This window comes from Brassica napus, chromosome C1 (genome assembly GCF_020379485.1).
Source record: "Brassica napus cultivar Da-Ae chromosome C1, Da-Ae, whole genome shotgun sequence".
Taxonomy (NCBI): domain Eukaryota; kingdom Viridiplantae; phylum Streptophyta; class Magnoliopsida; order Brassicales; family Brassicaceae; genus Brassica; species Brassica napus.
In genome coordinates, this window is record NC_063444.1 from 9,668,596 (window position 1) to 9,738,402 (window position 69,807).

At 35.8% G+C, this 69,807-nt stretch overlaps 6 protein-coding genes and 4 long non-coding RNA genes across 16 annotated transcripts in view; 5 read left to right on the top strand and 5 right to left on the bottom strand.

Annotated features, from left to right (window-relative positions):
* Positions 1-1,737: 1,737 nt before the first annotated feature.
* On the bottom strand, positions 1,738-4,971 carry LOC106375719 (subtilisin-like protease SBT3.13). The gene is made up of 10 exons (XM_013815701.3): positions 4,812-4,971; positions 4,655-4,746; positions 4,392-4,489; positions 4,107-4,283; positions 3,722-4,024; positions 3,231-3,601; positions 2,910-3,145; positions 2,719-2,833; positions 2,446-2,638; positions 1,738-2,376 (listed from the first exon to the last, which is right to left on the bottom strand). The coding sequence occupies exons 1-10, from the start codon at positions 4,932-4,934 to the stop codon at positions 1,820-1,822; spliced, it is 2,265 nt and encodes a 754-aa protein (XP_013671155.1). The 5' UTR covers positions 4,935-4,971; the 3' UTR covers positions 1,738-1,819.
* Positions 4,972-6,180: 1,209 nt separating this feature from the next.
* Positions 6,181-10,774, bottom strand: LOC106375720 (splicing factor 3B subunit 2-like). The gene is made up of 17 exons (XM_013815702.3): positions 10,487-10,774; positions 10,263-10,382; positions 10,043-10,174; positions 9,866-9,928; positions 9,638-9,745; positions 9,093-9,170; positions 8,541-8,633; positions 8,370-8,456; positions 8,173-8,274; positions 7,980-8,096; positions 7,829-7,891; positions 7,491-7,633; positions 7,320-7,401; positions 7,084-7,188; positions 6,717-6,808; positions 6,559-6,628; positions 6,181-6,468 (listed from the first exon to the last, which is right to left on the bottom strand). The coding sequence occupies exons 1-17, from the start codon at positions 10,700-10,702 to the stop codon at positions 6,409-6,411; spliced, it is 1,731 nt and encodes a 576-aa protein (XP_013671156.1). The 5' UTR covers positions 10,703-10,774; the 3' UTR covers positions 6,181-6,408.
* Positions 10,775-12,078: 1,304 nt separating this feature from the next.
* On the top strand, positions 12,079-13,353 carry LOC106373034. The gene is made up of 4 exons (XM_013813269.3): positions 12,079-12,282; positions 12,359-12,516; positions 12,588-12,708; positions 12,810-13,353. The coding sequence occupies exons 1-4, from the start codon at positions 12,094-12,096 to the stop codon at positions 13,122-13,124; spliced, it is 783 nt and encodes a 260-aa protein (XP_013668723.1). The 5' UTR covers positions 12,079-12,093; the 3' UTR covers positions 13,125-13,353.
* A 172-nt stretch (positions 13,354-13,525) lies between these two features.
* LOC106373033 (RNA polymerase II C-terminal domain phosphatase-like 1) lies at positions 13,526-20,501 on the top strand. Of its 2 annotated transcripts, XM_048745603.1 has the most exons (16): positions 13,526-15,748; positions 16,075-16,551; positions 16,766-16,979; positions 17,063-17,220; positions 17,395-17,462; positions 17,576-17,681; positions 17,825-17,908; positions 18,008-18,544; positions 18,642-18,695; positions 18,846-18,942; positions 19,288-19,457; positions 19,540-19,626; positions 19,816-19,881; positions 19,959-20,017; positions 20,100-20,197; positions 20,361-20,501. In XM_048745603.1, the coding sequence occupies exons 1-15, from the start codon at positions 15,461-15,463 to the stop codon at positions 20,185-20,187; spliced, it is 2,553 nt and encodes an 850-aa protein (XP_048601560.1). In that variant the 5' UTR covers positions 13,526-15,460; the 3' UTR covers positions 20,188-20,197; positions 20,361-20,501. The 2 variants fall into 2 exon arrangements, with proteins under 2 accessions (XP_048601560.1, XP_048601559.1); XM_048745602.1 differs by lacking the exon at positions 20,361-20,501 and having other exon boundaries at positions 20,100-20,353.
* LOC106420962 (protein NRT1/ PTR FAMILY 7.2) lies at positions 20,501-32,581 on the bottom strand. 3 transcript variants are annotated; one of them, XM_048745605.1, is made up of 5 exons: positions 32,249-32,581; positions 31,921-32,138; positions 31,281-31,834; positions 30,770-31,202; positions 20,501-21,123 (listed from the first exon to the last, which is right to left on the bottom strand). In XM_048745605.1, the coding sequence occupies exons 1-5, from the start codon at positions 32,364-32,366 to the stop codon at positions 20,695-20,697; spliced, it is 1,752 nt and encodes a 583-aa protein (XP_048601562.1). In that variant the 5' UTR covers positions 32,367-32,581; the 3' UTR covers positions 20,501-20,694. The 3 variants fall into 3 exon arrangements, with proteins under 3 accessions (XP_048601562.1, XP_048601563.1, XP_013717246.2); XM_048745606.1 differs by having other exon boundaries at positions 20,501-21,115; positions 30,762-31,202; XM_013861792.3 differs by lacking the exon at positions 20,501-21,123 and having other exon boundaries at positions 30,186-31,202; positions 32,249-32,580.
* On the top strand, positions 28,675-30,122 carry LOC125580677. 2 transcript variants are annotated; one of them, XR_007318412.1, is made up of 4 exons: positions 28,675-29,519; positions 29,597-29,655; positions 29,738-29,835; positions 30,007-30,122. It is a non-coding gene; the product is annotated as an uncharacterized LOC125580677 (long non-coding RNA). The 2 variants fall into 2 exon arrangements; XR_007318411.1 differs by having other exon boundaries at positions 28,682-29,519; positions 29,738-30,122.
* Positions 32,582-32,919: 338 nt separating the features above from the next.
* LOC125580678 lies at positions 32,920-44,466 on the bottom strand. The gene is made up of 3 exons (XR_007318413.1): positions 41,423-44,466; positions 41,285-41,350; positions 32,920-33,430 (listed from the first exon to the last, which is right to left on the bottom strand). It is a non-coding gene; the product is annotated as an uncharacterized LOC125580678 (long non-coding RNA).
* A 5,294-nt stretch (positions 44,467-49,760) lies between these two features.
* LOC106375717 lies at positions 49,761-52,235 on the top strand. Of its 3 annotated transcripts, none has more exons than XR_002655045.2 (5): positions 49,761-50,254; positions 50,567-50,778; positions 50,871-50,937; positions 51,026-51,072; positions 51,788-52,235. It is a non-coding gene; the product is annotated as an uncharacterized LOC106375717 (long non-coding RNA). The 3 variants fall into 3 exon arrangements; XR_002655046.2 differs by having other exon boundaries at positions 50,584-50,778; XR_002655047.2 differs by having other exon boundaries at positions 49,762-50,254; positions 50,653-50,778.
* A 9,823-nt stretch (positions 52,236-62,058) lies between these two features.
* LOC106373031 lies at positions 62,059-66,921 on the bottom strand. Its single transcript, XM_048743627.1, has 7 exons — positions 66,798-66,921; positions 66,280-66,718; positions 65,256-66,187; positions 64,623-65,170; positions 63,909-64,289; positions 62,664-63,708; positions 62,059-62,579 (listed from the first exon to the last, which is right to left on the bottom strand). The coding sequence occupies exons 1-7, from the start codon at positions 66,919-66,921 to the stop codon at positions 62,059-62,061; spliced, it is 3,990 nt and encodes a 1,329-aa protein (XP_048599584.1).
* A 418-nt stretch (positions 66,922-67,339) lies between these two features.
* Positions 67,340-69,807, top strand: part of LOC106374364 — a 3,348-nt gene continuing 880 nt past the window's right edge. Inside the window, exon 1 of the long non-coding RNA XR_002655048.2 lies at positions 67,340-69,807. This exon is cut by the window's right edge and continues 444 nt beyond it. This is a non-coding gene — a long non-coding RNA (uncharacterized LOC106374364).

Sequence of the window (69,807 nt, forward strand, 5' to 3'; positions counted from 1 at the left end):
TCAGATCCACACAAAGCCCGATCGCAAACAGGATACGTTTTTACGATCGGAGGCACTGTTATATCTTGGCGTTCCCAGAAACAAACGCTCGTGGCTACTTCTTCAAATCATGCTGAGATCATTGCACTCCATGAAGCAAGTAGAGAATGTGTATGGCTGAGATCAATAAGCCGACACATCTGTTCAAGCAGCGGGATTGGCAAAAATACGGAGTCAACTATTTTATATGAAGATAATGCAGCATGTGTTGCTCAAACAAAGGACGGATATATCAAAAGCGATAGAACGAAGCATATTCATCTGAAGTTCTTCTCATACACTCAAGAGCTCGTGAAGAAGAAAGAGATTGAAGTAAGATATGTCCAATCATGCGATAATGCAGCTGACCTCTTCACAAAATCACTTCCGACTTCGATATTCAGAAAACATGTTCGTAACATTGGAATGCATCATCAGAAGGATTTATGACTGCTCATTCGAGGGGGAGCTTACGTAGTTGTACTCTTTTTACCTTACTATGGTTTTTCCCATTGGGTTTTCCTAGAAAGGTTTTTAACGAGACAACAAAGACGTTAAGCGAGAACGGATAATGACACCGGCCCCCAAGGGGGAGTGTTACGAAAGTCAAAGAAAGCAGCAGCCACCGTTTTCGTTGAAAATATAAAAAGATGTGGGGCCCGCTGCACTATTTGCACAGTAAATTTCCTTCTATATATACGAACGTTTGTGTTCGTTTGTAAACACACTATCCTTCTCCTTCAATAACACATCCTCTTTTCTTATCAGTATTATCTTCTTCGTACGGGTATAAAATTTTGCTTTATTTAAATTCCTGCAATATAATAAAATTCCAGTTCTTTTTATAACAGTAACTCAATTGTTGTTGAATTGTACGTTGATTTTTTCGTCCTCAAACTGTTTAAACCTTTAACTTTAACTGCAGTCAGACATAAATCTAGTTAGCTTTCGGATGCCTCTTTAAAAAAAATATTCTTCAGCTTATCTAAAGGAAGGTCATTTCTGTTCAAAATAAAACAACTGTACACATAAAGTGTGTCAACTAGACAATGTGTCTCTAAGTGTAAACATAAGACATAATGTGTCTCTCTATGTTTAGGGCATCTCCAATGGTGTACTCATCATTGGAATCCTTAGGTATATTATATTATTATTATTTTTTTTTAAATAGTTAAGGATTCTAATCAAATAAGTATGTCCAATAGTGTTATTCATTAGGAATCATTAAGAATAAAAAAATAATAAATTTGAAAATATTTTTAATTTTTTAAAAAAAAATTAAAACATGTTAAATTGAAATATTTATTTATTAAATTGAAATATTTATTGTGATGAAACCCGATTCGATTGAAAACCCTAATCCCCAATTACGTAACCTAATTTGCGAAGAAAACCACATGAATCCCTATGTAAATCCAAAGAATCAGAAGAGAAAGAACATAATAACCTGTCGATTCATCAAAGAGACAAACTTTTTTTTTTCTCCTCTCCACTACAAATGACACGAACACGGAAAACCCTTCACGCGATAGACAAAACTCAACTGCCACGTCAACAAGGATTCACGCAAAACAATCCTTAGGAAAGGATTGATCCTTAAGCAATATGAGTTTAATATTAATATTATATGGTTAATAGTGAAGGATTTGTACTTTAGGATTTATTAAAAACCCTCGTTGTACATGCTCTTGTGTGGTGAATAAATGAGGAAACGTTACGTTTTTTTTTCAATATGATTAGATCTTTATTATTATAATGATCTTGATTACACATTTTGAATAGAGATTTGAGTTTATGTCTCTCAAGGCTTGGTCATGATCGTTGTCTGAACAGAGACAGGGATTCTAACATCATGAACACCATCAGTCCACGTTAAGCTTCCAAAAAAGTAACCAGTGTTTACTTTATGACTCGTTTTAGCCGTCACCGCGTAAGAGAGCACCTCTCCAGAGTCAAACACGAGTGTGGTCGGGGAGACAGTGAGAGTAACACCGAGAGGAGACTCGATCACAGCTTTGTAGACTGAATTGTTTGGTCCAACGTTGGTTAGAGTTCTCGTGAGTGTGACTTCTTGATCAAGATTTGGGATCGTGATCGAAGGTAAGTTGATATCAAGAATCGATGCCACAGGAGATGGACAGTTAGTCTTTTTACCGAGGACACGAGAGATCGATGTGTCGTTATAACCAGCTGAACACATGTAACTGATGTAATCTTTGATTTCCATATCGTAAACAAGTCCAGGGTCTGCGGCGCTTTCAGGGTTTACAAGACCTCCTCCATAGTCAAATGGATCTGCAAGCTTCTTGTTTGATCCTTCAGCAAAGATAGGTTCTCCAGACTTACTTGTCCTCCAAGCTTCAAAAAAGAGATTAGATTAGTATAAGACCGTTGGTGACGTAAGAAGAAGCTGAGATGAAGAAGAACCTGTTGTGACCAAAGCTGATCTAATAGCAGCAGGAGACCAATCAGGGTGTAGACATTTGAGGAGAGCTGTGATTCCGGACACCACAGGAGTCGACATTGATGTCCCTGATAGTAGTCCAAATCCTTTGTGGCTGTCAGGATCAAGGGGACTTAGTGCCGCGAGTATGTTAACACCAGGAGCTGCTATATCAGGCTACATAGTATATAATGTGATATCAATCATCTATCAAAAATGTTTCAACTAGAGACAACAATGGCTTTAGTTATTATAACCTTGAGAATGGCTGGTGAGACAGAGTTAGGACCTCTAGATGAGAACGCAACAACCTTTGCAGCTGCAGGGGGACCGGTTAATGTCGTAGCCGCGCTTATTCTCACAGTGGGTGATCTGTGGTTTTAACATCAGATCAATAATGTTTTGTAAGAAGAATAGACAGACTTTAAATGGTTAAAGATTAGAGGACCTGGTTGTGCGGATGTATTGTAAAATGTCGGCTCCATGTTCGTAACTTGTTAAAATGTAGGGATAAGATTCATCAGGAACGCTTTGAGCTAAAATGACTGCTGCTAGACCTTCCTTTGAAACGGGTTTATTGAAAACAAGAACTGTTTTCCCCTTCATATCAGTAGTATTGTGACGGTATGACTCCAAGAAAGCTAAACCGGTTGTAATATCCGGTCCAGTGAACAAAGATTCAGCCTAATTAACACAGCAAGAAGTTAAGTGTTCAAGACTAATTGGTAATAAGAAGTTGAGTTCATGTTTTTGTATTAAGCTTACTTACATAGAAGGTTTGGTTATTGCCAAGAGTGATCTTTGTAGGAAAAGACCGGTCAAGAGTAGTTGCAGCAACGGTCAAGAACCAAGGAGCAACATTTATAACACTCTGAGCATTAGGACCATCGTTTCCTGCCGCAGCCACAACCGGAATCCCTTTAGCCACGGCGTGAAAAGCCGCGACAAAATCGACTTGATCGACCTCAGAACCCTCTGGAACATTCCCTCCTAAAGAAACCGAGAGAACATCAACCCCATCATGTATAGCATCATCATAAGCCTTCCACATATCAACTATCGAGCATCCCAGGAAGAACAAGTCCCAGCACACCTTGTACGAGGCTATACGGGCCCGTGGAGCACCACCTCGGACCGTACCTGAGAAGAATCCCACATCAGTTAGGAAAGGAAACAAAATTAAACTAGTTTCTTCTAAGAACGGTACCTTGACTCTCAAGCTAGGTTGTTTCCAGGCTAGGGTTAGGTATATATCATTACCTTGGGCTAGACCATAGAAGCTTGCATTGGAAACAAATGATCCACCAGCTATTGTGGCTGTATGGGTGCCGTGACCAATTGCATCTCTGTTGGATTTGAATTCTCTGGATTCTGTGGCCATGTATTTGCGTTTTCCTCTAATCTCCGCCATCATGCCTTTTTGGTAGTACTTAGCTCCTATAAGCTTGTTGTTGCAATGAACCGTGGCGTTAAAGTCTTCTCCAGATTCACATTTTCCTCTCCAACGCTTAGGTATTGGTCCAAAGCCTTGATCGTTGAATACCTCTGACTCTGGCCATATTCCTATGTATACATACATATATATATACATGCATGTGAGACAATGAGACATCTTATATGTATAGAGAAGAGAGTGTAGAGAGACCAGTATCCAAGAGCCCGATGATAGCATCACTGCCCATGTTGGTTTCATTGAGAAGACCTTTCACAGATGATGGAGAAGAAGAAGTTGGAACTTGATAGAGGCCAAGGTGATCCCAAGTTCTTGTGGTTTTCAGTTTCACAATCCGGTTTGGTATCACATGGATTACTGATGGGTGCTCTGTGTTAATATACAAGAATCCGGTTTAGATTACTGTCAGAGGCTAATATGATCACAAGTTCCGGTTCAAAGCTCAAATCTATTATAGATGTGAGTTGTGTTGAGTACCTGAGATTTTCTTTGCCTGGGAAGATGTAAGAAGTGCAGCAAAACCAGAGAATCCATGTTGATAGCTGTAGATCATTGAGTTATGTGCCTCTTCTTTGCTGTATATAACATGGTGAGAGATGTAAGTGAAAAAAAGACCACATGTTAAACAAAAATATAAAAAAAAAAACAGAGGCGAGATGAGTTTCTTGGGTTACAAGAAAGGGATGTACGATATTATCTGTATCGAAACATGGCATTTTGGAGATGATTAAACTAAGTACCTTTCATGCAGAGATTCAAGCATTTGATGATGAGAAGCTGTGACGAGTTCGGGATCATCATGTTCTCTTTCTCCAAGGTAAACTATATAAACCTATTAAGAAAGTTTAAAATCAGTGAACTCTTGGCGATTTTGAAAATATACATTGCGTTACATACCTTGGTGTTCTTGTTTGTGCCTCCTGCAGATGCAAGATGACTCAGCTCCGTGTTAAGAAATAGGACCAAAGAAAATGAAAATAGAAGCACAAGCCTATGACTTTGTAAATATGAGTTCTTCATTTTCTGAAGTGAGAAGTGTAAGTGGCAGAGATAACCTCTATGGTTCTTTATATAGGCTGATTGAATAATTCATGGTGGAGTTTTGGGTTAGACTCAAAATCGGTTTGGTTCGGATTGGTTCGATTTTGTTCCGGGTTATGTTTGGGTTTGTCTCTTCTTGTATGTGTTATTACTTCCCACAAAAGAAGCTTTAGTCTTCTTTTTAAAAAATACCCACTTATGTTAAAGGGGTTATCAACTTGTCATTTATTAAAATTGTTTACTTGCTAGAAATACATGGTTTATTCACCTAATGTTCTATAAGAGGATATCAATCATATGATTCCTGTCTAACTAAACTATAGGATTCCTAGCTTAGGAAGCTGTTAGACAATGAGTCATGTTCCATGACTGACACAATTAGTTAGAGACGATTATATCTTGATAGAGACTTCTAAACTTATAGATTGGATTATAGTGGAGAGAACCGAATCCAACCTTTTCATTTATGGGCATAAGGTGTTGACAACAGAAAGAAGAGTTACTTACCAGTGAGTGTGCAAAACAATATGAAAATATATGTTTGTGGTAAATTTCTATTCCTATCTATGTTCTTAATTACACTCAATTTGTTTTGTTCTCCTATCTGCCATTTAGATCCAACTAATCTAATAATATGCCAAGATATATTTGTCAATGAATCACTGTCTGTGTTATGTTCATATATGTATTCTTTTCAGTTTGAAAATTTATGCCAAGATATATTTTAAATTGATCGGGTGCACTGTCTTAAATCTGATTTCACACATATTTAGATTGACTGAACATGAAAGCTCGGTAAACAAAAATTGCAAACATTAATCATTGTGTAATTATATTAGTGAGTAAATCCACTTAGGTTAAAACCTTGAAGGCCTTCACTTCTCAGTTCTCACTTCTCACACAGAAAAACGAGTGAAGAGAAAGAAAGGCAAAGGCGCATGGCGTGGTAAGGCTGCGAATAACGAGTGGCCGTGATAATCTTCCAGTTGTCACCGCCACATTGCTCTTCCGGAATGAGGTGTACGTGACCTAATCATTTGAATTCAGTGTTTATTGGAGTTCATATGTCAAAATGCGAGACACCACACTAACTCGACGACATTCAATGTTTCTTCATTAATTATATTTTGTTACGTCATAGAAATACGACTCTTTAAAACAGATCATGTTACAGTAGCACATAACTTAAGTTCTAAAACAAGGCAAGAACCATGGAACGATCTCATACAGAAACGATGTTGTTTATTCTTCAAGTTTCATAAGTTTATTTCAGGCTTTTAGACTTCGAATTTGTTCAAACAAGTGTGTTTTTTTTACTTCAGGTAACACATAGCATTTAGGTTTTTTCTAAACTCAAAATATCTTCTACCCCACCTCCCTTTCTCCTTCAGGGTTATGTAAAGCTAAACACATTCTCAGGAAAATGAATTCACTCTATCTCACACAAGCTTCTTCAAAACTTGAAATCTTTCTTTTTCTTCCCTTCCTTGTCACGCTTCCTTTTCTTCGAATTCTGTAACCATTCCACCAAAGTAAAAAATGTGTTAATCATCCCGCATTCACATCAATAGTGTTAAAACATATATAAATGAAGTCTATTTACCTCGGCCACCATGTCACTGAAGTCCTCTGGCTTATTGCGCAGTTTCTCCTCTTCTCTTGCCTCCTCATACCTTTCCAAAATCACAATGTATAGTTTAGAACACTATTCCTTATCTTAATGTCGAGATTAAAATCAACACAGGTGTTACTACTACTTACTTGGCAGGTAAAACATTCTCCAGGGCATCCAGCTCTTCTGGCTGTAAGCTAACGTCCACACGATCTGTCTTTTGTCCTTTCAACAAATCAACCTGTTCAAAAATAGTCACAATTGCATAAGTTTGCGACTTATCATAAAAAACATAACATCGAGGAGGCATATACCAAAACTTCATAGACACTACCTAATACCGGCAATTCTCAAAACAACACACGGACTTGAAGGATACTAAAAACTAATACACAGCCTATTGACTCAACAATCTAAAAAGATCAAAATTATATCTAAATTTTCAAGCCTTAATTCTAACCAACCATGAATTGCTATCAATTAAGTATCTGGAAATTTTAAGTATCGATTGCTTACCCTTCTCGCTCCTGTCTTGTCCTGAGTACCAGTTTTAATGACGTATGTGTGTGTGGTTCCCAGCACTGTTCCAGGAGCAACACTCTCTCCCTTTTCTTCAAGTACCTTTCAGATATTAAAAAAGAACCAACCACTCGAGTTAGTAGTGAAATTTCGCTTTACGTCTAATAAAGAGAATGCTCCCACAAGGTGGAAGATAAAGTGAAGATGCATAAATAAAAGATTAGGTTCGCTACCTGATACAGAGGCCTATCGGGTTCCTTTCTCTGTTCCTTACGAAGCTCAATTGCATCCGGTGTCTCAATGCCAGTTGGAGTGCTGCAAAAAGGGGAAAATCATTCAGTTTCATATTTATATTATATTATGAGCAAACAGATACACCTCGTCGCGAAAAGGTAAAATAATACCTTGACAGTGTATCAACCGATTCCATGCCGTCTTCTAGTTCCTCTTCATCCATCTCCTCTTCTTGTTCATCTTCCTCCTCTTCCTCTTCTTCTTCTTCTTCCTCCAAATCACCCCAGTGCTTGCTCTTATCAATAGGCTCGTCCTAATATCATGATAAAAAAAGAACCATCACATTGTATCAACAAAATATGATGATTTTGAAATAGTTCACAAGAAGCCTATATGTTATAGTTTCAGTCCACTTTTTTCAAAACGCACAAACTATCCTTTATGCTGAATTCCTTCCACGTAGAATATAGAATTTTAAAACAGAACACAGGGAGGAGAAAATACTTACTTCATAATTGGGCTGATCTTGTTGCTGGACGCCAAAGACATCTCCATACAATGGACGTCCAAACTGCATAACACAAACAACGGGAAGCAACAAAAATATGTTAGTGAATGGCACGGAAAGTTAACTGAAGTAAGGATATAGATATATATACCTCATCAACTGGAGGTTTCCCCCAGCCACCAGTATAACCAAAGCTAGCTCCATGCGGTATAGGAGCATTAAGACCAGGAATTTTCAGGTGTGGGTAAGACCGCGGAGGACCATATCGCTGTTGGAGAAAGATTTTTTAGTAAACAATTCCATTTCAATCAGAATAATCATGAAGACAGGTCATAATAAATTACCTGCATACTGATTAGCCATGGGGGAGGAGCACCTTCAGCCATACCAAGAGCTTCTTTCAAGCCATGCGACAATGTTCCTGGTTTCGTTTCCCTCAGTTTAACCTATTTCCCAATTATTGCAATTAGATTCAGGTACACAAAGCAATAAAACCAAGCAGTGAAATAAACGATAAAGATGCAAAATCACAAGAGAGTACCTCAAATTCTTTCCCTTCAAAATACAAATCTCCAAGCGCTGTCAGCTTCGGCTTTGTTTGGTATTTGAAGAACGCATCATGGAGGACCTGCGAAAGAAAGGAATTATCTTCACTTATCAGTTAAAGAACAGATATCAATGCACACCACAGTGAAAAATTATAGAGGGGAACCTGGTAGTCAATGTCCATCTTTCCCATCTTTGGTTGCATACGCTCTCGTTGCTTTTGCTTCAACTTTTTACCATCTTCTTTCTCAATGTAAGCCTGCACAAGAACCACAAAGTAATTAGCTCTGACTAGTAGAAGCAGTAGGACTTACACCTAAACACATCAAACTTAAACTGATAAAGAACAATTTGATTTGAAAATATTAAATGTTAACAAGAACAAATGAAAGTATAGAACAGAGTGTATGAGTGAGATTGACAAGAAAGAGAGTTCCTCAAAAGCACAGAAGAAATGAAATTTGCATCCAGAAATCTAGTTGAATGAGTTAAAAAGAGAGGCAGGCCATTGCGTAGAGAAAGCTTAGGTTTGGTATACAATTTGAAAAAGGGAAAGTAAAAGTGAAACATTAAGATTTTCAAACTTTTATAATGACAGCATTAGTTCTATTCTAATATATATTTAGTATTTCTATAAAACCAAAACACCTAAGGAGTAAAATATGTGCAGGTGAATAGAAAAACAAAATAATGGTGTTCATTGTCCAAGAGAAGATACCTGTCTAATTTTCTGAATGCCGGTGGCAGCAATGAAATCAGGAAGATGAAATGGCAGCTTCTCTATACCGCGCTTTCCCTGCAAAAATTAATACCCCGCTGAGATGCCACCAACTTAAGAAAAAGAGAGCAAGCAACACAATAGCCTAACCGCAAAGAAACATGACTGAATCCTATGAGTAATACATAACCAGATGCATCTTAAAACAAGATCACTAAAATGCATACAAAACCAGATACATCTAGATGTACATAAAACACTTTTCCTCAAAGACGCATCAAACGTCTCCAAAGACTAAGCACCAAATAATTCATGCATAGAAGGAACAAAAAAAGGGCCATCTCCAGTTACACCTACAAGTCCAGGGCCAGGCTCCAAGGTTTATCACAGACGTTCTCCTGCAAGAGGCACATATATTGGTATAAGGAACTTAATTCGCATGATGATTTCTATCCCTATTGTTATAATTCTCCTGTGTGACACACCCACAAATCACAGAAACATAATAATTAGCTAACAGCATCATTACTAGAAATATTACAAACCTGCAAATACTTTCTCTTCTGGGACCAATGCCTCGGCACAGGAACTGTATTCCGGTACGACTTCAAAAACACCAACAACTTAGGGTCAGCTGAAGTAGCGTCCCAGACCTAAAAACATTAAAAAATAAAAGTTAGAAATAAATAAAACATAGAGAGCTACTACTACACTACACAAAGCATTAACTATCCATATTTGGAACTCATAGAAAAGTATAAATGCATCCTTACCTCAACGACATCAGGCCTAGCGGATACCTGCTTCAGCTCAGCAATCTTCATCCTCCGTTCAAGCTGAGAAAAAATAAAAATAATCACAACTTTAGGAATCTAAGAAAGAATGTAGTATACTGAGCTAAGAATAAAAAAAACGAACAAGAGGAGAATAATTAGTTTTGAGATTAGAACCTTCTTCTGCTTATTAGAGATTCCCTTCTCTTTTTGCTCATTGCCTTGATCTTCCTCGTCAGCATCAGAATCTGAGTTAACCTTCTTTCTCACATCATTGTTCTCCTCAGACTCATCCTTCTCAGCGTCGTCCTAGTCAAGCAAAAACAGTATCATCAAGATCTAAGCATTAACAAACATTTTAAGTCACGCCAAAAGAGCCAAACGAAAAGAGTTTTACCTCAGAGGCAACAGGTTCCCGAAAGTTGAACTTCTCAAAGATCTCCTTAAACTCATCGCTGAAACCATCTCCAAACTCGGCTTGTTCTGCTACATACTCTATCACAATCTGCTCAGAGGCCTATGAGGAAGCAAAGATCATACATCATTAATCAAAGAAAATCAATCGCAAACCCTAGAAAATCTCCAATCGCTAGAATGCGAGAATAAGGAAACAAATATTACCTGTTGCTGCGGATCTGCCTTCTTCTTAGAATCAGAAGCCTCCGCGTCTTCAACATCGGCATGAGATGACTTCTTGTTCTTCTTCTGCTTCCGCCTGCGGCGGCGACGGTCGCTCTCACGGGATTTCTTAGAAGAAGCGGTGATGTTACCGTTGGCAGCATCTCCGTCAGGAACGACGATGTTATCGTGTGCGGCGGTTGCTGATTCGGCGGTCATATTCGGGGAAGTTTCACAGTCGGCGATGCAGAGAGAGCAGAAGAAGAGCTCGTAGATGAATAAGGAAATCAACCAAGGGTGAGGCAATCTTATATTTATATTCGATTGTATCTTCGGATCGGTTTGGTACAATTTGGTTTATCGGTAAGTCGGTTCCGATTCATTGAATGATCGATTTTGATCATGTTTGGGTCCAAACTAGTTAATTGAACAAGTATTTAGAGAAAACGAATGGGCCAACAGGCCCGGTACGCCTCATTTGTTTATCGATTATATAAAAGCATGTTAATTAGTTACTAATTAAAAATCACATACTTACTGCCATTTAGATGTTTTTTTTCAACTAAAATCACAACATTAGTTACCATAAAAATTAAAAAAAAATTGATTTCTTTTTAGGTTCTACCACCATCAATACTTTTTATTTTGCTAATCACTTAGAAATTATAAAAACAAACATCAATCTAACTACCATGAAATTGATATATTTTATATTTAATTTTAAAAAAAATTATATATGTAAGTTAAAACGGCATATCATCTTTTCAGACTATCATATCATTTTCCGTTCGTATATGTGAAAGTAGTTGTAAAACAAAATATTATAAGTAGGAGATGGTGAAATCATGTGAAGATGTAATGAAGAAGTAAATACATAATAAAATATATTTATAATTTTAACAAACTATGATAAAAATTTATTTTATTTTATTAATAAAAACTCGTTATGAATCAGAAATAGTGACAGAAAAATTAGAAAATAATTGGAGATTCTCATATTTTGCCCACAATGATGAATTTAAAACTAATTAAAGTTGTGAATGTGTAAAAAAGCAAATAAAAAGAAAAACATGAGAGATATTATTAATTATGTGAAAGTAGTAATATTAAAAATAAATAGAATTAATGGTTGGAAAAGGAAATAATTTTCTGTAGCAACTAAATTGTCATTTTATTCCACAAAATAACATGAACTAATTTTTTTTAGTTTTTACCATTTACTTTTAAAAAAAATAGACAAAATAGAAAGATTTCTATAACATTTCAAATTTGACTTTTTGCACCAGAACAAATTTGACTTTTTTTGGCATCATACTATCATAGCAATCCCACTATATAAAAGGGCTTAATTATGGATGTTCTGAAGGGTGCCACCTAGGCCAAATATTCTCATCCAATCATTTTGCCACGTCACTTTCCAATTAAAATCCCACATATTCGAACGGGCTTCGTGCGGGCTTACTCAATCTCTGTTGTGTGGGCCAGATTATTCAATTTCTCCCAGCCCATCATCCCTCATCTCCGTATTGGCGAGACTCAAGCCAAAGCTTCCAAAGCTTTCTCCTCCTCTCAACAACCCTAATCGTCGTCTCCCCATTTCTCTTTCCCCCATGTCGATTCAATTCCTCTTCCACAAATCTTCCCGCAAAACGCCTCCGATGAAAGGGCTGAAACTTCAATGTTCTTCCTTAAACCTCCATTCAAGATCCATGCGGACCTTCCAGATCGCCCATTCAAGATCCATGCGGACTCTCACAATAAGTGAGATTGCTGCGTTCCTCAAACGTGAGCCTGCTAAGGTAAATCCCATTTCGTGATTAGAATCAAGCACTTTTCTCAATTTAATTGCTCACAACTATTGGGATGTTATTTTAGGTTGCCTACTTTGACTGCATTGCCACAATTGATGATGTCAAGCTTGGGGCTGAGTGGTATTACATTGCTTGCAAAGATTGCCAGACCAAGCTAAACCGTGGTCCGACAACCTTGCTTTGTCCAAAATGCCGCAATGAAGATGCTACTGCATTAGCCAAGTAAGATTCTCCTGTCACATATGTTTCCATCCGACAATGCATATATACTAATCACTTGCTATTTGAACTAGCTATCGGGTGGAGCTTTCTGTCTATGATAATGAGGAGCAGTGCACGTTCATCATCCTCGGAGATACTGGAAAAGAGCTCACTGGCAGAAAAGCATCAGAGTTGATTGACGCCTATGTTCAGGTAATTGTTGTTCTGTTGATACATGAGCAGATTTTCATAATCTTGACACATATTATAATCACAAAGTCTACCAATTTGATAAATGAATTTTATTACATTAGGAGAACGGTGGAGATGAGGCTGAGCTTGAAGTTCCACTGCCACAGTGTTTTATTGACACAATTGGCCAGACAAAGAAATTCAGGATCAAGGTCTCCCCCTACAATTTCACTTCAACCCGACTTTCCTTGACTGCTACCAAGATAATCTCACCAGCAGTTTTACCACCAAATAATACGCCACTTTCTCTTCTTGGCGCACAAAACCATCGTCCAGGAGCTGAAGTGGAAATCTTAGAGGTAGCTGAGAGCAGTGGTGGTGGTGCTTCGGCCACTGACGACCAGAAGGAAGCTAAGCGTATCAAGCGTAGTGGCTAGATCTCATACACCAAAATCACTCCACCAGTGGCTGGTACAGACTGTCTAGTCAGCATGCTTCCCTAATAACAGTCTTATTTCTCTTTAGTCATTTTGTTTTCCATTTTGCTAAGACAATTTCATTTTGCTAAAACGTTATGGATTTCTTATCTTATTAAGTTGTTTGGTTTTCATTCCTACCTTGGTTATGCAGTCTTATAAATTTTATGTATTCGTATTCATTATTGTATTATGAAGAGGTCAACATAATACAATGCATGAATCGAATAAGGAAAACGTACGATCCATGCATTGATACGTTTGCGTCCAGCTGTTAATTATTACAGTTCGATCTACCACAAATAGAATATTAATTTGTTCAACCTTAACTGACTCAATAGAATATTCTTCAAACCTAATAACAATACTTAAAAAAAAAAAAAACACACCCTAACTATGTTCACTTCAAAAAAATTTAAAAAAAATTGCACAAAACAAAATAATTCTCATCCTTATCTATGTAGCACATGCAGCACAAGATCAAAGCAACTGGGGCAACACCCTCAGACCTCATCCAATAATCGTTAGGATCTTTAGGGTCTGGCCCATCACAAATCACAAAAAAAAAAAGATGATTTTCTAGGAACAACTTTCATCTGTCTTGACATCCAGGTTTGTCTAAAATTCCTATTTTTAATTATTCCAACTATATTTCAAATGATTGCTTCTAACCACTAAACATGAACAAAAAATGGAGGGGAAGGTGCCTATTTCTACGTCTGACACAATGTACCAACGCTTCGAGGAAGGGAAAATTTATCACATTAGATATTTTAATCTCCTCCCCAATAACCAACGTTACAGGTTTACTGATCAACCATACAAAATCAATATCAAAGAAACAACAACTATTACACTGATTCAAGAAAACATTCCACCGATCCCTTCATGCATATTCCGGCCCCAACGCTACACCCAGTTGATCAGCTTAGCAAGTGAAACCAACTTCCTACCAGTTAAAAAAAAAACAAAAACTCTCTCACATAAAAATAAATCCTAATTTTTTTAAAAACAACCAAATTATTCCTACAGAGGTTGTTGGCCGCATTTGCCTCATCCAAGGTAGTGATTTATATAACCACTACACAGATTCAAAAATCATCATTGGATTGCGTTTAGACAGGTACAAACTTTTTATTAAGTAATAATTGGTTTACAACTAAACAAAATCTAATACAATAATTATTTGTAGATCAAAATTGGTACGTCTAACTTTATGGGACAAGGAGGCGTCTAATTTGAGGGAGTTACATCGCATATCAACAAGGAAAAACCATGTCGTAATCATCACAAGTATCATTCCACGGATACATGAAGGTAATAAACTAAACATAAACTTTACAAAAAAACTAAATGCTAACAAATATTTCACCTTTTTCAGGAAAACTATCACTCACAGCAACACCTAGAGCGCGCTTCTACTTTAACAACGAAATTGATATCATTCAACGCTTCCAAAAGAGGAATAAACTGCTATCCTAAGCCTCATAGCAAACGCCACCAGTCTACTTTTAAAACATTTACGTTACAACTTCCTACATCAATTAAATTGTCACACACAAAGATTATTTTCTCATTCAAGTATCGAATTCCTCAAAACTATTTATTATTCATTCTTACAGTTGTTTTTTTTTTTAAAAAAACACCGCTTCGAACTTCTCCCTTGTATAAAAAAAAAACAAACTTAACTTATCCTTTCAGAAATTGAAAAACACACAATTTTAATTCACCTGATTTTTATTAAACATGTAATCCGCGCGCAGCGCGGACGCCGGCCCTAGTTTTGACTAATAATGAATGAAGCAAATATATTTCCTTTCCATCAAAGTCAATTATATTTATTTTCCTTCTACAATACTTTTTTTTTTTTGAACAAACTCCTTCTACAATACTATATTATGTTTATTACTATTTACAGAAACTCGTTTTCCTTTAAAAACCTAATGCGTATCAGAAGTTATTATTAACAATCCGACTCTTCGCTTATCTCTGGAACTTCCGTTTCTCCTCCCGCAGTATCGTCAACTTTCGAACGAAACCACTCTTTTCATTAACGATAGGTTCATTGGAAAAGACCCCAAGTATTAGGTTTTTTTTCGTTTGTGGATTTACAGATCTAGAGGACACAAAAAGAAACTAAAAATTTCAGTTATTTTCATCTACCCTATCTATCAAAGTCGATTCCTTTTCCCTTTGTTATCTGCTGAGAATCAAAGCCAATGGATTTCGAATAAAGCAAAGACCTTTGATGAACTAATTTGAGTTTGAGACAATAAAACATCCATTGATCTAAGGATATGTATAACAGTAATAGAGTACAAGTGTACCATGAAGACGTGAGGGTTGGGGAGATGGAGATACACCCTCCAAGGGAAGACGACGTGATGAAGCAAAGGGCAGTCATGGAGGAAGTGAAGATGGGAATCAAAATTAGCAGTTTTTCTCAACCTAGCAAGAGATGTACTCCTCTTGCAGTGCTTACTACCATTTCATCTTCTGGACTTTGTTTCAAACTTGAAGCTTCGCCTACTCCTGCTCATGAGCCTCTCAGTGTCTTCCACTCGTCATGCCTTAGGGACCAGAAGGTATACTATACCTTGTGGAAACATCTAAGGGCCCTACTCAGACTATGCACTAAAGTTATAAACACATGAAAACTGGGATTTTTAGTCATCTCTTAGCTTCCTTAATGCCAGAGTTGCATAAAGTTTGAGGCTTTGGAAACATCTTTTAGATTCCTTAATGCCAGAGTTGCATAAAGTTTGAGGCTTTGGAAACATCTTTTAGCTTCCTTAATGCTAGAGTTTCATAAAGTTTGAGGCTTTAGGATCCTTTCCTGAACTAACTTGTGATTGTATATGAACTATGTTATCCTCACACGTGTTATTTTTTGGATCATTGTTTCTTGCAGACTGCAGTAATGTCCCTTGGTGTGGAAGAGCTCCATTTGGTTGCCATGTGCTCGGAGGATATCAACAATGACCGTCCTTGTTTCTGGGCGTTTACTGTTGCTCCTGGAATTTATGATTCATGTCTTGGCATGTTGAATCTTAGATGTCTGGCGATTGTGTTTGATCTTGATGAGACACTCGTAGTGGCCAATACCCTGCACACATTTGAGGTTAAAATGGAGGGGTTGCTCCGGAGAATGAGCAGCGAGGTGGACCCTCGACGCCGTGCTGTTATGGTGGCTCAGATGAAGCGTTATCAGGATGACAAAAATCTGTTAAAGCAGTACGTTGAAAGTGACCAGGTTGTTGAAAACGGGGAGGTGATTAAAGCACAATCTGAAATTGTCCCTGCCTTGTCTGACAACCATCAGCCTCTTGTTCGTCCTCTGATAAGGTTGCAAGAGAAGAACATTGTCTTGACTCGCATTAATCCAATGGTATGCAAAGTCTTGAAATTAGTATATGTATCTTAGTTTCTGTTCCCTGTATGTTTATATGTTTGGTGCTTACTACACTTTTAAAAGACAGTTAAGTAGTAGTGTGTTTACACTTGAGAAATAATCTACAATTATTAGTTCGTTCCTTTATTGAGCACCTATATTGCTCTTAATGCTTGTGGCTAAGACTCAATGTCTGTATATTTACACACAGAAACGTGATACAAGTGTTCTTGTGAGGTTGAGGACTTCATGGGAGGAACTTCGAAGCTATTTGACAGCAAAAGAGCAGCGCAAGCGTTTTGAAGTATATGTTTGCACAATGGCTGACAAAGATTACGCCTTAGAGATGTGGAGGCTCCTTGATCCAGAAGGGAATTTGATAAACGCAAATGACTTGCTGGCTCGCATTGTTTGTGTGAAATCTGGTACAATTTTTTTTCTTATACAATGCTTATTATTTGACATGACATCCTTTCTTACATGCTTGTATGTAAATTAACCACCACAGGCTTTAAGAAGTCATTGTTCAATGTGTTTCTCAATGCCACCTGCCATCCGAAGATGGCACTGGTAATTGATGATCGCCGGGAAGTTTGGGACGAGAAGGATCAGCCAAGGGTGCATGTGGTTCGTGCATTTGCTCCCTACCATTCTCCTAAAGCTGAAGTAAGTATAACTTTAGGGGGAAACAAATCAAAGCCTTCTAAGTTCTAAACCATAAGCTAGCTTTTGTGGTGAGGGTCTTTGTAGGCTTGGTTTGGGTCCAAATCGTATCAGAAGCCATAGTCTTTAATACTTTAAATGATTGGTGTTACATATAGCTCATTTCCTTTTCTGCAGGCAGCTGCAACACCGGTACTGTGCGCTGCCAAAAATCTTGCTTGCGTTGTCAGAACTGGATTTTTCAAGTAAGATGTAAATTTTGATAATCCACGTTTGTGTCCTTCACATCTCTACTTAACTCAAAGGATACTTCCTTAGTACATTCTGACGGTAGAATTGTATTTGAACTTGGTAACAGGCATTTCGATGATAGTCTGCTACCAAGGATTGCTGAAATATCTTATGAGAATGATGTTGAAGATATTCCATCACCTCCTGATGTAAGCCATTACTTGGTGTCTGAGGTTAGTCGTCAATGATTGTGAGCAGATAAAATAGTTTATGTTCTTCCAGGCACTCTGGGAGCTTGTGTCAATGATATGCTACAATGTAGATTGTACTCACCCTCTAGACTGCTTCTCAGTAGATTATTCTCTTTTCAATATAGGACGTGACATCTGGTTTAAATGGAAACAAAGATCCACTTTCTAGTGACAAGATGGCTGATGCTGGAGTGGGGAGAATACTGAAGGTGGTTACATTTTTTGGCTTGATTTTTTACATAGTTTCTGTGCTGATGTTCCATTAAGGATACCAACTACAGTTGAATACATTTTTCCCTTTTATTCAGGAGGCAATTTGTGGATCTTCAGCTGCCCTTCCGGCTGCAAATACAGATCCAAGAATAGCTGCTCCCGTTCAGCAACCCATTGCTTCTGCTTCTTATGTTTCCGCTCCAGTACCAGTACCAGTACCAGTACCAGTACCAGCACCAGTCCCAGTCCCAGTCCCAGTCATGCAACAAGCACCGCAACCATCAGCTATCGCCTTTCCAAGCATTCAGTTTCAACAACCGGCAATAGTAGCTACACACCTGGTTCCCTCAGAGCCAAGTTTGCAAAATTCTCCGGCTAGTGTGGAAGGTGAGGTACCTGAATCAGAGTTAGATCTAGATACCAGGAGGAGGCTCCTCATATTGAAACATGGACAAGATCCTAGAGATGCTGCTCCAAGTGAACCTTCATTTCCAAAGAGACCGCCAGTTCAAGCTCCACCTCCACATGTGCAGCCAAGAAATGGTTGGTTTGCTGCTGAGGAGGAGATGGATCCAAAAACAGAGAATCCCGTTGGATTACTGCATGAGATTGCTATTAAATGCGGAACTAAGGTGTGTAATCATGATCATGAGTAGTTGATTACCATTAATTCCATTCGCGAGTTGATTCCTATATATATATATATATATATATTCCATGACATTGTAGGTGGACTACAAACCGGGTTTGGTTGCTAGTACAGATATGCGGTTCTCTATTGAGGTACTTATAACATCTGTTTTGCAATTACCAAGCTTTTTCTCTTAGATGTTGTATTGCTCTGAGTTATTTTGATGGAACCTATGCCCTCTTCCCTTCCTTAGATGAGTTACTTTTGTTGACTGTCCATTTAATCTATGTTTTTCATTGCAGGCTTGGTTTTGTGGTAAAAAAATTGGAGTAGGGATTGGGAAATCGAGACGAGAAGCCCTGCAGAAGGCTGCTGAATTTTCAATCCAGAACTTAGCTGGTAAGACGTTTTGATTCATGAAGTACTCGCGTTTTAAATTTTGTTGCTAAACCACCTTCACATTGTTGGTACCCTATTCTACGGTAGGGTGTAGACCTCAATTTTTCAACTAAGCTTGTATTTTTCAATAGTTTATCAACCACTCTCAAAAGAGTTGCCAATGCTATTATTAGACCCATATCAATGAGTATGATAGTTGCCACCACAGATGGTTGCGTGTCGGTATGTTAGGATATCACATTAACAGATGGTTTTTAGAACTTAAATGTATCACAAGGCTGTGGGTCCCTTGTGACATGTCTTGGATATGTGAGCAGTTGGCTTATTGTTACTCCTTTTCTGCAGATATATATTTGTCCCGTGAAAATGGCGACGCAGGACCAAGTCACAGGGATGCAGGCCCCCTTACTAATCAGACATCTGCTGGATATGAAAAAGCGATGCCAGTTGCTACATATACAAGATTAGAAGGCTCTATTAGGCACACTGGCTCCATTCCTACGCTCAGGGAACTGGTACGCATCTCCGTAATCTGAATACTGTTGCTCTCTCAATTTTCTCATCTTTGATATCTGTCTGCCCTTAACCAAATTCCAGTGTGCATCGGAAGGTTGGGAGCTGTCTTTTCAATCTCAGCGTCCACTTCAACCTGACATGGTCCACAATGATGAATTTCATGCTAAGGTTAGCACACTTATGAAGATTATAGCAGAGATGTGTCAAATTTAATTGAAATTATTGATAGAAAACTTCTTAATTCTAGACGGCAGTGATTGAAAGAAAAAAGATCCATGACATGTCTTCACGGCTTATCAGTCTATACCAGTATCTGAAGTTGATACCCCTCTTCATTCTTTCTGTAATGTGTTTCAGGTTGCAATAAATGGACGTGTTTTAGGGGAAGGAGTTGGATCAACATGGGAGAAAGCTAGAGTGCATGTAAACCAACTAAATCCTTGCCTCTACTCTGGTCACATTGTTTTCTTTGTCTGATGTTTATTTTTTTATATCTTTAGGCTGCTGAGAGAGCACTGGGTAATGTGAGACCATTGCTTCAACGACAAGTATCTTCAAGGTTTGTTGTTTTTATCTTTAATTATTGAAACTAGATTTGTTAATAGTTGATACATTTCTTAGAACATGTTGATGTTCTTCAGATCGTTCGGTGGGATGTCAAACAAGCGTCTGAAGCCAAACTTTCAATGGTCCATGCAACGGATGGCATCTTCAGGAAGATCCTCTTAACAAAAATCATGTCTGCATTTTAATTCCATTGTCTCTTACTTTAAAAGCTACATAGGCAATTTCTTTGACAAGTTCTCTTGTTCCCCAAACAGTTAACCACTGATAGAGAGATTATGCTTTTTTGTTTTGTGTAATTACATGTTTTAACTCAAGATTTTTGTGTACTTTATCAGACATTCTGAGTAGAAGCTACACAGCTTGAGGGGCAAAGAGAAGACCTAAGCATGCTTGTTTGGCTTCTTCTCAGGCTGTAAGTTACTCAGTAGATATCAGTAAACTGTTTAGGCTTTGCCTGGTTCTAAGTTTTATCAAATGAGTAGCCAACATATTATTATTTTGTGAGAAAAAAAAATTGCACAAACTTGTCTTTATTTATAAACATTAACAAAACTTTGCACAAAAGAGTATCCCAAAAGAAAACCACTAGACCAATATATGACAGAACAAGCTCAGCTTTGGATATTTACTGTCCATAGCTTCACAGCGTAAACCCCAAAACTCTCTGACTCAGACCTCTTCTTCAGATGTGGACTCAGAGAAACTGGCTTCAGACTTAATATACTTATACCATTTAGCACAAACCAGGTAAACAACAAAATCAGCTGCAGTTAAACCAGCTAAGAGGAAGTAGAATCTGTCTAAGTGTCCTTTGTTGAGGTTCCCAGGGATCCAACCAGGCAAATCATCTCTTGTAGAGATGCTCATAACGATGGAAACCAGCAGACTACTTACATAGTTCCCAAGCGATATTGACGCCATACATAGGGCGCTTGCAAAGCTCTTTAACCCAGTTGGAGCTTGGCTGTTAAAGAACTCGAGCTGACCAACGTACATGAACACTTCTGATGCACCTATCATCATGTACTGAGGCACTTGCCAGAATATGCTCAACGAGCTCGAGTTTGAAGCAGTTTCCTTGTGTTTCAGCCTGTATATCTCCACTATTCCTGCATTTTGTTGTTGTGAAAGGGTCACCACCGAAAGCATTCACGAAAGTATAAATTTCAATGGCTAAAAGAACGGACAGATAGGATCGGATAGTTAGAAAAGCGTAGGCATGCTTTTTCTTCAGCTACGCGAACTCTGAAAGAAGGAAGGAGGCGTGAAAGAGTAGGCCTTAAACAAAACTGCAACAACCACCAACCTTTACGTTTGTGCTGCGAAGACACATGTAAGTTGACTTTTGAGACAACATTATCTGAATAACAATCTGATTTTCAGACCAGTATTATCTATTATTGGCTACTTCATAGTAAAACAAAGTGATTTTAGACTTTTGAGGTGGGTTTTACCTTCACAAACAGAAAGAAGGTCCTTGAGATGGTTCCAGTCTCGCAGAGTTTCTTCTGTGGCTTTTTCAACCAATGTCCCTTTCTGGTAAGAACCATAAAAATTTACCTCAGGATCGTCTCGTAGCCTAAGGGATGCACCATCCGAGCTAAGCAAATCTCGAATGGCCTCATTGTAGATCTCTATAGCTGAAAATTTCACGGAAAAAAATGCTACATACAGCACATCCAGATTCAATTATATTTGATGCAATAGAATGTTGAGTTTGGCCCAAAGACAATATCCTAAGGCCTAGTGTTACACAACTAAAGCGCACACATTGGTTGGATAAACTCAAGACCGTAGAAGTCGTTGCTGGAAAAAAAGATTAAGACGTCTAATATAAATCCAGCTTGAGAAGGAGATCATCAACTACACGTGAGAGAGCTGCACAAGAGAAAGAAAGTTAAGGCGTTAGAGTAATAGCAACAGAGAACTACTGTGTTCCAGCTAAGGTTCTCTATCCTACTTGTATTCTCTAAAGGAAAAACCCAAGGTGTTGTGTAAACCTAAAAGTCTATCACAAGTTATAAGTGACTAGACTATTGTAAACTTCTTTGATCATAGTGAAGTTTGGGAGCAAGAGTTCTCCCACGAGACGTACCGTGCTAGAGGCCGGGAACTCGTTAAATCGCTTGTGTCATTTACTTTGAAGCTAACCTAAGTCGTGATCATACTAAATAATCCTTACAAAGTGGTATCAGAGCTGAGGCTAAGGACAGGTGATCACGAGGAGATGTCAACCTCAAGAATCGAGGTGGACAGATTCGAAGGAACCGGTGATTTTTCATTATGGAAAGTCAGGATGTTAGCTCACTTCGGTGTGCTAGGATTGAAGGAGGTACTAACCGACCACAAGCTTTTGAAGGATCCTCAAAAGGGGCTAGCAGGTCTGGTGGAGACTACCCCCAGGATTGATCCAGTCAAGTTTGAAAAATCCGAGAAAGCTAAGGATCTGATAGTCCTAAACGTTGGAAACAAGGTCCTGCGAAAGATTCAGAATTGTGAGACTGCAGCTGATATGTGGTCAACATTGGACAAACTCTACACAGAAACATCACTGCCAAACAGAATCTATCTACAGCTTAGGTTCTACACATTCAAGATGTCAGACTCTAAAAGTATTGATGAGAATGTAGATGATTTCTTAAAACTGGTTGCAGACCTCAACAACCTTCAGGTGGATGTAACCGAGGAAGTACAAGCTATCTTGTTACTAAGTTCTCTATCAAACAAATATGATCAACTCAAGGAAACCCTCAAGTATGGGAGGGACACTTTAAGCTTAAGTGAAGTGACTGGTGCAGCAAAGTCAAAAGAGAGAGAGTTGATCGAGAGTGGCAAACTGTCAAAGTCAGATGGAGAAGGACTGTTTGTGGATAGAGGAAGATCAGAATCTAGGCAAAACAAAGGCAGTGGAAAGTCCTGGAAGGGAAGATCAAAGAGTAGGTTTGGAAGATCAAAATCCCGACCAAGGAACTGCAAAAACAACAAAGGTTGCTTTATTTGTGGTAAAGAGGACCACTGGAAAAAGGATTGTCCTGACAGGAAATCAAACAGACAAGACAACACCGCAAATCTTGTTGCTGGGCCTAGGCAACCTTTGGTGCTAACAGTAAGTACTGAGGATACAAAGGAGGAATGGATCATGGACTCAGGATGCTCGTTCCATATTACACCCGACAAAAAATTCCTATTTGATCTGAGGGAGTTCAATGGCGGTAAGGTGCTCATGGCAAACAACACACACAGCGACATCAAAGGGATAGGAAAAATAAAAATTCAGAATCCTGATGGGTCTAAGGTGGTGCTTACTGAAGTAAGATACATGCCAGGTATGAGCAGAAACCTTATTTCATATGGTATGTTGGAGAAGTCAGGATGCAGATATGAGGGCAAGGACCTCATAGTACAATTCTACAAAGGAAATGAGAAAGTAATCTCAGGAAAGTATAATCAAGGATTGTACTATCTCCAAGGAACTGTGTTGAAAGGAGAAGCAAACATATCTAAGGAGGAGGTCGACATGACAAAACTTTGGCACTCTAGGCTGGGACATATGAGTCTGAAAAGTATGAATGTCCTAGCTAAAGAAGGTTACTTACCAGAGAAGGAGGTAAGAACACTTAAGTTTTGTGAAGAGTGTGTGCTGGGAAAATCACACAAGCAAAGTTTCAAACCAGCTAAACATGTTACGAAAGGAATTCTGGATTACGTTCACTCAGACTTATGGGGCTCACCATCTTCGCCAAACAGTCTAGGAGATTGCAAGTACTTTGTAACATTTATAGACGACTACTCTAAGAAGGTATGGATTTTCTTCCTGAGCTAAGAATGAGGCATTTGCGGCTTTTAAGGAATGGAAGACAGCAGTTGAAACTCAGACAGAACGCAAGGTTAAATGTTTAAGAACAGACAATGGCTTGGAGTTTTGCAATTGGGAATTCGACAATTACTGCAAACAAGCTGGTATCAAAAGACACAGAACCTGCACCTATACCCCACAGCAGAATGGTGTCTCAGAAAAGATGAACAGAACCATTATGGATAAGGTAAGATGTATGCTAGCTGAAACAGGTTTAGATCAGAGTTTCTGGGCAGAGGCAGCATCTACGGCTGTGTATTTGATCAACAGGTCTCCGAGTGCTGCACTGAACTTCAAGCTGCCAGAACAGGTATGGTCTGGATCCAAACCAGAGCTCAAACACTTAAGACGTTTTGGAAGCTCTGCATTTGTTCACGTGAAAGAAGGAAAAACATAACCTAGAGCTGTAAAAGGAGTGTTCATGAGTTATCCTTTCGGAACAAAAGGGTACAGAGTTTGGATCCCTGAAGAAAGAAGATGTAGAACCAGCAGAAATGTAGTGTTCAATGAAAGAGAAATCTATAAGGATGTCAACGGTACTGAAAGGAAAAATGAAAAGAATCCAAAGGAAGATAACATTGTCGTGAAGGAGAAGAGGAGACGAAAAGTAACCTTCAGTGATGATCTAATCCGAGGTCCTACACCAAGCAGCTCTGACTCTGACTCAGAAAATAGCAACAAAGAAGACTCAAACTCAGACATCTCAGAAAGTTCTGACACAGAAACAAAACATGAAGCTGAGGATGAAACTGAGACAAGAGACAAAGAACAGACACTTAACGAGTATGTGTTGGCTAGAGACAGAGAAAGACGTAAGAACACTAGACCTCCATCACGCTATGAAGATGGAAACTTTGTAGCATATGCATTGAACACGGTGGAAGATCTAGAGGTAGAGGAACCTAAATCCTATGGAGAAGCAATGAGAAGTAGAGAAAGAAAACGATGGAAGGCTGCTGCAGAGGAAGAAATGGATTCCCACAAGAAAAATCGAACATGGGACCTGATAGACAAACCAGAAAAAGCCAAGCTAATAGGCTGCAAGTGGATTTTTAAGTTAAAACCAGGCATACCAGGAGTTGAAGATGAAAGATATAAAGGCCGACTGGTCGCAAAAGGTTATTCACAGACTGAGGGAATAGACTACAATGAAATCTTCTCCCCAGTAGTGAAACATGTTTCAATCAGGTTCATGCTATCAGTGGTGGTGAATCTGGATTTTGAGCTAGAGCAGATGGACGTCAAAACAGCTTTCTTACACGGAACTTTAGAGGAAAAAATCCTAATGACTCAACCAGAAGGCTTTATCAAACCAGGAGATGAAAATAAAGTCTGCGTGTTAAGAAAGTCTCTTTATGGACTCAAACAGTCGCCAAGGAGATGGAACCAGCGTTTTGATAGCTTCATGAAACACCAACTGTTCGAGAAGAGCAGCAGGGATCCGTGTGTCTATTTCAGGGACACGCAAACTGATAAAGCAGTGTACCTACTGCTGTACGTTGACGATATGCTGATAGCTTCAGGGAATAAGAAAACAATCCAGGAACTGAAGGACAGATTGAATGGGGAGTTTGAGATGAAAGATCTAGGAAAGGCATCAAGAATTTTGGGTATATACATCATAAGAGATAGACAGAAAGGCACATTGATCCTATCTCAGGGAAAATATATTGAGAAAGTTTTGAGAACGTTTGGAATGCAGGATGTGAAGCCAGTCACCACCCCAACGTCAGCACAGTTTAAACTAAGAAGCTTAACTGACAAAGAATGGAAGATTGAAGAGCAGTACATGGAGAACATCCCATATGCAAGTGCAGTAGGGAGCCTCATGTACGCTATGGTCAGATCTAGACCTGACTTGGGGTTCGCCGTGGGGTTCGTGAGTAGATTCATGAGCAAGCCGAGCAGAGAGCACTGGTCAGCTGTCAAGTGGGTATTGAAATATCTACAAGGAGCGTCTGATCTTAATCTAACATTCAAGAAGGATTCTAAGTTTATCATAGAAGGTTTTTCAGATTCTGATTATGCTACCGACCAAGACAGGAGGAGGTCAGTAACCGGATATGCATTCAAGATAGGAGGAAACACAGTATCATGGAAATCATGCCTTCAATCTGTGGTTGCTTTATCAACCACAGGGGCAGAGTATATGGCTCTACATGAAGCTGCTAAAGAGAGCATATGGTTGAGAGGCTTATGCAACGAGCTAGGATTCAAACAGACAAGTGCAACAATTCATTGTGATTCTCAAAGTGCTATAGCCCTAGCAAGAAATCCAGTGTATCACGAAAGGACTAAATATATCGATACTAAGTTCCACTTCATACGAGATCTAGTGGAGGCAGGCGATGTTATCCTACAGAAGATACACACTAATTTGAATCCTGCAGATTTGCTAACTAAAACCGTACCTGGTCCGAAGTTCCAGCTCTGCTGTTGACTTCTCAACGTCCAGTAGGAGAAGAAAAAAAAACAGCTCCGGTAACTCCAGAGTGAACAGTTAATCTCGCAAAAGATCCGAACAACACACAAGGGGACAAGTGTGAGATAACAGGAGCTGTCATTCAATGTGTTTGAGAAAGGGAGTTACCTGGAGAAAAAAAAGGTGGAGTCGTATCAACACACACGCACTCCAGGTGGAGCAATTTGCCAAAGGAGAGTGGGTATATCTGCACTCACAAGAAACCAGTCCAAGTTTCAGAAAGCAATTTACTCAAGTCAATGTAAGTTTCTTGCTTAGGCAACAGCGATACGAGAAGGTACAAACTTACTATGGAAACAGTCGAAGAGCAAGCAAAGAAAAATGTGGAGCTCTGTTGACTTCAATCTGAGTTCAAACCGTCATGCTTCAGTGTAAAGATGAGGTTTTGAAATCAATTGTCCAAAAAAAGTACAGTTACTACTACGACAAGGAAAAGTCGAGTTGAGCTACCTTAGAATCGCAGTGGAGGTTCAGATAGAGAAGTCTGAATCGTTGGAGTCACAAGTGACAAGTGACTCAGCAAAAGGCACATCACCAGAAAATGGATCACGGTCGAGGTGGTGTTCCTTGTAAACTCGACAAGAGAAGACATGCACGATAACAGAGACTCAAAGTCACTTTCTCAAAGTTTATGATGTAGTTCGAAACACATTCGATAATGGAGAGAAAGGAGAAATCAAGCCACTAACCTTGCGGAGTCAACGAAGGAAACAGGTGTGCTAGATGGATTGAGTAGAGTCTGAAGATAGCCAAGGCAGAGAGTGAGAAGTGCGATGCGGTGCTGCGTGTTTTGTCGGTGATGATGTTTTACGAAGAAGACAAGGAGTGAAAAGACTTAGGAAGTTATTGGGTTTGGGCAAAAGGTGGAGTTTTGTTGAGTTTGGCCCAAAGACAATATCCTAAGGCCTAGTGTTACACAACTAAAGCCCACACAAGATCGGGTATGTAGCCCAATATCATGTGGCATCTTCTATACGTTATAAATAGAGGGGATATATACATGAGTTTGCTTGCAATGCAAGGTGAGAGTAAATTAAATGAAAGATTGCCAAGAATCCTCGTTTCGAGAATTTGACAAGGGATTTGTAAAGATTTTCATGAAATCATATATATTAATATATATAAAGCATTGGTAGAAAAGAAAAAAAACTGAAAGAAAAGCTAGATATTCTTCAGGAAGCAATTCATAAAATCCGAGTATTGTTGTTTGCAACAATCTCCCAAAAACTCGTGACCCCTAATAGGATCTCGGAAGGGATTGATGGATTCAAATTCCTTCATTACTTGTTCGGGACCACCATTGTAGAAGTCGAGAAACTTATGATAGTAATCAGAGTGGGCCTCCAAACACTCCATCATTGTTATATCCTTATCATGAGAATCCTTATCACTGGATTCTACATACGCCATATATGATTCTTTGCAAGGACCTCCTTTCATGTATTCCTCATACTTATCATCGTCGGCATCGAAGGCGGCTTTGTAACCCTCCTCCAACGTTTTCGTACCGATTTCCACAACCTTGGGGGTTAAGTGAGCCAGCGCACACTCCATCAGCTTAGTCTCGGCTTCTTTGCAATCGTCTTCTTGTGGAGAACAAGTGGATTCAGAATTCCCCATATTCGATTTAATGGTGGCTGGGTTTTAACACAAACTAAACTGACATTATATATATATATATATATATATATACACTGGGATCTGAGGTTGCAAGGCGATAAAAAAAAATGAAAGTTTTCCAAATTAAGAAGAAGATACCTAGCCTAGCTACCTCGTTTCAAGAAATTTTCCATATGGTTTCGGTGATTCAAATCAAATCGGTGAAATTTTCTATAAATGGGTCTTGGTAAAAGAGGCAAATATTATATCAATACAAAGGAATTCGAGGAACCAAACCAAAAGAGGAAAATATATAATGTTTTTTAAGTTTAAACGAATTTTAAAAGACGTTACCTAATAAAATCGTACGGCAATGACTTAAAATATCAAACTGTATTTGTTAGGTGTCGGTGTCGACGAAGTAGGAATGTCAAATGATGTTTTAAAGAGTAGTAGAACTATAAACCATCAATCGTCGGTCTATGTATGTGTGTTGTAGAAATAAAACGGTGGACGTTGACCGTATTGTGATGATTAGTCGGTTCTTTTTGTGAAACCGAGTGGGCTTAGTCGTAAGCAAACGTTGGCTTTGATTCTAGACCCCTGCAGAGTCGTCACGCGGGGTCTTCTCTGGTCTTCGTCTTTACGTAATTTTTTGACCAATTACATATTTGACTTTTGTCTATAGTCAAATATCACATATGGTAGAGTTGTTTCTTTACTTGACATCCAAGAAGAAACACAAAGACGACGACGTTTCCGCGTCTTCGTCAACGTAACCGACACGTTTCTCTGTTTCTCCAAGAACGTCGCCTCTCACTTCAATCCACCCGCCGTCATCAACCGTATCCCAATCCGGAACGCTCGAAAACTCATCTCCGGCGAGTTGCTTGATTCTCTCAGCCGGTGAATCCCAAAAATCAGAGTAATCAGCAAAAGGGTCAGTGACTTTTCGAGTCTTCGCATGAACTCCAGAACCGTTGGTCCAACACAGTGCTCGTGCTCTGCAAACGAGACTCTCCGTCGTCGAGGAAAGGATGTGGATGTTTAAGCAACTCCTCCACCGTCCACCTCTGTTTCGGATCATTCTCCAAACAACTCACCAGAAAGTCCTTACCTTTCTCCGATATAACCTCCGGCGACTCGCCGGGAATCTAATCTTATACATTGCGGTAACGACGTCGTTTAGCTCCGGCCAAGAGGTCGAGCCAGTCATCATCTCGTGAACCCGGATAATCCAGAGTTTGAAACCGGTTTAGCGCAACCCATATCAGCGATTTTGCAAACGACGCCGTTCTCTTCGACCAGCACGTTCTGGCTCTTCAAGTCGCAGTGTCAAATTTAATTGAAATTATTGATAGAAAACTTCTTAATTCTAGACGGCAGTGATTGAAAGAAAAAAAAAATTCATGACATGTCTTCACGGCTTATCAGTCTATACCAGTATCTCATGTTGAGACGCCTCTTGATTCTTTCTGTAATGTGTTTCAGGTTGCAATAAATGGACGTGTTTTAGGGGAAGGAGTTGGATCAACATGGGAGAAAGCTAGAGTGCATGTAAACCAACTAAATCCTTGCCTCTACTCTGGTCACATTGTTTTCTTTGTCTGATGTTTATTTTTTTATATCTTTAGGCTGCTGAGAGAGCACTGGGTAATGTGAGACCATTGCTTCAACGACAAGTATCTTCAAGGTTTGTTGTTTTTATCTTTAATTATTGAAACTAGATTTGTTAATAGTTGATACATTTCTTAGAACATGTTGATGTTCTTCAGATCGTTCGGTGGGATGTCAAACAAGCGTCTGAAGCCAAACTTTCAACGGTCCATGCAACGGATGGCATCTTCAGGAAGATCCTCTTAACAAAAATCATGTCTGCATTTTAATTCCATTGCCTCTTACTTTAAAAGCTGCATAGACAATGTCTTTGACAAGTTCCCTTTTGTTCCCCAAATAGTTAACCAGTCACAGAGAGACAGATTATGCGTTTTTTTGTTTTGTGTAATTACATGTTTTAACTCAAGATTTTTGTGTACTTTATCAGACATTCTGAGTAGAAGCTACACAGCTTGAGGGGCAAAGAGAAGACCTAAGCATGCTTGTTTGGCTTCTTCTCAGGCTGTAAGTTACTCAGTATATATCAGTAAACTGTTTAGGCTTTGCCTGGTTCTAAGTTTTATCAAATGAGTAGCCAACATATTATTATTTTGTGAGAAAAAAAAATTGCACAAACTTGTCTTTATTTATAAACATTAACAAAACTTTGCACAAAAGAGTATCCCAAAAGAAAACCACTAGACCAATATATGACAGAACAAGCTCAGCTTTGGATATTTACTGTCCATAGCTTCACAGCGCAACCCCCAAAACTCTCTGACTCAGACTTCTTCTTCAGATGTGGACTCAGAGAAACTTGCTTCGGACTTAATATACTTATACCATTTAGCACAAACCAGGTAAACCACGAAATCAGCTGCAGTTAGACCAGCTAAGAGGAAGTAGAATCTGTCTAAGTGTCCTTTGTTGAGGTTCCCAGGGATCCAACCAGGCAAATCATCTCTTGTAGAGATGCTCATAACGATGGAAACCAGCAGACTACTTACATAGTTCCCAAGCGATATTGACGCCATACATAGGGCGCTTGCAAAGCTCTTTAACCCCGTTGGAGCTTGGCTGTTGAAGAACTCAAGCTGACCAACGTACATGAACACTTCTGATGCACCTATCATCATGTACTGAGGCACTTGCCAGAATATGCTCAACGAGCTCGAGTTTGAAGCAGTTTCCTTGTGTTTCAGCCTGTATATCTCCACTATTCCTGCTGATATCATCGCCATTATCGCAATCACAAGACCTATCCCCATTCTCTGAAGCTCGGTGAGACCTTTGTTGGGTTCTGTTTTGTTAAGCCTTGCAAAGAGAGGATCTAGAAACCTCCTGTAAGCGAAGACGAAGAAGGCGACGCTGAGAATGTCGAAGCTAGACATGCTTGAAGCTGGAATCTTGAAGTCTTTGATGTTTGTTTTCATCGCTGCGCCTTGCTCAACGAAGAGTGAAGCCATCTGAGTGAAAACCACAGAGTAGAGAATGGTGCAGAGCCAGATTGGTATGAGTCTGAACACACATTTCACTTCTTCAACTTGAGTCACCGAGCAGAGCCTCCATGGATTGTAAGTTGATCCACTCTCCACCTTCTCAGCATCATCATCAGGCGTAACTATCGCAGCTCTATCCAAGAATCTGTATTAGACAAGAAAAGAGAGTCAGAAGCTGATCTTGAAGATAGTTTCAGAGAATCTTTAAAAAAATCATCTATACCTGAAGCCACTGGTGTGAAGAATCTTCTTATCTCCGGTTCGTTGAGTCTCTGAATCGTAGAGATTCATGTCCTCATAGTTCACATCAATCTTGGCTTTTCTTGTTGCAGCAACCAAGACTTGGCAGAATCTAGACCAAGGACTTTCTCTAGGTGTAAAGTGTCTGTACTTTGGCGTGCCAGTCAAGAAAAGTACTAAACCTGCAAAAGCAGAGCCTGTAGACGCCCAAAACCCTAAAGGCCAGTCTCCTTGATCCTCAAAGTAACTCAAGACGGTGTTCGACAAGAGCGATCCAAGATTCAAAGCCAAGTAGAAGTAACTGAAGAACGCGATTTTCGAGTGTCCTTCAACAGAGTCGTCTGCATCAAACTGATCAGCTCCAAAGGTAGCTATATTCGGCTGGTAACCACCGTACCCTAACGCGATCAGATACACTGATAGGTAAAAGATGACTGTCTTGAACGTTGAGTGTGGCTTACACGGTGACTCTTCAACTCCACAACCACTTGGTTCAAGTAACAAAGCAGCAGTAGATAAAGATAACATCACCAGTCCCTATAACACACATAAAACAACGTTAACTTGTGGTTCAAGAAACAAACCCTAGTTAAAAACACAGAGTAGTGTTGAAAGAAACTTACCACAACGAAACTTCCTTGGAAGATTGCACAAGTCTTGTAGCGTCCCCAATAAGAGTCACTGAGGAAAGCACCAAGCAGAGAGAAGATGTAAACAGTTCCTGTCCATTTACTGACACTATTGGCAGCTTCTGCATTGTCTTGTCCCATCACTCTCGTCAGAAACAGAACTAAGTTCACTCCTACACCGAAGAAGGCAAGCGTTGCAAGCCCTTGGTTCACTGTAATGATCAAAAAAACAAATCTCTTTAGAATCTCAAACACAACACTTCAAGAACATAAAATATATGAACACTTCAAGAACATAAAATATATGTATCGATAGACTTACCAAGAATGAGAATAGCACTGAGCCATTTGCCGGTTTTGGCTCGGATTGCTGGATTACCGTGACGATCAACGCTTCCATCTTGAGTGCAAACCTCAAACTGTCTTACTTTTTGATCCATCTATGCAGTTTCGTTTGATAGTATCCAAAGAGATTTTGATTTGAAGAGAGAAAGAGAGTCCGGTTAAGAGTAAACCTGGTCGAGAAGAAAGAGAGCAGCAACCTTTGGATCAAAGAAGAGACAAATACAGGAATCAAGGAAGTTAAAGAAGAGAAAAGGAAGTGAAAAAGAAACTCTTTATTTGTTGAGATTTTGAGTTGCAATGAAAGTGTGAAGGAGAAATGTATTATTTATAGAGCTAACGAAGCTCGAGTCAGAAGAGATCCTTTCTTTGACGTCTCTTTCTTTCTCTGGTCATTAATATAATCATTCTTTAAAAAGATTAAAACAGGCTGCCAAATATATATATATATATATATATATATATATATATATATATATATATATATATATATATATATATATATATATATATATATATTTCGGTGGGTTTTCTAACAGATTTTTAAATTAAATAATATTTTTTATATAAATTGGTTAATGTATTTTTAGCTAGTTGTATGAATATATATTATATAACACTAATGATATTTTTTCAAAAAAAAAAATTCAATATAAAATTAGTTTAGTAGGACTAAAGACATTTTACTGATTGGATTTCCATAGAATAAAAGAATCAGAAAACCACTAATATGACCAGTAAAAAAATATTGTATAAGAAATTAAAACTCTCCTAAAATATTATTGAAAATCAAGTATCCTACGATATAAATGGGCATATAAAGAAAGAAAGAAAAACACCTGGTAAAAGGTAAGCCGAGCTATTGTGTGCCCAGTTACACCTGGAGGGCTGCTGGAAGAGACTGAAATAAACAAAATACGTGAGGGAAAATTAAGTAAAAATGTAAAACAACAAATAAAAATGCCAAAAATAACAAATGAATCAAGTGGGGAAAAAGTGAAAGTAAGTTTGCTCCCCCATTAAAACAGAACTTGGTGTCTCTTTCAAGCACGCAACGCTCGTGTTTAGCTGTCTTTGATTGCGACCTTCTTCACTCCTAACTTATATTTTAATCCTCCCCTTAATTGGTCCATTAAAATCTCAATTTAATCACTAACTTTAACTGTGTTACAAAAAAAAAAAGTGTTACAAAAAAAAAAAAAATCACTAACTTTAACTTGAACCGCACGTCTTTGCGAGTATTTTGTTCATTTTATAAATGTATAACTTTGATATACGTACACATTTCAAATATAAGATTTATATTTTAATGTTACATATAATGTAATTCTATAATTTTATTCTTTAAGCTTTTTATTTAAAATTATTAATATATAAAAATTTATTTTATACATTTTGCTTTGTTATTAATTGTTATTACCTAATAATATAGTTTTAAATAAATTTATAATCTGAAATAATCAAATAGATAAAACCATTCAAAATAAATTTTAAAATTTATTTAGTTATACTATAGAATATATATTTGTTTAGGATCATTTATATTTTCTCGTTGTATTTAAAAATATACTTTGGCATTTATAATTTTAGTATAAATCAGGATTTTATATGTAAATATATTGTTATCTTTAAATAATTTAGTCTTATTATTTTACTAAATTTTATACATGGTTTACAAATTTAAATAAATTTTAGTGGTGAATTATGTTTTAAATGAAAGTTTTTTTAAAAATAAAATAAGTTAATTTATTAATTTAATATCATTTTATATTTAATTCATATAGTATTTTTATTTTAATATAATATCGACTATACTTATAATGTTAATGAAAATAGCATACAAAATTTTGTTTTTATAATAAAATCTTAATTAACATTGATTTGAATATATTATACTACTAATTACGAAACTAATTAATGCATTATTATATAAAATATTTAAATATTTAGGAGGATTTTGTTAGATTTTTTTGTCAACAAGTGTGTTATAAGTAAAAATAAAATTATAACAGTTTTGTAGGTGAAGTTGTTATATGTATTGATTATATAAGATGTGATATTTTAATGACACCAAAATGTTAATTAGAAATAAATTAAATATGATTTTCTAGAAGATGTCAATTTAAAAAAAAATCACAAATAAATAGAAGTTGTGACTTTTATTTTAATAGAATAGATTTATGTTCAACTTTGAGACATTTTTATATTCCTTTTTGTTGTTGTCATATATGTTTTTATCTTATAGACAAATGATTATATTTTACTTAATATTTAGATAGATTAACACTGCTCAGAGCAGGTGTAGAAGAAGCTTGTGGGGAATATTATGCGAGACAGATACACTACAGATTGAAATGATCTCATTGGGATTATAGCAAATCCCGGGCTTCATCCAACGGAGACGTTCCTCCTCATATACAGCTTGCAAGCAACTGTGCATACGATATAGAGGGAGAGAAACGTAGGCATGGTGAAATGTCATAAGATGTGGCTGTTCTGGTCAAGTTCATTGACAAGGCAATCAAGCTGAAGCTCCTTGCAGTAAAAGGCAAATGGCATAAATATCTTGAAGAAGATCTCATGACTTGGTTTGGGTCACGAGAAGACTAAAAAGCGATTGATGGAAACTCAGATTTTTTGATTCTTTGTATAAAAATAAAACAGTAGCACCAAATGTACGTAATACAGTTTTGACTTTTGACTGAATAAATTTTACATTCATTCAAAAAAAAACAGATAGATTAACACAAACATGTTTGGTATATTGTTTATCAAAACACTGGTACCAATTCGGTTTTTTTAACTTGGTACCAATTCGTTGATTGGTTGGTAAATTAATATACAAAAAGTACATTCAACGTTATTCGAATGTCTAGATTCATAGATGCTGCCTGTGAAAAATGTTCATAAATTCTTCGTTTAGGTTGACAAAAAGATCTTCGTTAGGTATAAGTACATAAATACATATAAATCCGAATCTTTACTCTAAAAATTTATATATTTGTGTAAATTGAATATTTGGACTGAATCTATACACTACAAGAAAACACACCGAATTCCGACGGAGGTTCCGACGGACACCAAAGTCGTCGGAAATTTGTGACGGAATACTGACAAATTTCCGACCAAATACAAAAAAATTAAGTCGTCGGAATTCCGTCGGCCATTTCCGACGGAATTCCGACCAAATTTGGTTCGTCGGAATTTTCCGACGACTTTTCGACGACATTCCGATAAAAAATGTAACCGTTGTAGTCGTCGGAAGTTCGTCGGTATATTCCGACGAATTTCCGACGACATTCCGATTAAGAGCAAAGTCGTCGGAATTCCGTCGGAAAATACCGACGGAATTCCGACGAACTATGTGACCGTTGCCAACAAATATATATGACCGTTGTATAGCCGTTTGAGATTGGACAATTCCGACGGAATTCCGACGGACTGCTTTACATCCGTCGGAATTCCGTCGGAAAGTCGTCAGAGGTCCGTAAGCAATTTCCTATAAATATAACCCCTCTTCATTCAACTCATTCACACTTCATTCTCTCTTCATTCTCTTTAGTCATAACAATTCCGTGAAAATCATGTCTTCAGAAGTTTATTATCGTTCGTGGATGGATAAACCTCATTTGGATCTGAACACCAATTTGCTTACGGAAGAATACGTTCAAGGGATTGGAGAATTCATGAGGCTTGTTCAACAGCAACCGGATGCAAAAAGTGGTATGTTAAGATGTCCCTGCTCTTCTTGCAATAATAATAAGGTTATAAAAAAATTTGATGTTTGGACTCATTTGTATATGAAAGGGTTTTCACGTAATTATAAAGTTTGGTACCTTCATGGGGAAACTGGTTATGAATATGGTAGTACTAGCGAACCTCAGCCTGTTAGTGAATCTCAGCCTGATATTAGGTTAGAAGAATCTAGAACGGATATAGATTATGGTGTAGGTACTGAGCAGATGGTACATGATCATTATAGAGGGGAAGAACCAAACCCCGAGTCTAGGAGTTTTTTTGACATGTTGGATGCAGGAAAACAACCTTTGTATCAAAATTGTAGAGATGGTCATTCAGTCTTATCATCTGCAACTAGATTAATGGGTATTAAGACAGACTATAATTTGGCTGAAGAATGTATGGATGCGATTACTGATTTTGTCAAAGGTATTCTACCTGAGAATAACCTTGCACCGGGTTCATACTACGAGGTTCAGAAACTTGTTGCAGGTCTTCAACTACCGTATGAAGTGATAGATGTATGTATTGACAACTGCATGATCTACTGGAGAGCGGATGAGACACGGAATGTATGCAAATTTTGTGGGAAACCTCGTTATCAGGAGACGAGGGGAAGAGTTCCGATCCCATTCAAAAGAATGTGGTATTTGCCTTTGACGGAAAGATTGAAGAGGTTGTATCAGTGTGAGCGCACAGCAAAAGCAATGAGATGGCATGCAGAGCATTCCACAAATGGTGAGATTAGACATCCTTCAGATGCAAAGGCTTGGAAACATTTCCAGTCAACATATCCAGAATTTGCGGAAGAGAGAAGAAATGTTTATCTTGGATTATCTACTGATGGTTTCAGCCCATTTGGAAAGCATGGAAGGCAGTATTCTCTATGGCCAGTTATTGTGACACCGTACAACTTACGGCCGAGCTTGTGCATGCGACGAGAGTTTTTGTTTCTCTCAATTCTCGTCCCCGGGCCAGATCATCCTAAAAGATCACTAGATGTGTTTCTTCAACCACTAATATATGAGTTGCAACAACTATGGGCGCATGGTTTTGAGACATACGATGTTTCGCGCAAAGAAAACTTTCAAATGCGGGCAGTACTTATGTGGACAATAAGTGACTTTCCAGCATATGGTATGTTATCTGGATGGACAACACATGGGAAGCTATCATGTCCATATTGTCAAGACAACACATGGCTGGAACTTCTGATGATGATGAACCATTGCAACCAGAGTCTACCAGCAACGCCCAGGCAGTTGAAGATTTGGAAAATGTTCAACTCGTTGAGAATTTGACTGTGTTTGGAGATGATGCTGTCGTACATTCAGAGCCGGAAGCCGAGGTTGGGGAGTTTGATGAAGAATCAGAAGATTCTGATTAGTTTTTTTTTTTTTTTTTTTTTTAATGGTCCGTCGGAAATCCCCCGCAATATACCGACGATATAGCGACGACAACGGGTTTCATTGAAAATTGGAAAGGTCGTCAGTATTTCGTCGGAAAATACCGACGACATTCCGACGAACTTGTCCAGTTCGTCGGAATGTCGTCGGTATTTTCCGACGAAATACCGACGACCTTTTTTCTATAAAGTTTCAATCATAAAAATCTATAAATTTAGATGTCAAAACTATGAAAATTACACATAATAAGTGTTTAGTATAGTATTAGATCGCAACCGTTCAAATATAACAACTCATTAAAATATTTATGTATGCATATCATTGTTTTCATAACATCTCATCTTAACATTATATACTTATACAATCATATTTATATAAGCTTACACTACAAAAAATGTTGTTGTGTAAAATCGTGTTATAAAACATTTTTTGATTTTAAATCTTTATGCAAATACTATATATATTATCAAAGATTTGGATTTTGCATTTAGAAACTTGAAATCAACACCCTAAACACTAAGTCGTCGGAATTCCGTCGGAATATACCGACGACATGTGTCCGTCGGAAAATACTGACGGACACATTCCGTCGGAATTTCAATTAGCCCGGGAGAACCAAACCGCTTGAAAATTTTCGCGAATTGGCATTTGGTATATTTTAATTATACCGACGGAATACCGACGAACCCGTGTCCGTCGGAATCCTCGGAAATAAAAACCCTTCTTCTTCCTTCTTCCTTATCTCCGCGGCCTCTCTTTCTCACGAAACCCTCCGGCGATTTCTCCCCCTCTCCGGCGATTCCGGCCTTTCTCCGCCTCTCTTCACCGGCGATTCCTCTCCCCACCCTCATATCTCTTCCCCAAACCCCAAATCATGTAAGAATCATCTCAAACCTTCTTTTTTATCAATTGTTTAGGGTTTTGGAAGTTGATCTCGGATTTTAGGTTGTTTGATTGAAAATTTTAGGATTGAATGGATAGTTTAGGATATATAATTTAGGAATGTTGTTTGGATTGTTGTTTTAGTTTTTTTTGGAACATTTTTTGATTTTTAAAAACGTTTTTTGATTTTTAAAAACATTTTTTGATTTTTTAAAAACGTTTTTTGATTTTTAAAAACGTTTTTTGATTTTTTAAAACGTTTTTTGATTTTTAAAAACGTTTTTTGATTTTTTAAAGCGTTTTTTTTTATTTTTAAACGTTTTTAATATTTTTTAAAAAATATTTAACAACATTTTTCTATATATATAAATTTTTTATAATTTTGTATACATATATATATATATATATATGTAAATCATGTATAACAAAAATTTTAAAATTTTTTATAATTTTTTATAAGTTTTCACTAATAAACTATGTATAATAAAACATTTTTTTAAAAAAAAATATAAATATTTAACAACATTTTTCTTCATTTATAAATTTTTAACAACATTTTTCTATATTTATAATTTTTTTATAATTTTGTATACATATATATATATATATATAAAAGGTTTAATAGTTTTTTTTTAAACGTTTATAAAACCTTTTGTAAATATATAAATGAAAACATTAAAAATATAAATGATTTGAAAATATGTTTGATGGGTTAATTTTTTTTTTTAGGGCCGAGGATGAAGCCCGCCCTGCAGCCCGTCTTCGACGTAGTTCGGTGAGCAGTTCCCGTGCATCGGGATCGTCTCATGACTCGGTTCCCGCATATATTCCCGCTCCAGCTCCCTCAGCCCCTCACGCTGCCCCTCACGCTGCTGCTCAACAGGATCCGGGGGTCATGCCGGTTCATCTATTGGTTCAACAACCAGGTCGAGAGCATCTCCCGTTTCTCCAACCCAACCCACAACGAGGCCATAGCACTTGGTTAGTATTTTTTTAATTTGTACCGTTATATTTTTTCCTTTAATTAACTTGCTAACTTGTATTTTTTTTAAAGGTTCACCAAGTCGAAAAATGGCATTAGCCGGAGCATCAACCAGATGATGTACTCCATGCTCCGTTTTGGATATCCAAAGTGGAGTGTGATCCCTTCCGACGAACGAGAGTTGTGGTTTCGTCAGTTCGCGGTATAGTAACTCTTCATTTTTTTAAAGTTTGAACATTTTTTAAAATATATTTACTTATTAAATTGTGTTTGTTTTTTGTAGCAAGAGTTCAACTGGCACTCCGATCTTACGGAAACAGTCCGTAAGAAATTCAACGAAAAGGCCATGGACTCTTACACAAAGCAGATAAACTCGTGGAAGACAGTTTGGCAGAAGAACAAGAAGCCACGGTTCATCAGCGGGTCGGTGTGGGAGCAGTTGATAGCTCATTGGGAGAAGGAAGAAACTGCAGAGACGTCTTCTAGGAACTCTAGGAACCGGAAGAGCGATCGTGGCCGGAAAGGTATGTATGTGCACAACCTCGGCGCTTGCTCTATGTCTACTAAGGAGGATGAACTTGTAAGTTTTTTATTATTATTTATCTTTATATTTTTTAAATAAATATTTTATATATTTCTTGGCTAATAATGGCGGTTTTTTTAGATCGAAGCAAATGACGGTAATCCCGTTGATCGTCTACAACTCATTAAGGTGGCTCACACTAACAAGACGACGGGTCAAATTCAGGACCCCGTGATCAGAGGTGTAGTTGATTTGGTGGAAGCTGAAATAGTTTCCCAATCTCAGCCTCTCTCTGATGACGGCGACTCCACGGGAGCTTCAACCAACCTGTCTCTATTGCAAATAAATGAGATGGTTGAAAAGGTAATTTTTTTTATCAGTATATTTTTTTAATAATGTCGATTACTTACTTGTCCCTATTTACTTACTTTAAATATTTTTGTAGGCGGTTCCTAAAAGGAAAGGAGGCCGTTTAGTTGGGTTGGCCCGTCGTGCTTCTTCGTATCCGGCATCTTCTTCACAAGCTCCGTATGCCGATCCCATGATTCTCGAGGAGCTACATGACAAAGATGAACGGATTGGGGCATTGGAGGAGCAGAACACCACTATCCTTTCCGAGAATGCCACTATCCGTTCGGAGAATGCCACTATCCTTGCTGAGTTGGCATCCCAGAAGAAGTTCAACACCGAGATTATGCAGAAGCTAGATCGTTTGATGTCTTCGAGTTCATCTTAGTTTATTTCGGCTTTTTAAAACTTTCGGAATGTTTTTTTTTTTCGGTTTGTATGAATTTTAAACTTTATGAATGTTTTTTTCCTATTTCGGTTTTTATGAATTGAAATTTTATAATATTATTACTTTTAAATTATTAATATCAAAAAATATATAAAAATGCAAAATTAATTTGAAAAAAAAAATGGGTATATACCGACGGAGTGGTCGTCGGAATTTACCGACGGACATATCCGTCGGAATTTACCGACGAACCTTGTTCGTCGGAATTTACCGACGGACAACGGTCGTCGGAATGTACCGAGGAACACTCTGCGTCGAAAGTGTCCGAGGAATGTTCTCCGTCGGTTCGTAGTTTTTCCGATGAACTCTGGTCTCGTGTATCCGCATCGTAATATCGTCGGAAGTTCGTCAGAATGACGTTTCTCGGTATTTGTCAGAAAGTCGTCGGAAGTTCTGACGAAATTCTGACGAATTTTTTTTTTTCGACGAAACGATACCGACGGACGGGTTCGTCAGAAATTCGTCGGAATCGGTCTATTCCGACGAATTTCCGACGATTTCGGCCATCAGAATCCCCCTGTTTTCTTGTAGTGATACGTTGCATAATGGCTAACTAAAAAGATCAACCGTAGAAGAAAAACAAACTATATTCTGATAATGTCCCAAAACTCTGATCAACCAGCATAACGATACGTCTTACTAAATTTTACCATTAAAAAGGCTATCAAACATCTTGGTTAAGAACATACCTTAGCTTAGGGTTTCATGAATCAGTCGTTGAAGTGTCGATATCGGTTGATTAAAATCCACTTTGCCTAAAAAAATTACTAAAAGATTGATTAAATAATAAAAGCTCTTTATATATATATGAGTTCACAATTCAATACCTTCTTTTAATAGGACTCAATAACAGTTACTATAAATTCCTAGTTCTCAAAGTATTTGGAGTTTTCTCCTTTTGTATGTATCACATTTTTAATTTAACTTGCTGATATTTAATTTTTCTTTTAGGTTTCAGGCTCTGCAGTCTGATTGAACTTCTCTTCTTGCCAGACCTTATTAAGTTTGTTTAATCTCATGCTTAGTGTAGTTCATGAATTTTTTTTGGAATATCTCTGTATTTTCAGCTTAAAATAGACTAACAAAATATGTAAATCGTCACGTAAAGTATGTGGTGCATGTCAGCATGTGTATACACTATTTTGAAAGCGTAAAAGATTGCCGTCTGTTGGAATAACTGATAATGCAAAATGGCATTTAGTTACAAAATAAATTTTTAACAAGATCTATATAGTCTAATTAAAATTGTTAAATTAGAGATATTTCGACGGACCAGGCCGGTCTAATCCGACCCTGATTTTTCTGTTTAGTTTCACTGTTAATAGTTAAGTACTAAAAAGACAAAAAGAGATGAGTTTGGCAGATCAAATTTACTAATCGATGAATATCACCCAGTATGTTTAAAAAAAAAAAATCTCCCAGTATTACCACAAGGCAAAGGTGGTCTAGGCAGAAATGCATACTACAAAAGATGAATGTGATTTTGGAAAACAGATGATAAAGCCACTCGTTTAAAGTAAATGCACTTCGATTTATTTGGCGTCTGTTTTATTCTTTGGAATATTTATGGATTGCATGGGCACGTCGATATTTGATCTACTTCAATTTCCTTTGGGATGTTAGTGAAAAATATCTTCATGTTCTTGAATTCAGCATAAGTTTCTTAAAATCTGACTCTTTGCTGCATCTTAAAATCGGCATGCATAATACAACATTCGTTGCATAATACAACATTCGTTGAAGCGTTCATTGGCAATAAGAACGATGGCTAATTTTCACGCCCATCCTTCCACTCATTTAGCTGGTCTGGAAATTCTTTACGCCCAAGATTAGTTCATGTAAATTTCCTGGACCAAGGCTACATGGAATCAGTTTCTAGTACGCTACCAAACAAACCAAATGGAAAGTTAAAAAAAAAACGGAATCGTAAAAAACTTAGGTTTTAAGGCAATACCGGATTGGGAGAATACGTTATCGTGTATACGGTCATTCTCTAGTGGTGGCTCTCGAAACTAGGTGGCCATGATTGATACAGTTTATTATATGCCCTGGCTTAGGGACTAAATTTTTTTTTTAAAAAAATTCTTTCGTAAATGATTCTCTTTTTTGTTAATCAACAAATTTAAATGAGTAGCAACATTCGACGGATCATATATTAGATATAGGTATAACCATAATCATCTTTAAAAATTACAGATTAAGTTTACAGACCTAACCACTAACCTAAAAAGTGTACAGATCCAACCAATCCCACTCGTAAAATATATGCCCACCATATCATTTTTTAATATGATCTTATTTTAAATAATACAACCTTGAAAATTAATTACATGCTGCTAGATAGTTATAATATACACCATAACTTCATATAAACCATCTTCATCGTTTGAAACCTTCCAATGTGATGATTGTTGATAATATAAGCAAAACAAATTATTACAAGTTAGCAAGAATAAGTTGATCACACGAAATCTTCTAAACAAACACAAAGTTAAGAAACACGTAAAAACAATTTGATTCATTTTCCGCCTGTTTTTGAGCAGGCAAGTTAAGGAAATAATCTCGAAAGAAACACGCGAAAGGTTTCTCACGAAATTAACGTGGACCATTAAGGCAAATGCCAACCACCAACTTATATATAACGACAAAAATACAATATATTATTTCTTAAAATGACTAACAAGTGACGTTTATTAAATTTGAATTGTAGATATGCTAATTTAGCAGCCAATTTGAGGAATCAAGTGGCAGCTTGAAGGATGTTGTCGTATGCAAGCTGTTCTCCATATTTACTTTGAATACTTTTAAATTCATCCAACCAAGAAGCTTTATGTCTTCCAACGAAAACGACATTCAGAAAATCAAACCTTTAATAGAGACTTAGGTTTTTATAATGATTTTTAAATAGCAAATGTCGTGGCTAAAAAGTAAACGTAAATGGTATATAGACCTTAATTAGTTTTGAGTTTAAACTTTCGAAATATGCTTTTTATTCTCAAGAATACAATATTTTAGAATATTTTGGGTCTTTCAATTTATAAAATATTCTATAATTTGTATGCGGATTTTATTGTAGTTTTTTTCGCTTTTTAATTCTACAAACTTCTTGATTAGTTGGATTGTGAAGTTTTACTATTACTAGAAGACTTCTTCCGAATGGCATAATTGTCCGCTACGCGCCTCGATCTTCAAAGATGTTTTTATTGAAAATATATGTTATTAACTAGTTTTTTACATCATATTTTCTTTGACTATTTAGGTAGACAAACTTACATAATAAAATAGAGAGAACATATCTGATTCTGTTTTAAAAAAAACATATCTGCTTTAATCAATATTATAATAGATGATTAAACTTTTAATAGAAAAAATGACCTCGGTTTGTAATGCATTGTTATCCAAAAAATTATCACTGGTTCAAGCGTTAGTCCCCATGTAAATTAGTACACTATATAGTTATTCGGCGTCATATTTATATATTTGTTACCAACTACGATTTTGGGTCGATCTATTTAAAGAAAAAACAATTTGGCCATTAGTGATCGGCTACTACGTGGAAACTGCAAGAAACGATAAGAACAAAATTTACCAAAGGCAAAAGTGGCAGCTTTGACTTTGATTCCACAGCTCGAACTTTGCTTGCGTTTGCAATTTGGTGTTTTGGCTGATAGCTCTCTAAATAAGTAATAAATGTGAGATATTATATATTAAAACATAATTACAACTTTGATTTATGTGTGATTTTTTTTTAAAATAAACATATTCCTAGAAAATCATGTTATATTTAATATCTTATCTTATCATCTAAATTTTGGGTCCACCATAAATTTTTATTGAGCTATCAATAATTAGATTTAAACAATAGATGATCCATTGGATTTATAGATATTATAAATTAAATATATATAATTTAATATTGTAATACTATACCTCTATATGCTAAATATTTAAATATTTATCGATATTAACTTTTAAAATTATAAATATTTTTTTAAATAACAAAAATTATATTATCTAACAATGATTAATCTTTACTACCTTAAACCAATGAAACAAATTTTAAACTATATAGTTTATTTTAAAAATTAAACAAAAACTAAATGTTTAATTATTTCTCGATAATATAAATCTACGAAGCGAAAAGTTTAATTTTTAACAAACTTTCTAAATTTGTGAAATGTTACAATATCTTTGAATATGCAATAAAACAATATTTTACTAATATTTATATATATAGTTATGATTTTAATAATAAAATAATAATCCGAAAATATATACATAGAAGAAGATACAAATACATGTGAAAATTTGAAATAATCTATTCAATGAAAAAAATATTCAGTAAACTTATTATATTTTAAGAATTGATAGACATATATATATATATTATAATATATACCAATTTAGAATCGAAAATAAAATATTTATATAAAAATAAATGAAAAATAAAATCCGCGCGGTTCGAGATCTAGTTAGTTATCAAACCACGGGATTATGACAAAGTGCTTACGGTCAATATATTAAAAGCGCTTTCAGTTATCTATTCCGTTTTGTAGATCGCATATCAACTTTTATCATCATAAGTTTAAGAAAATTGTCAAGCAAACCAAGCAAGTTGCTTCTACTTTATTTCTTTATTATCACAAGTTATAGCCCAATTTCCACATTGTTTGAGTATTTTATTGTTAGAGATCACTCCAGAGTGACATCGCCGATTAGTTAATGATAATTGATAAGTATATGATAAGAACTTATATAAGACCACATGTTTTGAAGAACTTTTATATTATCATATACCAAACGCATAAACCATCTAAAAATCGCCACACAAATAATAATTTGGAGCTTAAGCATCTAACATTTTAACAGATGAAGTAGCACAAGTAGATGGGTGTGTCCCATTAAGGACGTGGTTTAGATTGAATTCACATGTTAGGTTCTTCAAACTTTTTTCACTGAGTAATAAAAATATTATATAAGTTATGATCATATTTTTATACGCACTGTTCTTTGGTATATATATCATATACATTTACACGAACTTGCTCTATGCTGTGGACAGATTTAACAAAACTGTATGAACGTGAAATAAGTCTTCATTCCCAGCCGCCTGGAGATTAGCGTGTATAAAATGTATAAAATCAAATGATATCGGAGAAAGGTTATATCAAACGAAACGAGGTCGTTTTGAGTATCAATTCTAGTAATATACAATTGGAGGTTATTATCAATCTCATATATCTTAATCAACTTGTTTCGATGTTTAAAACACACACATATTATGTATATCTATTCTATTAAAACAAAATTAAATTACAAAACAATACTTACCTATTTTAAAATGATTTTTTACATTTTTTCTTTTATTTTAACGAATTTAAACCATTTTATTTATTGCTTATTTTTTAAATAATTCGACCTCATTTATTACGGATACAAAATAGAACTATCTATTTTTAAGTGGTTTTATTACAGCATTTACATTCAATTTTTCATTCTTTTTAATTACTTCATTAATTATATTTATCATAATAATTCGCCGACATTTATTTATGTGTTAACCAAAATAATTTAATAAGTTTGAATGAAATTGATTTATTTATGACAAGAATTCAACCAATCCGTTCAGATACAGATCATTTTTTTTGTATCAAATGTTTGGGTTAAAATTAAACTTTGTTCGGATATTATAAATTTTCAGACGGCGTTTAGACTCGGATCCTTCTAGATTCGGATAAATTTGTAGAAATCTAAAAATATATAAATAATTTATATTTTTAGAAAAATCGTTAAACAATTTATAAAAATATAAAAGATTAACACTATGCATGGACCTGCAGGTGAAGCTCCATTATATATTAAAATTAATGTAATTTCCGAAGTCATTAGATAATTTTTCTTTACATTTTAAGATAAGTGTGATTGACAAAAAAATATTAGTATAAGAAGCAATAAATGGTAAATTTGGCTGACGTAGACGTTATTAACTGCTGTCTTGATTCGGTGAACGTATTTGTCAGGTCATATATAACTCAAAGAACCATATAACTCAAAGAACCGCATGTCAAAACCATATCAATCTCTAGAACCTTCAGAAAAACCTGACTTTTATGCCATTTAATACGTCTATAGCGATCAAGAAAAACGAACTGAACTGAATTATATAGTACTCCATCAAGTTCAAAATGATACGTATTTTAATTTTTTCACAGATTAGTAAAATATACTATGCTGTATTAAATGCATAATGTTTGTGATAATCAATTTTCATAGTTTTAAACTAATAAACATCCAAAAAATATAATATTTTTTTTTAAATTTACAATTACCTATTATTAATTGACAAAAAATACATTTTTTTGTCATCAACAATACAGACTCATACTGACTATGTAAACCAAACCTGGTGATCTGCATCCATGTGAACAATGAAAACAGTTGCTTCCTAGCACTGTGTGCTAGACTATCCACCTTTAAATTCTACGTCTTTGGTACATAGATAATCTCTGATCGGGTGAAGTTTTTTTTCAGGGTCTTGATATCTTCCAAATAATTTGCAAAAGCTGGTCATTCCTCTGGTTCCGAAACCATCTTCACCAATTGAGAACAATCTGTTGCAAACGTAACCTGAAATTGACGTAAATTCCTCATGCATTCCATTGCCCAGAATAGCGCTTCCATCTCCGCATGAAGAGGCGAGAGACTAGCCCTAACATTCTTCGCCCCCAACAATCCATCAAAACCTTCTAAAGTACTGAGCCAACCTTGTTCTGAAAAACTAACTTATTTTTTCCACGAGCAATCCGTAAAACACAATTTTCCTGGGATCGACGGCAATATCGTATCTATTATTTGTGGTGCCGTCCTCTGGTCATTCAATACTTGGTCATTCAATACTTGTTGATAAAAAATGCATTAAAAATATAAAAATGTATATTTTTGAAACAATTTTTTTCTCTAAAACATATATCTTTTTAAATGGAAAGAGTAAGGTATCAGATGATTATTTTTTGGTCTATCAGACTATATGGTTTGTTTCTTCCAGTCTTCTCTGTAAATCAAAGTCCAGTATTATGTTTACGGTTGATATCCAATGTTTTCTTCTCAGAACTAGAGTCAGAACTAAAATTATACTTCACAATGATAAAAATATACAAATGTTAAAGATTTCAAAGTAAGAATCTAAGATTTTCCATACATTGAATAATTAAAGAGATTGATAAGACTTTTCATAAGGTTTGTGGGAGATTAGCTGGAATGAATATAAATCAAATGATTTAGAGTAGAGCTTATGTAAAACGAAATCGACGTCCTTGCTGTTATGGACATGGCAGCTTATTGTCCACCTCATGCATCTTTATCCACCCAATTAAAAACGAAATCACTTGCACATTGTTTAAACACACAAACATGTATATTCTCGTTCAATCTGTAGTTTATAAAGTCAACATATATTTTATTATTTTTAACATTTAAAAGGATAAGAAGAAGAAGAAGTAGTGACAAAAATGGCTGATGTTAGATTTTTTGACTTCAGTGTTACTTTGGTTCGGTGATGATGAATTTATTAGACTATGTATCGAGGAGACGACGACTTGTATATCTGATGCTTTTCTAAAACGATCAAGACACGACAAAATGTGGATATATAAATATCTCATATTATAAGCACAATGTATTATCCCGTCGACGAACCATTCATCTTATCAAACTTTGGGTTTTCTTTTCTTTATCCTAATATAAGCAAGTTGCAATTTAGTTTATAGATAATAGTATAATACCATTGTTCCATCCATTAACCTAGTCAAATCTATTAGATAATGTTGTAAAAATCGCTAGGCGGGTAACTAGACGCTTTATAGAGTACTAGCGACTAGGCGGATTATTCGGGATCTAAACGAGGCTTAGGCGTTAGCAAATTATTGATTTATTTTATATATTTTATACATTTATATGACATATTTTAATTTTTAAGTTTAATTATAAAATTATTGTGATGAATTATCAAAATTAGATATACAAAACATAAGAAAGTAGATAAATTTGTAGATTTGTAATAATATTATTGATTAATTTAACATATATAGACAATTTTAGATCGATTTTAACCATTTTTAACCGATTTGGAACAATTTAAACCAATTTAAATCATATAAATCGGTATAAATCGGATTTTAAGAAAATCGTTTCGGATATGACCGAGTTGCCGCATAGGCGGGAGCCTAAGCGCCGTCTAGACCGATTTTTAGAACCTAATCAACTGTACACACCTTTATTTTTGTTAATAGTTGTATCTATTACTTTTATTTCTTAAATTGAAAAATCAATTTTGTTAAGCTCTATTCAAAATTAATTGACAGAGTAAATAGACTAGTCCATATCACTAATTTACTACCTAATATTTTTTCAGATTTCTAATATGAACTTTATAGATTATTCCATATCACTCTTTTGAAATTATGATTTTTGCATTAACTAGGAATATTTTTTTGTCTAATGGTTTAATTAACTAGGAATATATTGGTAATGATCTCAAGTTTTGGACCATATCGAATTATCGATTATAGATCGAATTATATTAATTGTACAGATTGGATTATGATACTATAGCAAGTTAGAAAAACTTTTAACTCAAAATTAGTTGAGACTTAATAGCGTATATATCACTTGTATTAGTTGAGATCTCTTCCGTTTCTATTCCGATATGGACTTTGTGCCTAAGAAATTTAAATACTAACATTTGCTCGAAAACCAACACTTCTCTAGATAAAATACTGATTTACCTTATGGTGATTAATATTGATATATAATTATATATACGTCCGTGCAGATGAATCTAGATTTGTATATCACGTCCATATACATATATAACGAAAACTGTAATTAGCACCAAAAAAATGTAAAATCGAAGTAGTCAACAGGCTCAAATAAACTCAGACGAAGGACGTAATGATAACTGAATCCTAGACTAAAAAGTCTCTCGAGCCCATGAAAATCAATTAAAAGCCCACTCGTTGTAGGCCCATACCAACTTTTCCCCCAGTTTTTTTTATAAAATTTTGTTAAACAAAAACATGCATTAATTGTACGGACGTATATATAATTATATATCAATATTAGGATTAAAAAATAAAAGGAAATGAGCTTAAATGTGAAAAAACGTCTCTTAATTAGGGGTTACAAGAGACGGGTCTTATGACACACGTGTCCCCCTTTGGGCTTTCATCTCTTCCGCGACTTCGATATTGCTCTCTTGGGTTTGAAGGAGGAGCTTGGCTCTCTCGATTGGGGCCACGATCGTGTAGCCGACGCCTCCCATCACGGCTCCGGCGAGTAGCCGTTCGTCCTCTCTAGATTCTTCCATCTCTCCTCCTGTCCTTTTCTATACTCACCGCTCTCTGAAAGGTGTAACCTTTTTCACTTTTACACGACAACAATGGCGGATTGGGCTCCGATTATCGTCAGCGTCATCCTCTTCGTGATTCTCTCCTGGACTTCTCCTCTCACTGCCCCGAACCAACCGAGGAGTAGACTTCGGTAATCTCAAAACCAACGGAAAAGCCATAGCTGTTCACACTCTCATCTTCTTCGCCATTTACTCTATTTTGATCATCGCCGCCAATCTACACATCTACAGCGGTTGTTTGTATGAATTAAAGGTGCCTAGAAACTCTATAAATTATGGGTTTTATATACCTTAAACCTGTAGTTTCTTTTCTCCTTGTTGATGTTGTAACAGACAGATATGGTGAAAGTTCTGTTTCGTACTTGTATTACTTCAGTTTGCTTTTTACTTTAAAGTCTCTTTAGCTCTGTTTATTTGCTCAAATTGAGACAAAAATTGCTTACTTTCTGTCATCTTTCTTTAAACATGTTGAACGAGAGATTTGTACATTACATTGGAGCTTTTGAAGCATATGAGTTTTGATTATGTCAAGCTTTGGGTTGTGTGTGTTGTGATTGATACATAGCTTGTCTTTGGGAGCAGCATTTAGTTCTCCGACGTCTCCCATGATCAAGCGTCCAAAGAGAAAAGTAACGTTTTCTCTTCTTCTAGGATTATCAGGAGAGATCATCAACCTGAGGTTGAGGCAAACTCTTGGGATATCTCATCAACCTGAGGTTGAACAAGCTTCAAACAGCTAAGGTGAAAGCACATAAGATCATTGAGAAAGCCCCACAGGTTTGAATCAGTTTGAAAGTTTGAATCTTTTGGTACTATTTGGATTTAGAAAAGTCTGATCATTTTTTTCTTTTTGTGATTTGAAATTGAAGCTTCCTGAAGATATAAAGTGGCATTTCATTGGGAATCTGCAGAGCAACAAAGTGAAGCCTTTGCTAAGTAAGTGTTGTTGTTCGTTCATTGGTTTTGAGACTACTTGACGTTTACATTGGTCTTGATTCTTTGATTTATTTTCTTGTTTGATCAGCGGGAGTGCCTAACCTTGTGATGGTGGAAAGTGTAGACGATGAGAAGGTAAATATTCTCATTGTGTATATTGTAGGAGAAGAGTTTATTGGTTTCTATAATTTGTTGTGGTTGAGATTCAGAAAGTTTTGATCTTTGTGTCTCTATGCTCGTTGAAAGTGTGTACTTGTTTACTCATCTCTGGTTGAAAGCTTCGATCTTTTTGTGGCTATATATGTTTACTTGTTATATACTGATCTCTAGTGGGATTGGTTTGTGTGTGTTGGTTAATTGTTTTTGTTTAATCAGAATAAGTAGAGGATGAGATTGGTGATTGTTTTTGTTTGGTCTTGAATGCTTTGCTTGGTATGCATTGTTTGATCTTGTTTTTTTGAGCAACAAAAAACAACATTTTTCTAAGAACCCATAAATAAAAAACTACCATTGGAGGGTTTGAATCAAGGTATTTCTTAAACAAAGTTCTTGATTACATTTAATTAGTAAAATATTCATTAAGAGACCCAATAGGGTTTGTGGGTTAATCATGCAAAAACTAGTAAGAGTTTCTGAAGACTTGTGATTTTCAATCATGTTATTGAAGTTCGTTGAACATGTAAGCTTAAAAAAAATCAAGAAACGTATGTTATAAAACGTATACATAAAATTACAAAAGTAGAGTTTTTAATCGATTAAAGTGGAAGTATGCGAATCATGCATAGATTCACAATGTCTGTGTTCATTCCAAATATAAATTAAATTATTAGTCATGCTTTGCATTGTTCAGGTCTAAAGATTCGAAACCCACAGGAAGAAGAGTCGAAATGGATTGGGGTGGAGCCAGTAAAAGGAGGTCTTGTTGTTAAAATGGGAGATTCGGTTCAAAAGTACAATACACCGTGCGGTTTGGAGCAAGACGCACCACCGTGTCTCAGCCGCAAATTTATCCGGCCCTCCCAAGAACATTCTGATCAACCCGTTGACTGGCGACAAGGACCTCCTATCTATCGGCGTTTGGCATGGGAAGAGTACCTTGTAGCCAACCCTAAACACTTTAACAAGACCTTGACTTTGTGCCGTTGCTGAAACATAAATTTAAAGAGTTTTGGTGTTGGTATAGTATAAACACTTTAACAACGCTAAACGTCTACTTTTGATGTTGTCATGTTGAAGAGTTTGTATTGGTATTGTATTCAGCTCCACGTTTCGTTTGGTTATTGAATTTGTTTCACGAATTTTAAATTTAGACTTTATCATGGGCAGAGCCGGCCCTTGGGCCAAGCCAATGAAGTCCATGCTTCCGGCCACAAAATTTAATCAAGTATTTTCGGCCACAAAATTCATAAAAACTTCTTTAGTCTAGTGGTATAGCATACAAATAATAGACTTCTTTGCGGCGTCTTGGGTTCGAATCTGCTGTATTAAGAAATTTTTTCTTTTTTTTTTGATAAGTAGCCACATTTTTTTTTTTTGCTTCCAGCCTTCTAAAACCTAGGACCGGCTCTGATCATGGGATTCACGGTTCTATATTATTAAAAGGGAAACATTTAGAAAAAATCTACTTTGACCAATTCGAACTATTCATTTTCAGCCTAACCTTTTTTTTTTTTGACGGCAAACGGCTATTCTATTACTCAAACTTGAGGTGGTCTGGGAAGCCAGACCGGAATAGAACAACCAATAAAACATAAGGATCTATGAAAAGAACGTGCATTTCTAGCTAACGAATCCGCAATCTCGTTCTGCGTCCTTGGAACGTAGCCTATCTTGAAATCCGAAAAACATAACCGAAGAGTTTGAATGATTTCCAGCTCAGTTGAGAAGTTGGGCCAATCTTGTGGCTGCTCTATCATTGTAATCATGTCCTTACAGTCCGTCCCAAACCTCTGACAGGTCGAGTGTTGTAGCATATTCTCCATTGCCCACTTTAACGCTTCCAGCTCCGAGTGTAGTGATGTCTCCCTCCTCCGCAGATTCCTTGATCCCATGAGCTGTATCTTCCCCAAATTATCCTGCCAAACCCATCCCATTCCACTAAACTGCGATGTGGAGGTCCATGAACCATCCACCATACAAATATTACTCAAGCTTAAGACTTGTGTTTCTTCATTATTCTGTGCATTTGGCAGATTCGGTACAGTTTCTCTTGCATTATTCCAAGCTTGACACTCTCCCTCTGCATACCTAACTAGCTCCAATGGATCGTATATACCTCTAAACAGTGTATCATTCCTAGCTTTCCAGATATACCAAATTATCCAAGGATAAGGATCTCTATTATCCTCAGGCTCCAAAATACTATTCTTTCTCCAAAAAAAGATAGTCCATATTAGCATAAATACTTGGTACCAGAAAGATTTCAGAACTCGTCGGGGTTGATGATAATTCCCATGCTTGTAAGGCCGGAGGGCACTCAAATATAGCATGATAACGGTCTCTTCTGGTGCCTCACATCTTGGGCAGTAATTATCACAACGCATATTACGGCGTACCAGATTCCTTGTTACAGCCACCTGTCCGGATATTAATTGCCATATAAGATGGCATATCTTTTGTGGCGCATTCACCTTCCAAGCAAAGGCTTGAAGTTTTGTAATGCTGAGTTGTAGAATTTCTAAGTCCTCCTCATCTCTCATCAAGTTTGTAGCAACCCAGTATCCCGACTTAACAGTATATTGTCCATTCTTCGTGTAACTCCAGCAAAATGTGTCCCGTCGATGAGTAGGGCTTATGGCCAAACTCAGAATCATCGGGATATCCTCTTCATCAACATATTGTTCCAGTATTCGAACATCCCATTCCTTTGTAGCAGGATTGATAAGGCTACTTACGATCATCTTTGGGTTTACTGCTGGAGCCCGGGCCCGTGCCGGCCTAGCTGGCGTCGAAGGAATCCAATGATCCTCCCACACACTAACCTCGTACCCTGAATGCACTTGTCCATACATACGATGGGTTATCCACTGCGCCCGTTCGCAACGGCGAACTCAAACGGTAATATCTTCCCCGTAGAACTCTTGCTACAAGTGAATCCGGAAATTGAACAAGGCGCCATAGCTGTTTAGCTAGAAGAGCTAAATTAAATTCATGGATCATACAGAACCCAATTCCTCCCTCTTCTCTAGGTGCACACATCTTCCCCCATTTTGCCCAATGGATTCCTCTTTTCGGAGGGTTCGAACTCCACCAGAACTGTGCAATGGCACTTGATAGGTTCTCACATATCTCCAAAGGAAGAAGAAAGCTGGACATGACATAGGTCGGAAGGGCTAGCAATATTGATTTAATCAAAACCTCCTTCCCTCCCTTTGATAACCATCTACCCGTCCAGCCATTCACTCTGTGTAGGAGCTTATCCTTTAAGAAAGTAAATAGTTTGCACTTTGATCCACTGATGTCCTCTGGGATTCCTAAGTATGAGCCCATCCCACCTTCATTTTGTATACCCAGAGTATCCTTGATCTGTTGCCTATCATTCGCTGGAACCCTTTTACCAAAGAGTAAAGAGGATTTGTCAAAATTTATACGTTGACCTAATGCTTTCTCATATTTTCTTACTACTTTCATAACTTCTTCACATTCACGGGGCTCCGCCTTACAAAAGAAAAGGCTATCATCAGCAAAGAGAAGGTGAGATACCGAGGGGCAAGCACGAGCGGCTCGCATCCCCGTTATCTTCCCTTGATTCTCTGCTTGATTAAGAAGGCTAACGAGCGCTTCCGTGCATAGAATAAATATGAAAGGAGACAAAGGATCTCCTTGTCGTAAACCTCGTCCAGGGACAATGTTTCCCCTCGGTTCTCCATTCATGAGGACTTTATACGTGACCGAAGTAATACATCGCATAATCCATTCGATCCACAATTCTGAAAAACCCATCTTTCTCATGACTGCCTCAATGAAAGACCACTCCATCCTATCATATGCTTTGCTCATATCAGTTTTTATAGCCATTCGTTTAACCCGTCCTCCCGGTTTGTTTCTCAGAGCGTGAAACATCTCCTGAGCTATCATGATGTTATCTGTGATCTGTCTACCAGCAACGAAGGCTGACTGTGTCTCTGATATCCGCTGTGGAAGGACCTTCCGCAATCTTTGGCATAAGACCTTAGATATTATCTTATAGCTGACATTACATAGACTAATAGGTCTGAACTTTGTCATCTCATTCGGCTTTGTTGTTTTAGGAATCAAACAGATGTTCGTGTCATTCAGACCCTGAGCCATAGTCCCCTCAAAAAGAAACTGATTAACCATACGAGTTAAATCATCTTTTACAATATCCCAAAACTTCTGATAGAAGAGAGCTGTCATTCCATCCGGTCCTGGAGCTTTCTCTGGGTGCATAGCAAACAATGCTAATTTGACCTCCCACTCTGTCACTGGGCCAGTCAAGTCCTCGTTTATTGCTCCAGTAATCGTAGGTGAGATCTCAGATAACGCTTCCGCTATATCCTCAGGGTTGGATGATTCAAATATTTGTCGGAAATAACTAGTAGCAATGGCTACTAATCCTTCCTCATCTTCCACGACATTCCCATTTTCATCCAGAAGTTGTGTTATCCTATTCTTTGCTCTTCTCTGCTTTACCAACGCATGGAAGTATTTTGAGTTCCTATCACCTTCCCTTAACCAGAGAACCCTACTTTTCTGTCTCCAGAACATCTCCTCTGCCTTAAGAGCAGTAGATAATTCCTTCAGGGCAGGTAGCGTCGTCATTCGAGTATAGGTCCTCTACCTTTTCTTTGAGTTCCTCGACTAACTTTGCGGAATTCACATTGTTTTGTGTCCTCCAATGGCTTAAAGCTTTTCTACAACTAACAATATGCTCCATAATATTCGCCTCCGGAGGCAAGTCCTCCAACTTCCATCCCGCGAGAATGACTCAGCCTAACCTTTTATATACAACCAAAATGCATAATTTATATTACCCTTCCACGGCATAATTTTCAACACCCACCGGTTTATATCAACAAAAAATTAAGTATAAACAATTACTTTTATCAAAATTATGCGATTGATATTTTATACACACATTTTATCAAACGAGATCAAATGTTCCAATACAAAAGGGTCATGTGTCCATCATATCTGTCTCATCCTCCTCCATTAAAGCATCAAGTTCTTTGCAGAGTTATGCCCTTTTTCAAAAAAAAAAGTTCTTTGCAGAGTGGCATCAATGTGATGTTTAATATTTTTTTTTATCAAACGTTTTTTTCATACACACATGTTAGTCAATGAGATCAAATGATTTTCAGTGGGGGCATGTATAAAGCAAACTTATATTTCATCTCTTCCATTAGGCCATCAAGTTCTTAACATCAAAACAATTTTATACATTCATTTTATATATCAAAACAATTTTATACATTCATTTCTTTATCATCTTATTCGATTCATATTAAAAACTTAGTTATAAGAATTAAGATTGTGTTTTTCGTTACATTTGTTGAATTACAAATACAAAACCAAACCCTGCAACAGAAATAATAAACAAACAGTTTATATTTTAATATTGAGATTTTTTTTTGGAATCCTAAATATATGCATGTTTTTAGATTGTGTATTATACACGATTTTGAAAATTATTGATGTTGATATATTCGTATCTTAATAGCTTTACATAATTATCGTCAAATTTTATAGAAAACGTAATCTAAAGATTTTTTAAGATTTTTTATTAGTAACAACCAAAATGTTTAAAAATTTATACCCTAATTTTCTATGGCCTATACCATCTCACCCCTAATATTATAAATAGACCTTCATTCTTTAAAATTTATAAGATATGTTGATTATTATGTATTATAGAAGAAATAATGGTTGATTCATAATAAATATTAAAATTTTCTAAATATGCCATTATTATTTCAAAGAGAGTTAAATAGTCATTAATGGCAAAATAATCATTACATTTTTGGACTTATATAACTAAAGACAATATATTTAACTACAAATCAAATTGGACTTATGGGTTTAAAAAATATTATTTACTATGTCATTTTATACATAAAATTGATATATCAATTATGAGTGTTTAAGAATATTTTAAAAATTATCATAAATTAAATTTAAAATTTAAAATCAATTTTAAAATCAAATTTAAAATCTAAAATAAAAATATAAACTTATAATAGATTATTAACAACGAAAATAAACTAATAATGTCATATCAATAAGGTTTTTTATATTATCATTTTTATTTAAGTGACATAATAAATTTTTATCAAAATCTAAGGAATCACAAGTTTAAATAATATTAAAAAGCTTATGAAAAATTTAATCAAAAAGTTTTAAAAATATTATTAGATATTTGGTGTTTTCATTAGATCAGTGGTATCAGATCACGGGTTAATAGCAAATTTTTGGGTTTTACCGGGTTCTATCAAATTTTTAATTAACAAATTTTTCATTAAATCCAAACCAGATTATGTACAACGTACTGGGTCTACGGTTCGGCAACGGATATGGGTCGGATATGAAAAACCTTCTTGAAACTAATGTTATTATAGAACAACTTTTAAATTTTTTGTTTTCTTATAAATGAAAAAACAAAAAGCGTGGGTCAAAATCTAGTACATATTATTAAATAATAAAATATAAAATATATATTGAATAATTAAAAAATTAATAATTGTTACGTATATAATTAAAACGGATACGAACATCTAAATCATAACAATCACTGTTATTTGTTTACAATCATTTCTGGTAAATAAATCTAAACAACCATTTTTATTTTTATATAATATATAATTAAATTTAAATAATGTTTACATAGTTAAAATATAATTAATATGAATATTTATTAGATGATGCTTTTTACTCGAATGTTTTATGATAATTTACATATTTTAGAGGTAAATTCCCTTAGATATTCATTTTTAGTTTATTTTCACAAAAATAGATCTACAAGAAGGAAAATAACCAAAAGAGGTTTTATTGAAGGGTAAATATGCATTTATACCCTTAGAGTTAACTAATCTACGACTTAAGATTTAGAGTTAAGGGGTTGAGTTTTGGAGATGTGTTCAAATTTTTTAAAAGTAAAAAATAAATATTAAAAATTTCAAATAAAAAAGTCTATTTTGATCATTTTATTTTTGAGCGCTATTTTTGTGACAAAAACTTTTAAAAAGTTTTAAAGCATTGATAACAAAACCAATTGGCTGACCATGTTATTTTTTTTAGAATTTTCAACTTAAAATCATTTTACGGTAAGTGGTAAGTGAAGTGATCCAAATTAAGTTACATATTTTTTATATACGTGTGATCTTCTTTTTAAGTTTAATTTAATCATATATTTTCGATATTAAAAGAAATAAAATACAAAAGACAAAAAATTACATAGGAACAAGAATAACCACTCATAGATAAGAAAGAATAAGATTAGGTGATTTAGCAAAATTCAAAATTCTTAATACTATTTTACATTATCCAATCATGCCTTTTACTAGGTCTGAGCATTTTAACCTGGACCCAAAAATCCGAACTGGAACCGGACTGAAAATTTACAAGTACCTTTTGGATCTAATTTTTTTTTACCCTAAAGAACCGGAACCGAAAGGAACCGACCCAAATAGACCCGGACCCGAAAAGAACCGATCCGAATAGACCCGACCTGATAAGAACCGATTTGTATCCGACTTAAAAACATGTATATCTAAAACTATGATGTTTTGTGTTCTATTTTATATATATTATTTTATAATTTAGTTGAAATATCTTTTGTTAACAACATTTGTTATTATTTTTTAATATTTTTTTAAGTAATATGTAGCTTTAGAATATAAAATTTAGAGCTTAAAATCGTTTTATTTTAATTATTAATAGTTTCATTTAAGTTATTTTGTAAAATTTTAGATATATATGACAAATATCAAATAAATTTGATGGAATTTGGTATGTCATATCCTTTTCAGATCCTAAATACCCAAACCCGACCTGGACATGGACCCGAAAAATTATGGATATTTTATGGGTATTTTAATTATAGACCCGAACCGACCCGGACCCGAGAAGAACCGACCCGAACCCGAACCGAAAATTTCTAAGTACCTGTTGGGTCTAAATATTTAGGACCCGAAAGGAACCGGTCCGAACCCGACCCGAAGACCTGAACGCCCAGGCCTACCTTTCACATCATATTGTTTTTATTTTATTTATTAACTAGATTCTGACCCGCCTTTCGAAGGGCGGGTATATATATATATATATATATATATTTTTTTTTAAAAAAAAATTTAAATTTTATGTTTGTGTATATTTAATTATATTTGTGTTTAATGTAAATTTACTTTAATATAAATTTTGATAACTATATTACATATGTCAAATTGCATAACTGTGCATTTGTGAGATATACACATCTGATGTTTTACACATGTATATATAACATAATTAATAAATTTGATAACTAAAGAATATACACGTTATAAAATAGTTTTGAATCTATCAATACGTAAGCATGAATATAATCGAATATAGGAGCTACATAAGGAGCTAAATAACTGAGAAATTGAAAAATCCCTAAAGATAAAATTGTAGTTCAAATAAAAAAAGCATTATAAGCATCTTCAAAGGTAGGTACAAAACTCCATTAACAGTTCGTATATATGTGTAGCTGGTTGATACTTTGTTCTTGTTTAAAAAAAAAAAACTCAGATAAAACAATTCGCTTGTGTTGGAGTTATTTTCATGGTTAATCATTGTTTTCTCTTTGTTCTTACTATTAACTTCCATCCAATCTTGATATTGCGAAGTTTGATTTGCCTTTGTTGAAACATCACCGAAATCATCATCTTCATGTATAGCTTCTTTGTCACCTTTTTCATATTTCTCTCTCTCCATCTATAGCAAATATGATTAAAAAAAGTTATAAATTATAATGGACAAAAACACATAAGAAACTTTGAAATCCAAATTTATATTAATAATCCTTAGAAAAGGTAATAATGATTATAGTGCACATGGGTTAATTTATATTATCTACAAAATAGACACACATATCATATATCACCGGCTTAAAAAATCCTTTATATACATGAGATAGATACTAAATGTTATGTCTATAATCTTTAAAACTTTAAGATGCATCATGAACATTATAAGTTAGACTTATTATTTTCTAAGCGTTGATGATGTTTGATATTCTTTACAGGATTGTATTATTATGTATAACAGTTTAATTCAGATTGATTTAGAAGAACTATCACCTTGGAAGAAAATTGAAGAAAAAATTATCACTTTCTCGCTAACAATTTGAAAATCTGACCTTTGAATACTGGTAGTTGTTGATGATTGAAGACAAATGAATAGAAGAAATTTTAAATGTTAAAGTATTATCTGGTTTTAGAAATAATTGAGAAAAGAGTAGATTAATTTATAGGAGATGAAGAAAATAGGTAAATATTTAAATCAATGTAGCTTAAAACTTGAATGAGAAAAATTAGGAAATTGTTAGTTTATATTTAGACTCCAGGAAAAAAAGGAGATAGCAAAGAAAAATTCAAAACCAACTATGTTTTCTATAATAATCTGTCGATATAATTTTTTTATAAAAAAATTTGACAGTTTCTAGTGAATCGAAAACTTGATTTGATTTTACTTAAGATTTTTTCAAATCAGGCCCAAGGCCCAACTTTAATCATTCTCCGACCAAACTCGTTTCACCTTTCGTGTTTCAGTCTAGAAAGATTCCAGCTTGAAAAGAACACTGCTTCTCTCTCTCTCTCTCTAATACCACCGAAAGGATAGGGTCTCAAACTCATGGATCTTTAAAATTCTTCTCCAAGCCGTTCAGGTACCTGTAATATCCTTCGTTTTCTTGTTAAAGTATAGATTCTGGGAGATGTAAACTAATTTAGAGCTGAATCTGATAGTTTGCGTAAATTAAAATCTTTGTTTGCAGTATTTAGAAGATGTGGTGATTCTTCATACAAAAGACACGTGTGTAGTTACAGCATCTGTTAGATCTAGTTTTTTGTAATTTTTTAATCTTTTGAATGTCAGATAAGACTTAAGAGGACTCCGTTTATTCGAATGATCGATCTTAGCGAAGCTGGTGTTCGTAGAGCTATTATATGTGTCTGAAGTACATTTGAAGGGAGCCAAGTTCAATCTCCTTAATCGAGAAAGCATCATTGGGTATTCTCTGTCCAGCTGTGTGACAAAGAAACTCATTTAGTGTCTCATCACCGACGACTCATCTCAAACTAAATCTGAAAAGCTTCATTTCCGATCTGTAAGTTAACTTTTCAAGCTCTGTTCTTCTACTTAATGAGGATAAATTATGGTAATTAAAAATCTAAATGAGGTGGAATCTAAACTGTCTTAACCTTTTCATAAATATTTTGGTTGAAAGTGAAAAGTTAGTTTGAGTAATCTTGGTCCCATCTTTGTTTCAGTAATTGGAAGTAATGATGATTGGTGAAACATGAAGGTGATCTTGACTCTTCTCATTTATAAACACGAAGGTGATCATATCTCTTAAAGTAATAGTATTGATGTTTTGTGATATTGCCTTAAGCTTCTTAAATTTTATGGCTTAGTTGTAAGTGTTACAGTAGTTTTACAGTCAATAAAATAACTAAATATTATCTGTTGTAATGTTAGATCTAATGGAACTCTTGTATTTGTTCTTAGGACGTAATAACTAAAAAAAGAATGAGCAAATGGAGCAAAGGAAATCAATCAAAGAGTTCTGAAAACAACCTTAAGCATTGGCATTTCATGTAAGTCTCTCTAAACAACTTAGAAAAGGAAGAACAGGTTTAGAATTGTGGAACAAAAATTAGGATTGGTAGTACGAACGGAATACAAACGTTGAATGTCTGATGTATGTCTTACTTGTGTTATTTCTTGCTTGAATGCTTTAGAATAACATTAGTAAGAGTTCTTACGTATGAGTGTTTTGCTTTAATATATATCTGCTGTGTTGTTACTTGCTTGATTAAATTACTTATATAGAGTTCAAACGTTTCCAAAATAAGTCCAGTGTCTGAAAGTAAAAGCAATAAGTTTTAGAAGTCAAAACACACAGCAAAATAAACATTACAATTAGAGATTCTGAAAAATCTCTTTGAAAACAACATTTATTGTCTCCCTATTAGGCTTTCCTTCATCGTCAACAATTAAAATCTTCAATCCCTTTTTTTGATGTAACCCTGGAGACAACCACATATAGTTGTCCATGAGAGAAGACATCTCTTGAAAGATACAAACCAACATGAGATAGTGATTGACCCTCATCTTGAAAGACAATTTCTTATCTGATGGTGTTATAGAAATTCTAGGAATGATCACAGTTTTTCCCACCTTTTCTCCTGTGATCACTTTCGCCTTCACCATTAAATCATCCATCTCTGTAATCTGGAGTCTAGTGCCATTCATCAGTCCGTTTGTATGATCGATGTTTCTAAGCAGCATCACAGGACAGCTGACTTTCAAACGAATGCTATGATTTGGAAGAACAGAAGCCTTGATGGTGTTTAAAAAATCGGGAGTGAGAGCTTGGTCATTAAATGAGAATCGATCAGAAGCATCAATGGAGTCAAAGCTTAAGTAAATTCTTTCTTCTCCTGCATGTTACAAACTCAAATATGAAATCCAGTTGCAGAAAACAATTGCAAAAGCTGAATAATTGCTCCAAAAAAATACTATACCTGGTAGTTTATCCAACATGTGCTGGTTAATCTTGTTGACATCCTCATTGGTAGGACACAAAATTGCCCTCTCTTGAAAAAACTTTGGCTCTTTATTCTGTTGTAAAGAAACAACATCACCATACACTGCTCTGCTAATTGATTCTATTGGATCATCTCCATCAGTAATAAGAAACTCTTCTGGAATATTGATTACTACTTCTCCATCATTCTCTTCACCAATCTTTCCATCCCCAACATCTAAAATCCACTCTGAGAATTTCTTTAATTCCTTTGCATCTTCAGCAGACAGGTTTTCAGAAATTAGCCTCATATTCTTTGTTAGTTTCATCACTTTGACATGCTTCCATAAATATGAGGAATTAAGAGAATCCAGTACTATTTCTGCTCTTCCAGCACCATGTATGACAGGTAATACTTGTCTAAAATCACCTCCAAATAAAACTACTTTCCCAGCAAAAGGTCTGCTGTCCTTGCTCCCCATAATGTCTTTCATACTCCTATCCAAAGATTCAAAACAGTGCCTGCTCATTATTGGGGCTTCATCCCAAATGATTAGAGAAGCTACTTTTACCAAATTAGCTTGATCACTACCTGGAATGAGTGTGCAAGTGGAAAACTCATCTGGGTTTATCGGTATTCCAAATCTAGGAAGTGCTGTCCTTCTTCCTTGTAGCAATAGAGAAGCTATCCCACTTGATGCAGTGTTCAAACATATTTCTCCCTTGTATCTGATTGCTGCTGACAACAATCTCCACATGAAGGTTTTACCAGTTCCACCAAATCCATAAACAAAGAACACACCTCCGTTTTCATTTACTACTGCATCAACAATCTCTTCATAGATCTTCCTTTGCTCCTCTGTTAGTTTGACAATGTCTCTGTCATGCTCGGCTTTCAGCTTCTCCCTATCATAACTCAGCTCATCTAAAATCAACATATTGTCATTCCCACCAATGTCGGGAGCTGGCTTTGGCATATATTCCCATTGATCTAAAGAAAATCCATTGCTCTTTAAAATTTTCTCAATCTCAAGAAGAGCAAACTGTTTTTTTTTTCATCGGCACTTAAACATAGATCTACAAAGAAGTAAAACAGCAAAGAAAATAGACAAATAATGTTTCTTTTAGAATGGCGTTTTATAAGTGTAAATATAGTTATGTTCAAACATGGCATGTTTAGTAGATTTCCCCGTTTATACTCTATATCATCACATAGTAACTCCCATGTATTCTCCCAAACAACCTCTGGCTCTGACAAACTACCAGACATGAGCATTACAACAAAAGCATGCCGCATATGTCCTGCTAATTTAGTGAAACTCGCCCTCACAAGATCATCAATATATTCTTGATCGTCATCTAGTAAGCCCCTCGCGTAGTACGCCTTCTTATATGTAGGATACACAACATTGTTGAATGTTCGAATCTCCTCAAAACATGTTGGACCTTTAACTATGTTTAGCAAAACACACAAATAGAAAGCTTCTTCAATTTTCCTTGGGGCATAATTGATCCTACCAATACTGAATCCTTTCTTTCTATCGTGGAACTTTCTCTCCTTCTTATTCCACGTGAACTTAGTTGGGATTTCTGCAAACGTTAGCTTTCTGGCAACAGCACTCACCTTGCACAATTCAAACCATTCTGTGAACATAGTATTTTCAATAAGCTTGTGACTGGTCACTCGTCACAATTGTCATCATCTTTGAAAATAATAATCTGCTTTCCTGATAGGTGCCACTGTAGTCGCTCAACAGGTATTGATCGATAGTGAATAGGGAACTTAAAAGTCCTCCATGACCTTTCACATGCAGAAACATATCTGAAAATTTATGAAATCGAAATTAGTTCAGTAGCTGATGACATTTAGAAGTCAAGAATAGCAGAAAAAAGACAAAATAGAAATTTACCTGCAGTTGAAGAAAATTTTGATCTCATTTTCTTTTTCAACTTTTACTGTTCCATCAGTCCCAACCTTTTGTTTAGCTGGTCCTTTTTCTGGTGGCTCTACAGTAACAGTGACACGATCTTGACCTTTATTAATATACTTGAATAAGTATTTAATAGAACCAGTCTGATTGCACCATTCCACATTAATATGGGCTCGATAACAAAGGGATAATTCCTTGTTATATGGTATAACATATCTGTTATCGCATTTGAAGCCATTTTTCTCTACAAAGCAACCAAGCATTTCACGCCTTCTATAAACTGGAAAGCCATCTTTGTTCACAACCGTTTTTTCAACATGATCTTTAGGATACAACTTTGAACATTTGCCATTTTCCATGCATGGTGACTTCATGTTTACTGCCCCACAAGGACCATGAATCATCATATCCTTTACCACTTCAAACAACTCTGGTTCTTCTTCCTTATCTGATATTTCTGCGGAGATGATCTTGTCAATGTCATCTGTTGTAGGAAATTTGGATTTCGGATGCATGAATATCAGAATATGAGCATGTGGTAGGCCACATTTCTGAAATTCAACAGTGTACATTACTGCAATAGAAAAAGAGAACGACATTAGTTACTATAGAAAATACCATATTATATCAGACTAAAACACCCATGTAATAGAACTCACATGCCACTGTCTTTCCAAGAAGCTCCTTTTCTGTTAAATCATCCATAAGAGAATCCAATTTACACTTAAATATCCTGCATAGAATATCGGATCTGTCATCAGGACTGAGTTTGCGTGGCTGAAGATACCTGGTGGTTTCAGGCCATTTAGGATTGCATGTAAAGGTTATAAACAGATCTGGAAACCCAAAATATTTGCAGATCGCCATTGCATCTAGATACATATTCTTCATGTACCTTGGTCCTCCAACAAATGTGACTGGTAACAAAAACCGACTGCCTTGATCATGCATATCTATCTTCCCATAGTTTTCAGACTGCTGAATAGAGTCAAAGCTATCTGATCTAAGGCTTTTCTGGTTCATCCTCAGATAGCACAACCGGTTAGACTCTATAGTTGTAAAAGCATCAACCAAAAACTGTTGGAATAGCCTTTTAGAGTGCAGAAGTGTATGACTTCCCCCATCTCTTTCATGAATCTGAAATGCATACCACTGTCTCATACTAATATTTTTCCTCTTCAGTTTTGCTGTAGCATCTGTAGGTCTTTTTTTAATCCCAAGTCTGAACCCATCCTCACCATATGTAAATATAAGAGGATATTGAAGAGCTAGGTAGGAAGGGTGTATTTCACTTATCCGTTTCAGCCATCCTGTTTGCTTCTCTTCCAGAACAATATCTCTTTTATCCATTTCCAAATTAAAATCACATGGAATTAATGCAGCCACCTCATATGCAGTAGGAGTATCATATGTCCTCCCGTCTTTCTCGCGGCTGCTGACAATCCGCATATGGAAAGTAGTCTCCGGATTAGTATGCTGAGCGGAATTGATGCACATATGGATTAACTTCGTTAGCATCTCAACTATCTTCTGAATGACTTGTTTTCTCAAACTCTCTTTTTTAGCCTTATCAACAGATTTCTTGTATTTCCTGGTTAACAAATACGATGTACACATTCTTAGAATATCAAATAATATAGAAACATAGGCTATCTCACAATACTTAATTATTTAATAACATACCCTATGATGGCGGCTCTGTTTTCAATTCCGTTTTCAGTGTCAACAATGTAAAGCTGAGAAAAATTGGCTTCTTCTCCATCTGGTGGCTTTAAACTACCCATTAAGTGATAGTTTTCTCCTTGAAGCTGGAACATTTTTGGTCCACGTCCTTGCAGTACACATCTATCTACTTTACCCCCAAGAGATGTAAAAGAAAAAACCATATTAATCTGCCTGATATTTTCCCGAAAATATCTGCTCATATCATCTTCTCCATGAAGCAATCTTGGCAAGACCTCCGGTGATTCCTTTAGTAATGGTAACTGAACTTGACCTAGTCCACAACACAAAGAAAATTTTGGTTTCTTGATCTTCCTTTTCTTCTCAATGCGTTCACCATACCACATTTTCGCACCACAGTAGTCACAAATATAAGTAGGATCACCCTCATCTAAATACTCTGTTAAAAATTAATAAATTGATCAGTGTTTGTTAAAAAGGTTATATTGATATACAAAAACGAAAAAAATTAGAATTACCTGTAGTATTTGATTTCGATTCTGATGGTAAAGTAGATGAAGATTCACCTTGGTTGAACGTTGATGTGGATTCATTCACCAGAGAAACAATATCTTGGAACATGGTTTTAAATATATCAGCCATAGTCAAAATCCTAGACCTTTGTTCATCTGGTACAAAACTTCTTCCATTTTTTTTCCAGTATTACCAGTAGCTACTTCATATGAATCACTATCTTCACTACTAACATCATAACTCTGATCACTATAATCGTCACCCTCCTCTGTATATTAATAAAAACAGTATCATGTATATGGTTGATATGGTTGTTTGAAAAATCTGTGACAATGCATACCATATAAATTGTGGGTTACTGATGTAATGTCAAGTTCATCCTCTGTCTCGTTATGTTGACTTGTTGTCCTCACTTTTGAATTTTGCTGCTTGGCAATGTCTGCCTTGGAGAAGGCTGGTAATAGATTAGTAGGTTGAATTTTGAGACATGAACTCCTTCTTGAAATGATGTTCGAGAACTGAGCAGACTTGTTGTTATAATCACCTCCTCATCAAAACGATTAAAGGAAATAACAATGTCAGTTGTCATAACTAAACCATTACAATTTAAGTTCATTTTTTTTATAAAATCGACCCAGCTTACCATTAGCTCTAAATCTCTTAGAACACTGAGGCTGCTTTCCTTTAGCTTTGTCTGTAAGTGTAAACACAACAGACTAGAATGCATCAAATGAACTTAAATTGATTAGTCACTGACTACAAAGCAGACAAACCAGTAACACATTAAACTGAAATGGGTTAAGAAAAATCACAATAGTTTTGATTTCTTGAACTTAAGACATTTTTTGGATGAGTAAAATGCTGGCGACTCCTTGAACTTGATAATGTCGGAGTTAAATTTGAAACATCTTTCAACACTGAAGTAATTCCAATACCGGATTTTTTCTCATCAGACGATTGAGAATCTGATGGCCCTGGAGTTATAGGTTGATGATTTTGTTTCCTCTTCCGTGTACCGGATTCTTTGTTCTTCATATTTGGTTTTGGTTACTGCTACCGGAGAAGTTAGTTTGACATGGAAATCTCAATAACCATTGTTATTATGTAAAGAGAGTTAGGGTTGCTTTATATGAACGTGGGTTAGCTTTCAGAAAATAGATTTAAAACACCTTGCTTTTAAATTACCTTGCTTACGATGTGTATCATATAAGTCGATATATTTGTATTGATTTGAATAGATAGATGCAATATATATCCACTTATGTTTGATAAATTTTCATACTTTTTATTTGAATCAATCTCATAAATATAAAAATAACTAAACTTGTATATTTATGTTGTAATTAATAATACACCGCCCATAATTGAAATGGAATAAATCAAAACAATAGAAAACTTGTAATATTTTATTGGAAATTATATATATTGGGGTTTAATTATTATTATTATTATTATTATTATTAAAAAAAATTGTTATTAAGGTTTAACTATAAACGTTAGTTTAGAGTCTTACAATATTTTTAGACTTTTTAGGAAGACAAAAAAGACGTAAATAACACTGCATTGCTAATCAAAGTTTAAATAAAACCAAACACTTGCAAAGAACAAACTTACTGGAAACATAAAACAACAAACTTACTGGAAACAGAAAACGACAAACAGAAAACATAATGAAAACATAAAAACAAAGCACAATTCCACACTTCCTTAGCCAATTTTGTTCGAGGTTGACTGCTGCTTGATGACGAAGTGAGTTCAGTTGGGTCGTTGGTGCAATGTTTCTTTGATGACGAAGTGAGTTCAGTTGGGTCGTTGGTTATGGCAATTTCATTGCGTTTAGATGATGGGGTTGTTACAGAGTCCTCGTTAACTTCACTTTCCATCAGTAGAAATGAATCCTACAATAGAAACTCAGTTACAAATAGTTGCGGTCCTTAAATTAATATTAAAATTTTGTATATGAAAAAGTCAAAACATACATGTTCACCACTATAATTAGTAGTTCAAGTTTCAGATGGAGTACACGATTCTGTAACACCAGCAGTCAATAGCATACTTAGTTCACTCCATACTTTACCAACCTTAAAATTCCCACTTTTGCTTGTATGATTGTCTTTCTCAATGAACACCCAAACATGAAAGTTTTACCAACCAAAGAAGTAATAGCTTCAGGAAATGAATCAATATCTTCTAGCTGTATAATAAATGTAGAGTTACATAATCAATTACTTGCATCTATAAAATGAATGTAGTTATAATTAATAGTTTATGAAATAGAGTATACCTCATCAAATGAATCATCGAGAAGTCAGGCACAATTCCTTGTGCAGTCCAGTGCAATAACATGAGGGTTGCTTCTCCAGTACCATCCTTAACCATTACATGAATCTTGAACCTGCATAATATAATAAACATAATTAAATTACGCATGAAAACTTTTTGATTATTCAGAAACTGTGTTTTGTATGGAAAACTTACTTTGGTGAGACATTTGTAACTTTAAGGTTGCAACCTTCACACCACCAAACATGAGATTTAGTCTCTTTTCCGTTCACTGTTTTCACTGAAGTTGAAAATGGAAGAACCTTTTTTCCCGGCAAGCATTGCATCCGAAATAGTACCATCCCCAATCCTTATCAATAGCATAGATTGTGCTAATGATTCTGCATTGCCCAATCTACATTTATAATATATACAAATTAGTGTTTGACAAGTAAATCACTGCTAAAACATATATTGAATCTATAAATATAACCTGAGTTGATGCAAGAAGCTCTCCAATGTCTTTCTGTGGGAAAAGCAACCACTTATCACGTCTTAATTCCCTCTCAATTTTGTCTTTTTCGGATTGAAATGTTGTCAAAGCATTGGACGGTTCAACCATGTAAAAACATAAATTAACATAGTTTCATCATAATATTCCTTAAGCTTTATCTAATTTATTAATATGTTATCAAAACCTTTTCATAAACTCATCTGTATCCTTTATTGGTGGGTTGAAATAGACCTGAGATG

Excerpts from the sequence above, each read along its gene's own strand:
- LOC106375719 (XM_013815701.3), bottom strand. The coding sequence starts at position 4,934 with ATGAAGAACTCATATTTACAAAGTCATAGGCTTGTGCTTCTATTTTCA. Across the intron at positions 4,025-4,106 it reads CATCGGGCTCTTGGATACTG|GAATATGGCCAGAGTCAGAG; the intron begins GTCTCTCTACAC and ends ATGTATACATAG. Across the intron at positions 2,834-2,909 it reads CAATACATCCGCACAACCAG|ATCACCCACTGTGAGAATAA; the intron begins GTCCTCTAATCT and ends TTAAAACCACAG.
- LOC106375720 (XM_013815702.3), bottom strand. The coding sequence starts at position 10,702 with ATGACCGCCGAATCAGCAACCGCCGCACACGATAACATCGTCGTTCCT. Across the intron at positions 9,746-9,865 it reads CTAGGCCTGATGTCGTTGAG|GTCTGGGACGCTACTTCAGC; the intron begins GTAAGGATGCAT and ends TAATGTTTTTAG. Across the intron at positions 9,171-9,637 it reads AGAAGAGAAAGTATTTGCAG|GGAAAGCGCGGTATAGAGAA; the intron begins GTTTGTAATATT and ends TAATTTTTGCAG.
- LOC106373034 (XM_013813269.3), top strand. The coding sequence starts at position 12,094 with ATGTCGATTCAATTCCTCTTCCACAAATCTTCCCGCAAAACGCCTCCG. Across the intron at positions 12,517-12,587 it reads GATGCTACTGCATTAGCCAA|CTATCGGGTGGAGCTTTCTG; the intron begins GTAAGATTCTCC and ends TATTTGAACTAG. Across the intron at positions 12,709-12,809 it reads TGATTGACGCCTATGTTCAG|GAGAACGGTGGAGATGAGGC; the intron begins GTAATTGTTGTT and ends TTATTACATTAG.
- LOC106373033 (XM_048745603.1), top strand. The coding sequence starts at position 15,461 with ATGTATAACAGTAATAGAGTACAAGTGTACCATGAAGACGTGAGGGTT. Across the intron at positions 17,909-18,007 it reads GAGTGGGGAGAATACTGAAG|GAGGCAATTTGTGGATCTTC; the intron begins GTGGTTACATTT and ends CCTTTTATTCAG. Across the intron at positions 18,943-19,287 it reads TTCAATCCAGAACTTAGCTG|ATATATATTTGTCCCGTGAA; the intron begins GTAAGACGTTTT and ends CCTTTTCTGCAG.
- LOC106420962 (XM_048745605.1), bottom strand. The coding sequence starts at position 32,366 with ATGGATCAAAAAGTAAGACAGTTTGAGGTTTGCACTCAAGATGGAAGC. Across the intron at positions 32,139-32,248 it reads CAGTGCTATTCTCATTCTTG|TGAACCAAGGGCTTGCAACG; the intron begins GTAAGTCTATCG and ends TGATCATTACAG. Across the intron at positions 21,124-30,769 it reads TATCAGCAGGAATAGTGGAG|ATATACAGGCTGAAACACAA; the intron begins ATATACAGGCTG and ends GGAATAGTGGAG.
- LOC106373031 (XM_048743627.1), bottom strand. The coding sequence starts at position 66,921 with ATGGCTGATATATTTAAAACCATGTTCCAAGATATTGTTTCTCTGGTG. Across the intron at positions 66,719-66,797 it reads ATCGAAATCAAATACTACAG|AGTATTTAGATGAGGGTGAT; the intron begins GTAATTCTAATT and ends AATTTTTAACAG. Across the intron at positions 62,580-62,663 it reads CATGTTGGATAAACTACCAG|GAGAAGAAAGAATTTACTTA; the intron begins GTATAGTATTTT and ends TGTAACATGCAG.